Source organism: Nannobrachium achirus (genome assembly GCF_963921795.1).
Source record: "Nannobrachium achirus genome assembly, chromosome: 10".
Lineage (NCBI taxonomy): Eukaryota > Metazoa > Chordata > Actinopteri > Myctophiformes > Myctophidae > Nannobrachium > Nannobrachium achirus.
This window is the reverse complement of record NC_137819.1, coordinates 27,021,985-27,094,073: the sequence shown is the minus strand read 5'-3', so window position 1 is coordinate 27,094,073 and position 72,089 is coordinate 27,021,985. Positions and strand designations below refer to the sequence as shown.

The 72,089-nt window shown below is 40.5% G+C and overlaps 2 protein-coding genes across 3 annotated transcripts; both read right to left on the bottom strand.

The window, feature by feature from the left end:
* Positions 1-35,908: 35,908 nt before the first annotated feature.
* rplp1 (ribosomal protein lateral stalk subunit P1) lies at positions 35,909-39,334 on the bottom strand. Its single transcript, XM_080734403.1, has 4 exons — positions 39,125-39,334; positions 37,615-37,689; positions 36,876-36,993; positions 35,909-36,039 (listed from the first exon to the last, which is right to left on the bottom strand). The coding sequence occupies exons 1-4, from the start codon at positions 39,194-39,196 to the stop codon at positions 35,960-35,962; spliced, it is 345 nt and encodes a 114-aa protein (XP_080590529.1). The 5' UTR covers positions 39,197-39,334; the 3' UTR covers positions 35,909-35,959.
* Positions 39,335-41,109: 1,775 nt separating this feature from the next.
* Positions 41,110-55,769, bottom strand: clptm1l (CLPTM1 like). Of its 2 annotated transcripts, none has more exons than XM_080734418.1 (18): positions 55,507-55,769; positions 53,730-53,951; positions 52,415-52,509; positions 51,804-51,990; positions 51,251-51,432; positions 50,724-50,802; positions 49,721-49,838; positions 48,461-48,555; positions 47,831-47,915; positions 47,213-47,316; positions 46,878-46,943; positions 46,695-46,745; positions 46,261-46,343; positions 46,047-46,081; positions 45,407-45,462; positions 44,347-44,391; positions 44,123-44,238; positions 41,110-43,976 (listed from the first exon to the last, which is right to left on the bottom strand). In XM_080734418.1, exons 2-18 carry the CDS (start codon positions 53,892-53,894, stop codon positions 43,892-43,894), a joined length of 1,647 nt encoding a protein of 548 aa, XP_080590544.1. In that variant the 5' UTR covers positions 53,895-53,951; positions 55,507-55,769; the 3' UTR covers positions 41,110-43,891. The 2 variants fall into 2 exon arrangements, with proteins under 2 accessions (XP_080590544.1, XP_080590545.1); XM_080734419.1 differs by having other exon boundaries at positions 53,730-53,947.
* Positions 55,770-72,089: the final 16,320 nt, after the last annotated feature.

Sequence of the window (72,089 nt, the reverse complement as noted above, 5' to 3'; positions counted from 1 at the left end):
TATACCCATATATGGAGATACAGAGATCTCCATATATGGGCATATTAGAAAGCCCATATATGGGCATATACGGATGACATCAGGGATATCCATATATGGGCATAAAAGGGACAAGGGCTTACAGTTAAGAGATCTCCATATATGGGCATATCAGAAAGCCCATATATGTTCATATACTGATGACATCAGGAATATCCATATATGGGCATAAAAGGGACAAGGACTTACAGTTAAGAGATCTCCATATATGGGCATAAAGGGACAAGGACTGTCAGACTTTGTGTGATGCGTAGGTTATCTCCATATATGGAGATTCAACATTCCAGGTGTAACTATGGCTACCCGTATGACGTGAGAGGTGGAGGTTGTGATATTTGTGGAGATAAGCGACCAACGGTCGCTTATCTCCCGATTAGGGAGTCTTACTGGTATGCTGAGTCTGAACCTCCATTCCTTTTGTTTTTAAATCAGTGTCACAGCTCTTGCACTCCATAAAACATGGGAGAGGGCTAAAGTCTCAACAGCAGTAAATATTACAGGGTCAATACAGTAAGATATAAGAGTCTCTTTTAGCTGACTAGTTAGACTGAAACCCAATAGCTGCAGCAGACCGGCACAAGGTCAAGAAAGTGATGGGGAAACGTATTAGCAAGATCAATGTGAACCTCAAGAAGACAAATGGATCCATTGTGTCCCCATTGTCCAACTCATATCCTTAACTCATTTAGTGCCACCCCTTTCACCACTAGAGGGCGCCCAGTGGCCATAGAAAATCCCATAGAGATATGCTGGTATATGCAGAAGCCCTGCAGCCATGACTTGCCTGAACACTTTCCTTTGTGCATGTACAGGAAGAGGATGAAGTTAGCTTGAAGTTAGCTATTGGCTACCAAGCATTTTAGAAGCCTTATTTTCGTCAACTTAGCCATGATTAAACCTTGCACACCTCATGCATGGGAAAAAAACAGAGAAGAATGAGCTCTAAAAAATCCAATGCAATCCTGGATTGCATTGGAGTGGATTTGTGCAGTTTGTTCACAGCTTTCAAACAAAAAAATCCGATTGGAAATCCGTTCAGGCATTCTTGAGATAATCGCCATTATGTTTTACATGTTATGTAAACAAACATGGCTGCCCTGTATGTTAGATGGGGTTGTATGGGGGTGGAACATGCAAAATCGCGATTGAAATCATGTTCACCAGATTTGATGGGGTCCAAAAAAAAATAAAAAAAATGCAAAAAAAAAAATTTCAATTATTTTTTATTTTTTTTAAGCCGAACTTGTTCGGGATCGGCACTCTGCGATACGATAATAAAGCCGAACTAGTTCGGGATTGGCACTCAATGAGTAGCATAACTGAGGTAGACAGTAAATAATATATACAATATATAGCAGGATAGCTAGTCATCCTTTCTTTTTAATCATAGATGTCTATACTGTATGTTTTTACAATCAGACCATAGAGAGATTATCATAGTATATGGCATTTCAAACCAGAATCCTTTATGGACTAGATGAGTTTAATTTCAATTCATTGTGTCTGAACAATCATGAGGAATATTTCTGAGTGCTGAGCACGAGCAGTGCGCAGGATTGTTGTTCATGAATATTTCCTCATGATTGGTTCATTTGTTACTGTCCAACGCACCTGCATCAGAATTAAGTTGGACAGTAGGTGTAGGAATCCTTAGCAAAGGCAATTAATTGTTTTTGACATTGTCAGCCAGGCTGAGGCAGAACTTGAAGTTTTGTCAAAGGGACACATTTGACCTGAGAGAAATAAAGAGACAAAGACAGTGTTCAAGCTTTGTGTCGATTAAGCTTTATTCCTTTTCCAAATTTAGACAACAAACATACAAGGGATGATAGAACAATAATGGAATGACTGTAATAACGCAAAATTGGTATTCGTTTCAGTAACGTTAGTTACTACTTCTATACAATTACTATACTGAAAAGACATTCTTATTTTAATCTTCAGTTTAAGTTACATTCTTTGTTGCAACACTTCACAAGGCTCAATGAACAGTATCAGCTTTACTTTACAAGAGATTATCTGCATCCCTATTTGTAGTTTCCTTTGTAGAATTAACGGTTTACTTACAGCAACATATAGATTTGTGTCGAATAAACTTTATTGCTTTTCAAAATTTCGACACAAACTTACAAGTAATGTTAGAAGAATAATAGAATGTTTCTTCCAGTGTATAACGTAATAGCACGCAAAGATTGGTATTTGTTTCAGTAACTTTAGTTGCAATTCTATTCAATTACAATATCGAAAAAAAAAATAAAATAAAAAATATATATATCTTCAGTTCAAGTTACACACATTCTATGTTGCAACACTTCACAAGGCTCAATGAACAGTATCAGCTCTACTTTACAAGAGATATCTGCATCCCTAACTGTAGTTTCCTTTGTAGAATTTCACATTTTACAGCAACATCATTCTAAGGTTTTTGTGACTTTTGGCAAACCGATCAAGAAATGAGTCAATACACAAAGCCCTTGCCCTTGTATACTCAATCCTTAGTACATCCAGATTGATCATTTTACCGATCATTCTACCATAAGCCCAATCTAGGGAATTGAGATGATCTTTCACTTGGTTCATCTTAGAAGAATTATTCCCAGAAGACGCAGCACTCACTGGGATCGCGACTGCTATTTTAGAGAGTCTGAAGAGCTCAACAAACAATTCTTTTAATGGCTCAATGATCAGCGTCAGCTCTGCTGTACTAGAGGGTCTCTGCATCCCAGTCTGTATTTTCCTTTCTAAATACTGGCTGAACGCAGGTAGTTCGTTTCTCAAGTGTTCAATGTTTGCATCATACAATCGAGCAAATGGAAGCAGAACTTCACTTTGAAGAAATGTATCACTTTGGGGGTTTAGAGCTTGGATGCTCTTCATTATGTCACAGGTTGTCTTAGAAAACCGTCTGTTAAGCTCTTTGAGCGTCTCATCAATGAGTGGGTAGAAAAGGGCTGTACGAAACCTCTCTTTCTGATCAACAGTAGGCATTATACTGGAATGTTCACGCCCAGAGCTCAGTCTATTTTCTCGTTCCTCAGTTGGCTCCATTGCAGCATCACATTGCTCAGAAATGGTCGACATTTCATCCCACAAGTTATCAAAAAATGATGACTCCTGCCTGAAGTCAGTCAGCGTGTTAACTAAAGCTTGGACTAAACCGTAAACCTCTGAAAGGTCAGGTGCTGAAGACTGTAGCATATCAGAGAGAGGTTTTGTTTCGCCAAACACTTTGCAGAGTGTCACAAGACGCACAATGAATTCAGGATCTCGAATTAGCTGTCCCAGCAGATTATCAGCCTGAATATATACCTTCCAACTGTATTCTCCATCAACTACCTCATGCAGTACTCGCATAAGAGCAGGCAATCTATCCACAATGTTTTGTAGAAGTATAAATGGACACGCCCCTTGAGTGTCAGTTTCTTGCTGGAGTTCCCTTGGTTCTCCTTCGTACATCTCTCTTTGAATTTCCAGCCATCTATCATGGACCCAAAACTCAGATGTGAACACAGCAAGTTTTTCTAGCCAGTCGAAGAACTCGTTTCCCTCTGAGACCACTTCTAATAAATCTACATTTAGACAGTGGGCATTGTTATGGACGTAAAATCCATATTTTGCTTGCTCTTTGATTCTAGCCTCGACCCCGGAATATTCACCACTCAAGAGGCCAAAACCAGAGTGTGCTTGGGCTACAAGGTTGTTTCTGGGTTCCAGACCAAGACCTTCCAAATCATGGATTATCTTTTCAGTAAGCCCTGATGCATCTAGCTTCCAAGGTAATTTAAATTGGAGAAAGCTCTCCTGGACAACTCCATTGAAATAGTACCGGAGTACTAGAGAAATCAAATCTCTTGTGTCATCTACCATGATGCTGAACACTTCACTGTGTTTCAGCTCTTCTGTGATTTCGCTTCGAACCATGTCTGCGAAACAATCCAGAACTTCATTCTGAGTGACTTTGCTGATGTACACTGCATTTTTTACGGAACTCAACCGATTTTTAACATCTTCGTTTAATGCAGCAAGCAATTCTAGAAGTGCCATGAAGGTCCTTTTAACATCTGGGTCAACAAACTCATCTGGGTCTACAAACACATCTTGATCTTCAGACTCGCTGTCACTGTGGCCTCCGTTTTGTGTGACAGATAATAGTAGCATTCGCCCTATTAGTTTCATGTATTCTCGATTTTTTTTAACCTGTTGTTTCATGTTTCTTAGATGTCGGATTAGTTGCTACAGCTCTCTGATGGTCCCTCCATGCAATCATTGCTTGTGTGTGCTTTTTAGACTTGGCATGCTGAGCAAACTCTGTGCAGGTTGCCTTCTTCCAGTTTTTGAATACACGACCACGTGGTGGGTCCAACATTGTGTCTGTGCTAAAATGTCTGCAGGCGTAACAATACAGAGAGTTCGAAAACTGAGAATACTCGAGCCAGGGTTGAATGTTGCACCAGGCCGCCTTGAGCCTCCTTCTCCTGTCCCACTTCAAGGTCCTTGGAAAACGTTTCAATTTTGGACGCATCAATGGGTATTTTTTGCTGATACCTGTGAAGACAGACAAACACACACATATTATGCAAGTGTGTTTGTGTGCGTGAGATATATACTATGTACCACATAATACAGTATTTAATAAATAACTAAAACGTATGACCATTTCATTCATAAGTCTACACTTCTTGGGTTGGGATCCTTTAGGACTTTTTCGATCTAGTCTAGTCTAGACGGTTCGATTCCTTAACAGTTCCCTTTAACGAAAGTCAGTAACTCTGAGAGTGTACAATTGAAACCAAATGGACCCATGAGGGCCCATTTGGTCCTTGAAATTAAAGAACGGTTTCGGAACCGTCTCCCAATGTAATGGAACCGATTTCAGTTCTTCAATGTTGGATCCGGTTCCTTCTGTTCCTCCGATTTTGGATCGCGACCCTACACACTTATACATGGACACACCATAATACACTGATTTACAAGCAGCATCACATACCTGGTCTTCCAGTGCTTGGGGCCTTCATCACAACCCTCCTTCCTGCTCTCCGTCTCTCCAACTGACAAGGCTCTGTGGTCCTCTCCTTAGCTCTGATACCTGTGGAGAAAGACAAACACACACATATTATGCAAGTTTTTTTGTGTGATATATATACTATGTACACGCACATAATACAGTGGGCGGCTGTAGCTCAGGAGGTAGAGTGGGTTGGCCAATGCTCCATGGGTCAGCGGTTCAAATCCCAGCTTCGAATGTGTCGAAGTGTCCTTGGGCAAGACACTGAACCCCAAGTTGCCTCCGGTGAGCTGGTTGGTGCCTTGCATGGTTTCCACCGCCACCGGTGTATGAATGTGTGTGTGAATGGGTGAATGTAATGCACATTGTAAAGCGCTTTGGATAAAAGCGCTATATAAATGCACCATTTACAGTATTTAATATATTGATAAATCAAAAAACTCATGACCAGTCTACACTTCTTGGGTTGGGATCCTTTAGGATTTTTACAATTCCCTCTAGTCTAAGCGGTATGATTCCTCAAAGGGCAAGTTCACCTCTGGGACAACCTGATCTTATTTTATTGTTGTTTTTGTGTGTTTCTGTGTTTTGAGATATTTTAGTTTTTCAGCATGAATGATGATGCATTTTGCATCATACGATGCAAAATGCATCATCATTTAACGTTTTCTATAGGGGGTTCCAAATGGACCCTTTAAAGTCAGTAACTCTGAGAGTGTACAAATGAAACCTTGAAATGAAAGTTTGAAAACCACTAGTAGTATAATTGTATAACCAGCTCTGACAGTGGAAAAAAGAAAACTTCTCCAAATGGAATGGAATCGATTCTGGTTCCTCAATGTTGGATCCGGTTCCTTCGGTTATCGGTTCCTCCAATTTTGTATCGCAACCCTACATACACACTTCTATGTGGACCATAATACACTGAATTGATTCAAAGTGGGGGTTATAGTCTCATTATAGCACAGCAATTAAGGGAAACCAGCTAATTAGAATCAAGGAATAGAACTAGCCATTTTAGAATGCTTTACAAGCAGCATCACAAACCTGTTCTTCCGGTGCTTGGGGCCTTCATCGTGACAATCCTTCCTGCTCTCGGTATCTCCAACTGACAAGGTTCTGTGGTGCTCTCCTCAGCTCTCTCAAGTCAACATCTAGTTTATTTTCAGGTTCATTCTAAAAGGTACACAGATACATTCACAAGACGGATTACACAGGGATGACAGCCGATATACAAACAGAAATCTATCTATCTGATTGAATTAAACAAAGTTAAACTCAACAACATTGCATCTGGACTGAAAGCTTGAATTATCCTCTTAATATCTGCAAAGTGTTTGTTTCACAAAAATGCACCATAGGTGTTGTCTGACTGTCAATAAATTCCAGAATAAATCAATTCCGTGTTGGAGATTGGAAGCGCTTGTTTTCCATAACTCAAAGTCCCACTGCCTCCTTCATTATTTGACATTTCTATTTCTAAACATGTGGTTCACACGACGGCTCAGTGATTTCCAACGAGCACTTCCCAACTCCAACACTAAAAATAATCACATGCACAGAATTTTATTGACAGAAAGTAGCTCATAACATGTCTTCGGCGGATCTTTACGAAACAAATCATAACTCTTGTATATGTCGCTTATATTGGGACGTTTACTCTAGTAAACTAACTTTGCAGATAGAAATAATTCAAGCTTTCCAATTACAGCTGCAAAAAAATCGTAGTTTAATAGCAGTTAGTTATTTTGCTGACAATTGTATAAAACAATGGGTCGAAACTAACCTCGCCTACCAGGCTGTCTGGAGGGGTCGAAAAAAGCAAACAATAATCAAAAACACACAAATAGCAAAAATAGATTTTTTTTAATCTGTTGAATCTAACAGCCAATGCCTCAAAACAGATTTGTTCCCCCTTCTTTTTGCCATCTGATTGTATCAAACACTCACCAATATTGGGGCTGTATGGACAGCTTTAAGTATTCTCTTTCTTTGTTTGTTTCATAAAAACCCACCCTACTTAATGTCAAGAAATTCAGTTCAGTTGATTATTTTTCTCTAGATCTTCTGGAGTTTGGAAGCACAGGTGGGAAATAATCACTCAACAGTCCTGTTGCTGTACACCTGGTTCTAAATTGCACAAAGTGGCAGCAGCTGCAGTGAGACAGCAAACACCTTTCTTAAAACTTCAATGAACTCTACGACGCTGTGTGTGCCCTTGTCCAAAGTAGCCTAACTTTTCTGTTTACGTCAACAACAGCACAACCACAACAGAACATTTACTTTCTTGATGTAGTTTTTACCTTGACAGTAGTTTCGCTCAGTGTCTCATGTGTGTTTATGTGGTCAGGCGTGTTTATCAAGAGCCCGCGGACTGCACGGAGGTGTTACGCTCTAAGGAATCCGACTATAATGTGATTGCTGAGCCAATACAGACACTTTCGTTCCGCCAAAGAGATGCGGCACTCCTAAAGATATTTGGAATGACCACTAGATGGATTCATCTTGGAGAGTGATGGCTCTGCTCTTAAATTAATCAAAAATAATTAAATCGTGTGTGAACAACGTTTTCCAAAGCTGTCGTGAAAATCACCATAATTGCTGTTTCATAGAAGATCAATAGAAGCATAGAATAGTACATTTTTCAATTATAAGAAATAGTAAATAATTTAGTATGAATACATTTCTGATTGTTCTAATTGGTCTAATGTTAATTTATTTTATATGTTTGACATTAGTCTGGCATTTGTGTACAATAACTTATCGTGTAGGCCTACGTCTACTTGATGGAGAAGGCAAGCCCTTCAGCCGATAAAGCTCCTCAACTTTATCCAGCACCGCTCCAGGGGGTCCCACCATAGAGTTGGGTCCCGACTCCCACTCCTTAGCTAAACAAGTTAATATGGCATCAAAATCAGTTTAAGTCAAATCTTTAATCTTGACCTTGACATGAAAATGTTTAAGAACCACTGGTGTAGATACAGGTCTGTTTCCTCACCCCCAAAATAACCCCAACCCTTCCTCTCTTTGCACGCCACTCTATCCAGCTCACAAATCTCTTCAGTCTGCACGACTGCACCCCTACACACACAAGTCTATGAATTGGGTGGTGAGTCATGTGCTAGGCCTACTGCATATAAACATATTGTTTTTGATTGATTGACTGATTGATTGAAGACTTTAGAGATTTGCATAGGAAAAGGTACAGTTTAATGACAGTTCACTGGTACAAGGTCAACTAAAAGGAGAAAAAAAAGCCTATGGCTTTAGATTCCTTTTTTTTATTATTCATGACACACAGAACACAGTACTATGCAGAAGATATCAGAAAAACAGTCATAAAAAAAGTATTTACAATAGAAAGGTCAGGGAGAGGTAATCATTGTGGGGTAATAATTCCACAGAAAATGTGTTGATAAATCATAAACAGAAATAGAGAAGCAAGTGATAATAAATGGAAAACAACACTTGGTAGAAAGCGACCATTTTAAAGTTTTGTCTCTGCCTAACGTTAACTTGTTTTATGAAATGAACACTCGAACATCAATGTATAGTACCGTATGCTGAGTCTGAACCTCCATTTCCTTTGTTTTCAAATCAGTGTCACAGCTCTTGCACTCCATAAAACATGGGAGGGCTAAAGTCTCAACAGCAGTAAATATTACAGGGTCAATACAGTAAGATATAGGAGTCTCTTTTAGCTGACTAGTTAGACTGAAACCCAATAGCTGCAGCAGACCGGCACAAGGTCAAGAAGTGATGGGGAAACGTATTGGCAAGATCAATGTGAACCTCAAGACAAATGGATCCATTGTGTCCCCATTATCCAACTCATATCCTATATACATATAGCAGAGCTGAGGTAGACAGTAATTATATACAATATATAGCAGGATAGCTAGTCATCCTTTCTTTTTAATCATTAATTATAGATGTTTATACTGTATGTTTTTACAATCAGGCCATAGAGAGATTATCATATTATATGGCATTTCAAACCAGAATCGTTTATGGACTAGATGTCAATCATGAGGAACATTTCTGAGTGCTGAGCACGAGCAGTGCGCAGGATTGTTGTTCATGAATATTTCCTCATGATTGGTTCATTTGCTACTGTCCCAACGCACCTGCATCAGAATTAAGTTGGACAGTAGGTGTAGGAATCCTTAGCAAAGACAATTGATTGTTTTTGACATTGTGAGCCAGGCTGAGGCTAACGTTTTGTCAAGGGGACACATTTGACCTGAGACAAATAAAGAGACAAAGACAGTGTTCAAGCTTTGTGTCGATTAAACTCTATTCCTTTTCCAAATGTATAACTTACAAGGGATGATAGAACAATAATGGATTACTACTTTTCAATACAATTACAACATTGAAGATATTCTTATTTTATTCAGTTTAAGTTACAGACACTCTTTGTTGCAACACTTCACAAGGCTCAATGAACAGTATCAGCTTTACTTTACAAGAGATTATCTGCATCCCTATCTGTAGTTTCCTTTGTAGAATCTCACCTTACAGCAACATAGCTTTGTGTCGAATAAACGTTAGTGCTTTTCTACATTTCGACACCAACATACAAGTAATGTTAGATCAATAATAGAATGTTTCTTCCAGTATATAAATAGCTTTAGTTGCAATTCTATTCAATTACAATATTGAAAAAATAAAAAATATATATATACAGGTTCAAGTTACACACATTCTTTGCACTTCGCAAGGCTCAATGAACAGTATCAGCTTTACTTTACAAGAGATATCTGCATCCATATCTGTAGTTTCCTTTGTATAATTTCACATTACAGCAACATAATTCGAAGGTTTTTGTGACTTTTTGCAAACCGATCAAGAAATGAGTCAATACAGTTACACAAAGCCCTTGCCTTTTTATACTCAATCCTTAGTACATCCAGATTGATCATTCTACCATCAGTCCAACCTAGGGAATTGAGATGAGCTTTCACTTGGTTCATCTTAGAAGAATTATTCCCAGAAGACGCAGCACTCACTGGGATCGCGACTGCTATTTTAGAGAGTCTGAAGAGCTCAATAAACACTTCTTTTAATGGCTCAATGATCAGCGTCAGCTCTGCTGTACTAGAGGGTCTCTGCATCCCAGTCTGTATTTTCCTTTCTAAATACTGGCTGAACGCAGGTAGTTCGTTTCTCAAGTGTTCAATGTTTGCATCATACAATCGAGCAAATGGAAGCAGAACTTCACTTTGAAGAAATGCATCACTTTGGGGGTTTAGAGCTTGGATGCTATTCATTATATCACCGGTAGTCTTTGAAAATCGTCTGTTAAGCTCTTTGAGCGTCTCATCAATGAGTGGGTAGAAAAGGGCTGTACGAAACCTCTCTTTCTGATCAACAGTAGGCATTATACTGGAATGTTTGCGCCCAGAGCTCAGTCCATTTTCTCGTTCTTCAGTTGGCTCCATTGCAGCATCACATTGCTCAGAAATGGTTGACATTTCATCCCACATGTTATCAAAAAATGACGACTCCTGCCTGAAGTCAGTCAGCGTGTTAACTAAAGCTTGGACTAAACCGTAAACCTCTGAAAGGTCAGGTGCTGGAGACTGTAGCATATCAGAGAGAGGTTTTGTTTCGCCAAACACTTTGCAGAGTGTCACAAGACGCACAATGAATTCAGGATCTCGAACTAGCTGTCCCTGCAGATTATCAGCCTGAATATATTCCCTCCAACTGTATTCTCCGTCAACTACCTCGTGCAGTACTCTCATAAGAGCAGGCAATCTATCCACAATGTTTTGTATAAGTATAAATGGACACGCCCCTTGAGTGTCAGTTACTCGCTGGAGTTCCATTGGTTCTCCTTCGTACATCTCTCTTTGAATTTCCAGCCATCTATCATGGACCCAAAACCCATATGTGAACACAGCAAGTTTTTCTAGCCAGTCGAAGAACTCGTTTCCCTCCGAGACCACTTCTAATAAATCTACATTTAGACAGTGGGCATTGTTATGGACGTAAAATCCATATTTTGCTTGCTCTTTGATTCTAGCCTCGACCCCGGAATATTCACCACTCAAGAGGCCAAAACCAGAGTGTGCTTGGGCTACAAGGTTGTTTCTGGGTTCCAGACCAAGACCTTCCAAATCATGGATAATCTTTTCAGTAAGCCCTGATGCATCTAGCTTCCAAGGTAATTTAAATTGGAGAAAGCTCTCCTGGACAGCTCCATTGAAATAGTACCTGAGTACTAGAGAAATCATATCTCTTGTTTCATCTACCATGATGCTGAACACTTCACTGTGTTTCAGCTCTTCTGTGATTTCGCTTCGCACCATGTCTGCGAAACAATCCAGAACTTCATTCTGAGTGACTTTGCTGATGTACACTGCATTTTTTACAGAACTCAACCTTTTTTCAACATCTTCGTTAAATGCAGAAGCTAAGTCTAGAAGTGCCATGAAGGTCCTTTTAACATCTGGGTCTACAAACTCATCTGGGTCTACAAACTCATCTGAATCTTCAAACTCACTGCGGCGTCTGTTTTGTGTGACAGAGAATAGTAGCATTCGCCCTATTAGTTTCATATATTCTCGATTTTTTCTAACCTGTTTTTCACGTTTCTTAGACGTCGGATTAGTTGCTACAGCTCTCTGATGGTCCCTCCATGCAACCATTGCTTGCGTGTGCTTTTTAGACTTGGCATGCTGCGCAAACTCTGTGCAGGTTGCCTTCTTCCAGTTTTTGAATACACGACCACGTGGTGGGTCCAACATTGTGTCTGTGCTAAAATGTCTGCAGGCGTAACAATACAGAGAGTCCGATAACTGAGAATACTTGAGCCAGGGTTGAATGTTGCACCAGGCCGCCTTGAGCCTCCTTCTCCTGTCCCATTTCAAGGTCCTTGGAAACCGTTTCAATTTTGGACGCATCAATGGGTATTTTTTACACTTGCTGATACCTGTGAAGACAGAAACACACATATTATGCAAGTGTGTGTGTGTGTGTGTGTGTGTGTGTGTGTGTGTGTGTGTGCGTGCGTGTGTGTGTGTGTGTGTGTGTACACCCACATAATACAGTATTTAATATTTATAAATCAAAAAACGTATGACCATTTTATTCATAAGTCTACACTTCTCTGGTTGTTGGAATCCTTTAGGATTTTTACAATTCCCTCTAGTAAATGGTCCGATTCCTTAACAGTTCCCTTTAACGAAGTCAGTTACTCTGAGAGTGTACGAATGAAACCAAATGGACCCTTGAGGGCCCATTTGGTCTTTGAAATTAAAGTTTGATAACCACTAGTATTATAATTGTACAACCAGCTCTGACAGTGTGAAAGAAGAAGAAGGAGGAAAAAAAGAAAGAAAACGGTTTCGGAACTGGCTCCCAATGTAATGGAACCGATTCCAGTTCCTCAATGTTGGATCCGGTTCCTTCGGTTCCTCCGATTTTGGATGATTTTGGATGGCGACCCTACACACTTATACATGGATTGGACACACCATAATACACTGATTTACAAGCAGCATCACAAACCTGGTCTTCCAGTGCTTGGGGCCTTCATCACGACCCTCCTTCCTGCTCTCCGTCTCTCCAACTGACAAGGCTCTGTGGTGCTCTCCTTAGCTCTGATACCTGTGGAGAAAGACAAACACACACATATTATGCAAGTGTGTTTGTGTGTGTCTGTGTGTGTGAGTGTGATATATACTATGTACACCCACATAATACAGTATTTAATATATTGATAAATCAAAAAACTTGTGACCATTTTATTCATAAGTCTACACTTCTTGGGTTAACTTGGGATCCTTTAGGATTTTTACAATTCCCTCTAGTCTAAGCGGTCCGATTCCTTAACAGTTCCCTTTAACGTTTCCTATAGGGGGTTCCAAAGTCAGTAACTCTGAGAGTGTTCAAATGAAACCAAATGGACCCTTGAGGGCCCATTTGGTCCTTGAAATGAACGTTTGAGAACCACTAGTATTATAATTGTATAACCAGCTCTGACAGTGAAAACATGGAGAAACCATAATACATTGAAGCAATAAGCCACAGGAGCCTGAGGCATGTGGTTACCTGGGATTTTATAACGGCTGAGAGGCGTGGTGAGACACGAGGGGGTCTCCAACCTTCTCAGCCGTTATAAAACACAGGTAACCACATGCCTTGCGTGGCTTATTGCTTTTCTAAAACAGTTACAATATGGCAACATGAAAAATCATAGACATGTACCAATTAAAACTGTTCTATTTCACTAATAATTCACTACAAGGTCTGCAAGAAAGTTCCCTGCTACAAGAAAGTAGTTCCCAGCTTTTCTGCCAACAACACAGGTGGTGCACTGTGGAACACTGCGGAAAGAAATAACGCGCCTGGGTTTGATATAAACCAGGGGTAGGCAACCTAATGCCTCATTCACACTACAGATATATAGTTGAACATTTAGCTTGGTAATTCAATGTAATCTCAATGGAAACCAGCTTTAAAGCTTTCAAAGCTTTGTTTGGAGCATCTCCTGCATCTTTAAAGCTGGTTTCCATTGAGATTACATTGAATTACCAAGCAAAATGTTCAACTATATATCTGTAGTGTGAATGAGGCATTAGGCACGGGTGTCAACATTGGCACAGGGGAGGGTGATCACTGGCACATTGGCAGACGTGTGAGAGAGAGGATTTTTATTTTAAAATCAAATGTTGTTTTAAACGTGGTCAATTAAATTAAGTCACCTTATTTGCAGCAAATTAGATCCTGCACATAATTCTACGTTCATTAAAATTCTGAACTTTGACTGGGGAGGGAGTCGGGGAGAGTCTAATGATTGTGATAACGTCCTGACAACCAAAATATGTCAGAATGTTTGATGGCGTATCATTAAAATTGATGTTGACATGGCACACTGACTATAATATAGAAAATAAATACATGGCACTTCATTTCAAAAAGGTTGCTGACCCCTGATATAAACTGATTCAAGGTAGGGGTTATAGTCTCATTATAGCACAGCAATTAAGGTAAACCTGCCAATCAGAAGAATCAAGGAATAGAACTAGCCGTTTAGAATGCTTTACAAGCAGCATTACAAACCTGTTCTTCCAGTGCTTGGGGCCTTCATCGTGACCCTCCTTCCTGCTCTCAGTCTCTCCAACTGACAAGGTTCTGTGGTGCTCTCCTCAGCTCTCTCAAGTCAACAGGTTCATTCTAAAAACACAAAGACAGCCCATATAAAAAACAGAAATCTATCTGATTGAATTAAACAAAGTTAAACTCAACAACATTGCATCTGTACTGAAAGCTTGAATTATCCTCTTTATATCTGCAAAGTGTTTGTTTCACAGAAATCCACCATAGACTTGTTATGAGTGACTTTCTGTCAATACATTCCAGAATAAATCAATTCCGTGTTGGAGATTGGAAGCACTTGTTCTCTAAAACGCAACGTCCTGCTGCCTCCTCCATTATGTGACATTTTAAAACAGGTGGTTCACAGGATGGCTCAGTGATTTCCAACGAGCACTTCCCAACTCCAAACATAATCACAAGCACAGAATTTTATTGACAGAAAGTAGCTCATAACATGTCTTTGTGGATCTTTATGAAACAAACACTTTGCAGATAGAAATAATTCAAGCTTTCCAATTATAGCTGCAAAATATCTTAGTTATTTTGCTGACAGACAATTGGGTCGAAACAAGCAAACAATAATCAAAAACTAGATGCAACAGACAAATTGCAACACTAGATTTTTTTTAATCTGTTGAATCTAGGGTTGCAATATACCTACCCTAGGCAGCCAATGCATCAAAAAAAAAAAAAAAAAAAAAATATATATATATATATATATATATATATATATATATTTTTTTTTTTTTGCCATTTGATTGTATCAAGCACTCACCAATATTGAGGCTGTATGGAAAGCTCTCTTTCTGTGTTTGTTTCATACAAACCCACCGTAGACATGTTACAAGCTACTTCATGTCAAGACATTCAGTTCAGTTGATTATGTTTTCTAGGTCTTCTGGAGTTTGGAAGCACAGGTGGAAAATCACTCAATGGTCCTGTGTACCACCTGGTTCTAAATTGCACGTAATGCAAGAGGCAGCAGGACATTGCATTATTAAAGACTGGGGCTTCCAAGGACCCTGGGACTAAATATTTTGAGATGGGGGTCCGCGGCCAATAAGTACATATCATTACAAAGTTTGAGAACCACTGATATAGGCCGATTCTACAAAATGTATTTTAAGTCCTAACAGAACTCATGTTCCTATATCCTATCGGTGGTGCTTCTCAAACCTTGTCATATCAAGGACCCCCAAAATTATATGCATTAGGCTGCGGACCACCATCTCAAAATATTTTCTTCCAGGGACCCCAGAAGCAAAGATTTGAGTTTGTTCACTCTGAATTTGGGTCTTGCCTTAAACTAGATGCAGAATAGATAAATTACACTAACAACTCATCATCCCAGAATATAAATATCCTGGTTTGCTTTATTATTAATTTGTGTTGTGCAGTCGTGGTAGCCGTTGCACTTACTTATTCCACAACTATAGCTTATATTAGCAAATTAAAACCTAACTTCATCAAATCAAGTCAACTAAACAGAGACAGAACGAGAAGACACTTTTCTTAAAACTTCAAGGAACGCAACGACGATGACAGACACACGGTGTCCAAAGTAACATGTATGTTTGCGTCAACAACTGCACAACCAGAACAGAAGATTTACTTTCTTGATAGACTTTATGTAGTTTTTACCTTGACTGTCTCACAACGTGTAGTTTCTGGTAAGATGCGCAGTGCAGGTGTGTTTATCTGAGCCCGCGGACCAAGGTGTGTGTAACGCTAAGGAATCCGACTAGAATGTGATTGCTGAGCCAAGCCAGAGACACTTTCGTTCCGCCTTTGGCAAATTTCAAGGTCTCCCCTTTACTCTGACAGTGTACAAATGGAAACAAATGGACCCGTTAGGGTTCATTTGGTTCCATTTGTACACTGTCAGAGTTACAGACTTCGTATGGGTCAATTTAGAACCCCCCGCCCTAAGGAACCCACAGAGTCCCTGGAATCCACTTTGAGAAACACTGCTTTTAGATATTTGGAATCACCACTAGATGGTGCCATCTTGAAGCGATGGCTCTGCTCTTAAATTAATCAAAAATAATTAAATCGGTTGTGAACAACGTTTTCCAAAGCTGTCTTGATCACCCAACAAAGTGAAAAATCACCATTGCCGCTACACATTATCATATACTGCTAAACAGATCAATAGAAGCATAGAATAGTCAATTTTTGGAGCTGTGTGGAACAGAGCTCCGCTATGGGCAGGAATGTGTGTCCAGTCTCACAAGTGAGAATGCGTGTATGTGTCTCCCGTAGGAAGTGAGGCCGATCGCCCCCCGCTACCCCCGCCTCCCCGTTCTTTGCTCCCAGACCACGCCCCCGACCGTCGCGATTGGCCGGCTGTACTCTGCTGTACTTCCTGGCCATGTCCTGTTACTGTTGTTGTCGCGTCGCACTAGTGCTGTCACGCGTAGAAGGATGTTTGAGAGAGATGAGATTCAATTTATTGTCAGTGTACAGTAGGGGGAGAGCGGGGTAAACTGAGACACCGGGTAAACTGAGACGCTCCATTTATCTTGGCAATGGAACACATTTGTGGCCATGTGACCATTATATTTTCAAGCCCCTTGAATTTCCCACTTGTCATGAAAAGAGAGACCTGATAGTGCTGTAGAAAACATGCTTTTTTCACAAAAATGTGTTTTTTGCATGTAAAAGTAAATTTTCTTGCTGTCAACATAATCAGCTGTTGTGTCAAAGCAAATTGATGCAGGGAGAACATTTTATATCATACATGTTGATGAACTACCAACTTATAAATCCATGTGATAGATGCTAGCTGAAGATTACCCTGAATTGATAAAAATATCCCTTTTCCCAAAATGTGGCTGTGGGGTAAAGTGAGACAATTGCTTCGGGGTAAAGTGAGACTATCCTTAACATGAAAGACAGGGAGAAAGCTGTAAAAACCTAATTAAAGGGTGTACCAAACTAGTCTCAATTGATTCTTATGTATTTTCCCCTGTAGAATCCATTTTTGATATATATTTCTTTGTATTGTGCATAATTAATGAGATAATTAGCATATTTGACTAAATATGCGAATTATTTCATTAGTTATGCACAATACAACAATATACTTTGCAGAAATAGATTCTACAGGAAGAATTACATAAGGATCAACTGAGGAAAGTTTGGTAAACCCTTCTATACATTTTTTATAGGGTTTTTAGTTTTTTCCTTCTGCCCATGTGTCACATTATTTGACACATGGGTGGAAATGACAGGACAAAGCCTATTAAAAGAATGTCTGCTATGTACATTTTTGTATTGCGCATATTTAACCCGGTTAACCGGGTTTTTGTGTTTTTATGGTAGTTTTAAAGTGAAAAAAGTGAGTGGATCACTTTACCCCGTTGATTTCTCTGGTCTGTCTCAGTTTACCCCGGTCCTGGGGTAAACTGAGACACAAGACCACTTTTTTTAAAACAATCATATTTTCTCTGCCTTTTGTCTTGAATATGTTCTGATAACTTCCATTGTTAGGAAACATCCCAAATTACTGGGAAATGTGTATATTTTTACTGATATATCTTTTAGTTCGCCTCTAGGGGAGAAAATGTAAAAAGTGTCTCAGTTTACCCCGCTCTCCCCTACAAGTACAGTACAGTACAGTACAGTACAGCGAAAAGTATTTTCACATCTCATACGTGGAGACGTTTGAATACGCGGAGACGTTTGGACTTTTGGAAAAATGAAAATGCGCGTGATTTACAACGGTCCGGGTACTAACGTATAATTTGTTTTTCTCTTCAAAATAAAACTCGAAAAAGGCCAAATTCCCATTTTTAACTTTAAAATGTAAAATGAAAAACAGAAAACAGGACCATAGACCGTTTTTCTAAATGTCTGTAAACATTGGAAATCAGGTGGAACAAGTTGAAAAAACGCTCTGTTTTCCTTTAAAGCCATTTGTGTTTTCTTAATTTCCCTTCAAAAACAGAAAACAGAAAACAGAACACTGGACCCAGACGGCTTGTTCCATAGTTCGCTTTGATTCACCGTCATTGTCAATGAAACCAACCAAAAGGACGTGGCGGAGGACCTTCAAAATAAAAGTCACGCCAGCTGAGCTACCAGTCCAAGCGCCAACGACTTGCTGCGTGTCTCTCTCCCATGAGTCCCATTTTCTGTCAGTCTACTCTCCTATCAATAAAGCTATAAAAGCCCCCAAATAAAATAAAAATAAAAGTCACAGGATTTTACTGTCAGGAAACTTTGCCAATTAATTGGTTGCCTGTAGCTTCAGATGAAACAAACGTGTTTAGGCCTATGTGATATATTGCTATATAGTTATATTATTTTAAGAGCCATATTAATTAATAATTAGGTGGGGAATTGTAGGCTTAACCTATTGCAGTATGCCAGTGGTTCTCAACCTGTGGGTCGAGACCCCCTGGGGGAGGGGGGGGGGTCCCCAAATTATTTCGGGGGGTCCCCAGATGATTAACCTAATTGTTTTTCTCTCTCAAGAAACCAACATAAAGTTTAAGTGTGAAGCGGGTTTATAAAATGACAATACCTCTAAAATGTCAAATTAAACATTGGCCAAACTGTCAAATATTAGAAAATTAGAAATTGTGAATATAGCCGATTTACATGCTCACTGATCATGTAGATCTGCTATTTTCACAATAGAACTGTGTTATACAAAATGTAATGCTTCAACTCTTAGTGCTCATCAGGGTGGGGGGGTCCCCAGTGAAAATATGATTATTTTGGGGGTTGTGGCCTGAAAAGGTTGAGAACCACTTAATTATGCAATATAGGCCTACCTTTCCCCTTTTAATTGCTCTCCTTTTTGGGTAGGTAGGTCATATGCAATTTACTCATGACCTACCTACCCAAAACATCTAGTAAAAGTCAGCAGCAAAGGCTCCCATAACCCACCTTAAAGGTCATATTTGGCATGTTTATGTATAGGCTATATAAGACACCCTAAGGGCCTACGGACCTACAACGGTCCGGGTACTAACGTATAATTTGTTTTTCTCTTCAAAATAAAACTCGAAAAAGGCCAAATTCCCATTTTTAACTTTAAAATGTAAAATGAAAAACAGAAAACAGGACCATAGACCGTTTTTCTAAATGTCTGTAAACATTGGAAATCAGGTGGAACCAAGTTGAAAAACGCTCTGTTTTTCTTTAAAGCCATTTGTGTTTTCTTAATTTCCCTTCAAAAACAGAAAACAGAAAACAGAACACTGACCCCCGTGTTCCGTTGTTATATTATCCACCTGCACTCAAAGTCAAGTGCAACAGACGGCTTGTTCCATAGTTCGCTTTGATTCACCGTCATTGTCAATGAAACCAACCAAAAGGACGTGGCGGAGGACCTTCAAAATAAAAGTCACGCCAGCTGAGCTACCAGTCCAAGCGCCAACGACTTTTGCTGCGTGTCTTTCTCCCATTTTCTGTCAGTCTACTCTCCTATCAATAAAGCTATAAAAGCCCCCAAATAAAATAAAAATAAAAGTCACATGTTTGAGGATTTTACTGTCAGGATACTTTGCCAATTAATTGGTTGCCTGTAGCTTCCATAGGGTAGCTTCAGATGAAGCAAACGTGTTTGTGTGATATATAGCTATATGTGGGTGGGTGACGTGACGTAACGTTTTCGCTGTCCTCGGTGTCAAACATGTATAAATAAAAAATATATTTGTCAAAAACCTTCTGAATATTGTGCAGGACATTAAGCTTTATGTGAACTTACTCAAGATTAAAACATTTCATTCCTCATTTCTTCAGAATTTTCAACCAAACATGGCAAAACTCATATGGTGTGACTGTCCTGACCTTGTTTCTCAAAGTGGGAACTTGAATAAAACTAAGAAAAAGAATTGCTAAAAATCATTTGAAAATGAATTTAGGCTAAAAAAAATGTCTATTTGTGAGCCTATATCTTTTCAAAGTCAAAGCATAATGTTTTCAGTCATTTCTGATCAAAAACATTTTGTCCCCCAAACCAAAATCATTTGGTGTGACACTAGTTTGGACAAATTAAACAGGCAATTATTTGGACACCTATTGGCTAGAGAGGTCCTTCTTCTGTAAGGCTATTCAGCACTCCCAGCACAACTGCAAGACAGGTGTCTGAGGTGAGTTATGATTTTAACATTTTCATGAAATGCCATCTTGTTGAAACTTTGACAAACTCACCACTTTGGATGTCTGTTGGTGTGACACCTTTTCATTAAAAAAAGCTTAAGTTATTTGAAGTTTTGGTCATATTTCCATGTAAATCTAGGTTGCTTTGTTATAGCTAGCATGCTGTTAGCATGCTAATGTGTACATAGTAGCCTCAAGGTAAACCTAAATGCAGAAAACGTAATATGGTGTGACACTTAATCATAATGGTGTGACATGTCTGCTTGTCACGCCATATGACTTGATTGTCACACCATATGATTTATACTGTATTTAACTACAGATATAACAATAAATAACAAAGTTCCATGTTTCTTTTGTACATTTAAACATTTGTTTTAAACATTTTTACATAAAATGTAATTTAGCTTCATTCAGTGATACTTCAAATTCATCAGACAGAGCAGAAACCCCTTCACAGAAACCTTAACATATTGTTTCAATCTAAACAATATTTTCTCTTTGTCTTAAACTATACATTCCATTTTCTTTTGTCAGCTGGAAAATGACAAGTGCTGAGAGAACGAGAAAGTACAGGGAGAAACTAAACAATGACCCAGCAAGGAGAGAGGAGCCAAAGGGGCAAGACTGCATTTTCTACGAAGAGCAGGAGGTTGTCTGTGGCATAGCAGAACCGCAACAAGGCAGCCGGTTTGCTACCCTCACCAAATACGACTGGCTGATGTACAATACAGTCTAAATGTATAATCTAATCTGATCTAATACTTTTGTACTTTCACTCACTGGACTGGACAGTGGACAGTGTTAAGGTTGGACCCGAGACAAAACTAGCGAAAATAGCTGATCTACAAGCTCTCAACACGTTGTGCTGCGAGAGCTTGTAGATCAGCTATTTTCGGAGTTGCGCAACCCAGCACTCTTTAGCTAGTGGAGATGTAGTGTAATGTCATGATTCCTAATTACATTTGTTCAACACAAAATGCTGTGTTCAAGTTCAGGAGACTTCGGAAAAAAGCAATTTACCTGAATGCTGAGTTCTGTTTCCACTAATTGGTGTTAATAAAATGTTGCCTTGGCTCCAAGTGTGGCTATGCGCCTTATTGTCTCTTTAGGATCCTTCTGCCGTGGGCCGGCAGAAGACTTAGGTGTGCGTAGCATTCCTGTGCACATCCTCATCATCCATCTACTACTACAATTCTTTCTTATCCCATGTTAAAGCCCTACAATAATATCCTGTTCAGAAATATTAAGGCCATGTTATCCTGGGTAATTGTTTAATCAATCAGTAAAGTTCAGTACTCACTAATAGGTAGGTTAAAACACAGTTTGCTTTGACACATGAAGATATGATCATACGGTGTGACACTAAATCATTTGGTGTGACATTCCAAATAGTGAAAAATCATACCTTTATTAATGATTAAACCCAAAAAATGTTTATGGATTACATAGAGAATATTATCAGGAAGAGTCACAAATATTTGTGTAATTTTAGAGAAAGTTTTGACAGAATACATTTAAAATATGTTGTAAGATCATGAACATGGGCCTCACACAGAGTGTCGATTATGAAAAAAATATACAGATATAATTAATTTTCAAAAAACTATAGTGGATCACTGGTTAGTTATGATAAAGGACTTTGATAAAGTGAGTAACTTAAGAAAGATGTACTCCATTTTCATTTTATGAACAATTATTTTCATGTCACACCATATGACGATTTTAGGCACAAGTACAACAAACTGCTGAATAAAGTCTGATTCCAATAAAATATCTAAAAACAAAATGTATTTCCATAAGGTTGAGAGTGAGTAGAACAAAAGTAAATAACTTTTATGCCTGCAATTTAAAGTTTTTTTAAAAACACATTTTTTGGGGCGTCACGTCACTGACCCATATATAGTTATATTATTTTAAGAGCCATATTAATTAATAATTAGGTGGGGAATTGTAGGCTTAACCTATTGCATTATGCCAGTGGTTCTCAACCTGTGGGTCGAGACCCCCAGGGGGGTCCCCAAATTATTTTGGGGGGTCCCCAGATGATTAACCTAATTGTTTTTCTCTCTCAACAAACCAACATAAAGTTTAAGTGTAAAGCGGGTTTATAAAGTGACAATTTAAGGACTTTCTAATACCTCTAAAATGACAAATTACACATTGGCCAAACTGTCAAATATTAGAAAATTAGAAATTGTGAATATAGCCGATTTACATGCTCACTGATCATGTAGATCTGCTATTTTCACAATAGAACTGTGTTATACAAAATGTAATGCTTCAACTCTTAGTGCTCGTCAGGGTGGGGGGGTCCCCAGTGAAAATATGATTATTTTGGGGGTGGCGGCCTGAAAAGGTTGACTGAGAACCACTGCATTATGCAATATACATATAGGCTTACCACTCCCCTTTTAATTGCTCTCCTTTTTGGGTAGGTAGGTCATTATGCAATTTCAATTTACTTATGACCTACCTACCCAAATACATCTAGTAAAAGTCAGCAGCAAAGGCCCCCATAACCCACCTTAAAGGTCATCTTTGGTATGTTTATATATAGGCTATACAGTAAGACGCCCTAAGGGCGAAAAGTGCCCTGGCCCTAAAGGGTGAGCTCGCACAGGACGGAATTTGCACAGGACAGAATTCATTCAATTCATTTCAAGTGTTATTCGAGTTGCGATTCGTTGTTCAAGTTGGACAAAATGTGGACAAAATATTTTCCCGAATATGGATATGACTGACGTCCATATGAGCCAAGCTATGGGCTTATATATTTATGACATCAGGGATCTCCATATGGGCAGGTCAGACATATGGGCAGGTCAGACAGCTATAGACATTGAGGCATTTGTAAATGAATTCTGTCTTGGCCATATATGGAGCATCCATATATGGACATTGCCAAATATGGGTCAACAATGTGATGTCACAACAGGTCAGCTATAGACATCGAGGCGTTAAGCTGCCTTGGTAATGAGTCAACGATGTGATGTCACAACAGGTCGGATATAGACATTGAGGTGTTACCTACCTACTTACCCACTGACGGTCAAGGTTCTGACGGGTTTGATAGTAAATGCTCCGTACGGTCACAATTATAATCGCGCTTAAGCGCCTTTCCCACTGGGCACATAACTATAAAGATAACTATAACTATATTTTCACCATTGTATATATATATATATATATATATATATTTTTTTTTTTTATATAGTTGGTGATAACACTGCCATATCCACTTGGCTTAGAACGATTTAAAAACTATATTTTTTATTGTTATATACTTATATTGCTACTGCTCAGTGTGAATGGCCCTTTATAGGCCTACCTTTAAATTACATTTAAAATCTATACCTCTACCGTTAAATGCGAAGTTTTGTCATTGATCAATGCTTCACAATGTTTTTCTGCTTTCATGATGTTTGGAAAAGTCCTATGTATAAGTGCAAAACATTTATCATGTGACACAATGAACATGATTAACTTCTACAGAACATTTGAAAAGTGAAACGTTTGAATGTCCCTAGTACCCAGTTGTCCAGGTGCCCACCTCTCCAACTTCCCACATGTCCCTAGTGCCCACGTGTCCCTAGTACCCAGTTGTCCAGGTGTCCACCTCTCCAATTGCCCACATGTCCCTAGATACCAGGTTGTCCAGGTGCCCACATCTCCAAGTGCCCACATGTCCCTAGTGCCCACATGTCCCTAGTTCCTAGATGTCCAGGTTCCCACCTCTCCAAGTGTCTGTCTGTCTGTCTGTCTGTCTGTCTGTCTGTCTGTCTGTCTGTCTGTCTGTCTGTCTGTCTGTCTGTCTGTCCGTCCCCCATCCATCCATCTTTATCTCTATTTAAAAAATAAATAAAATAAAAAGTGTGAAGTGAGTGGTGGTGTGTGTGTGTGTGTGTGTGTGTGTGTGTGTGTGTGTGTGTGTGTGTGTGTGTGTGTGTGTGTGTGTGTGTGAGAGAGAGAGTGTGTGTGTGTGTGTGTGTGTGTGTGTGTGTGTGTGTGTGTGTGTGTGTGTGTGTGTGTGTGTGTGTGTGTGTGTGTGTGTGTGTGTGTGTGTGTGTGTGTGTGTGTGTGTGCATAAGGCAGCTTAACGCCTCAATGTCTATAGCTGACCTGTTGTGACATCACATTGTTGACCCATATTTGGCAATGCCCATATATGGAAGCTCCATATATGGCCAAGACAGAATTAATTTACAAATGCCTCAATGTCTATAGCTGACCTGCCCATATGGAGATCCCTGATATATGGACATCATATCCATATTTTGGAAAATATTTTGTCCACATTTTGTCCAATTTAAACAACCAACCGCAACTCGAATCACACTTGCAAATTAATTCCGTTTTGTGCGACCTCACCCTTTAGGGCGAGGGCGCTTTTCGCCCTTAGGGTGTCTTATATAGCCTATACATAAACATGCCAAATATGACCTTTAAGGTGGGTTATGGGAGCCTTTGCTGCTGACTTTTACTAGATGTTTTGGGTAGGTAGGTCATGAGTAAATTGCATATGACCTACCTACCCAAAAAGGAGAGCAATTAAAAGGGGAAAGGTAGGCCTATATTGCATAATTAAGTGGTTCTCAACCTTTTCAGGCCACAACCCCCAAAATAATCATATTTTCACTGGGGACCCCCCCACCCTGATGAGCACTAAGAGTTGAAGCATTACATTTTGTATAACACAGTTCTATTGTGAAAATAGCAGATCTACATGATCAGTGAGCATGTAAATCGGCTATATTCACAATTTCTAATTTTCTAATATTTGACAGTTTGGCCAATGTTTAATTTGACATTTTAGAGGTATTGTCATTTTATAAACCCGCTTCACACTTAAACTTTATGTTGGTTTCTTGAGAGAGAAAAACAATTAGGTTAATCATCTGGGGACCCCCCGAAATAATTTGGGGACCCCCCCCTCCCCCAGGGGGTCTCGACCCACAGGTTGAGAACCACTGGCATACTGCAATAGGTTAAGCCTACAATTCCCCACCTAATTATTAATTAATATGGCTCTTAAAATAATATAACTATATAGCAATATATCACATAGGCCTAAACACGTTTGTTTCATCTGAAGCTACAGGCAACCAATTAATTGGCAAAGTTTCCTGACAGTAAAATCCTGTGACTTTTATTTTTATTTTATTTGGGGGCTTTTATAGCTTTATTGATAGGAGAGTAGACTGACAGAAAATGGGACTCATGGGAGAGAGACACGCAGCAAGTCGTTGGCGCTTGGACTGGTAGCTCAGCTGGCGTGACTTTTATTTTGAAGGTCCTCCGCCACGTCCTTTTGGTTGGTTTCATTGACAATGACGGTGAATCAAAGCGAACTATGGAACAAGCCGTCTGGGTCCAGTGTTCTGTTTTCTGTTTTCTGTTTTTGAAGGGAAATTAAGAAAACACAAATGGCTTTAAAGGAAAACAGAGCGTTTTTTCAACTTGTTCCACCTGATTTCCAATGTTTACAGACATTTAGAAAAACGGTCTATGGTCCTGTTTTCTGTTTTTCATTTTACATTTTAAAGTTAAAAATGGGAATTTGGCCTTTTTCGAGTTTTATTTTGAAGAGAAAAACAAATTATACGTTAGTACCCGGACCTACAACGCTGCCGACCGACCGTTGACAATATTGTTGTTGGACCGTCGCTAAATACCATCTAATGATGTAAAGTTCGATTACTGTACCACATGAATAGCGTGGCATTACTGCCCACAGAAAGGATGTGGAGTCTGAATTACAAGTGAATATGAGTGAATTATTCTGCCTGCCTTTTCTGCTTCATTTTCACATTGTGACACTGCTGCTGAAGATACTGCTAAATACACCTTTTTATTGTATATTTGTCATTTGTATTCCACTGCCCTGGTATAACAGTTGTAACTGCACATTCATTTTAACTTTTACTGCCACTTTATTTGAAGTTGAAACTTTTTGTTGCACTGCCCTGGTATAACAGTTGTAACTGCACATTCATTTTTACTGTGAATTTTACATTAAAGTGTATCAAAACTGAACTAATGTCCCCTCATTTATGTTTGTATACTATATAAACAATGTATACTATTCTAGTACTTTTTAGTCCCACACTGCTCCCACTGCATTGATGAAGTGATCACTCAGGAGAGCACTTCACACAGTACAATTTATGTATTTAGCAGGGGTTGCAACGACGCGTTGTGAGCTTGTAGATCTGCTATTTTCGAACATTATGTACCTTTACCTTTTGAAGTATATTTGTCTGATCTAATGTAACGCCTCATCAAGCATCTCTACTAACAATGATGTCATGCAGACAATAGGCCTATAGAATAAATGTAGGAGGAGGAGGAATGGATGGAATTCTGATGGCTCATATATCTACCTTTCAGGTGGTGTAGAATTAGCATCACTATAACACCTCATTAATCATCTCTATGTATATACTAGGCTGATAATAATAACAAAAATGATAATAATAACAAAATAACTAAAATAGCCTGATTCCACGCTGGCTACTCCCCCCCCCCCCTCTCTTCCCAAACATAATAATAATAACAATAACAATAATAAAATGAACTCAAAATAGTCTGATTCCACGCTGGCTACTTTAGACTAAAGCATCAGTCTCCAGACGTTTTTCCCCCTCTCCCTCTCTTCCCAAACCTGCAGTCACACTGCTTTTCTGTGGGCAGTAATGCCACGCTATTCATGTGGTACAGTAATCGAACTTTACATCATTAGATGGTATTTAGCGACGGTCCAACAACAATATTGTCATCGGTCGGTCGGCAGCGTTGTAAATCACGCGCATTTTCATTTTTCCAAAAGTCCAAACGTCTCCGCGTATTCAAACGTCTCCACGTATGAGATGTGAAAATACTTTTCGCTGTACTGTACTGTACTGTACTGTACTTGTACTGTACACTGACAATAAATTGAATCTCATCTCTCTCAAACATCCTTCTACGCGTGACAGCACTAGTGCGACGCGACAACAACAGTAACAGGACATGGCCAGGAAGTACAGCAGAGTACAGCCGGCCAATCGCGACGGTCGGGGGCGTGGTCTGGGAGCAAAGAACGGTGAGGCGGGGGTAGCGGGGGGCGATCGGCCTCACTTCCTACGGGAGACACATACACGCAGTGAGCGTTGCGTGTATGTGTCTCCCGTAGGAAGTGAGGCCGATCGCCCCCCCGCTACCCCCGCCTCCCCGTTCTTTGCTCCCAGACCACGCCCCCGACCGTCGCGATTGGCCGGCTGTACTCTGCTGTACTTCCTGGCCATGTCCTGTTACTGTTGTTGTCGCGTCGCACTAGTGCTGTCACGCGTAGAAGGATGTTTGAGAGAGATGAGATTCAATTTATTGTCAGTGTACAGTACAAGTACAGTACAGTACAGCGAAAAGTATTTTCACATCTCATACGTGGAGACGTTTGAATACCCCTGCTAAATACATAAATTGTACTGTGTGAAGTGCTCTCCTGAGTGATCACTTCATCAATGCAGTGGGAGCAGTGTGGGACTAAAAAGTACAAACATCCTTCTACGCGTGACAGCACTAGTGCGACGCGACAACAACAGTAACAGGACATGGCCAGGAAGTACAGCAGAGTACAGCCGGCCAATCGCGACGGTCGGGGGCGTGGTCTGGGAGCAAAGAACGGGGAGGCGGGGGTAGCGGGGGGCGATCGGCCTCACTTCCTACGGGAGACACATACACGCGTGAGCGTTGTCCCGTTGAGTTTGAACAGGATCTGCGCATGCGCGACACACGCACGCACACGCACGCACACACACACACACACACACACTTAATCATTTTCAAACCGAAATCGCGATGCGAAATCCTGCGATTAGCGAATCGCAAATGCCACGGTTTCTCTGCGAAGTAGACTTCCCAAGCAATATGGAGACGTTTTAATTTTTGAAATCCATTCATAATTGACTAAGGAATGATCAAATCAAACTGTGGTGACTTTCTTTGCTTCCGAGCATCCACACGCTGAAAGTGAAAGTGAATTTGGCACAGTGGCCACTGTGCAGGACTCTGCCAGTGCGTGGGAACTAGGGGTGCTGCAGGTGTTCCAGCCCCCCATGGGGAAGTTTTCATTTTTTAATTTAAATAAGAAAAGAACAAATCAAACATAGCAAAAATACGTTGCCTGTTGTTGTAGTTTTTTATTTATTCATTTATATATATATTTGTATTTATATATAGATATTTCCATTATAAAATGGATTAAAAAATTATAAAAAATATTAGGCCTATTATTTTTCAAACATAGCAAAAATATGTTGCCTGTTGTTGTCGTTTTTTATTTATTCATTTATATATATATATATTTTATATACTGTATATATATATATATATATATACATATTTCCATTATAAAATGTATTAAAAAATGATAAAAAATATTAGGCCTATTATTTTTTCGCGGGCGCGCTGCTCACACACACACACACACACACACAGCTCCACTTCGAACCGAGGTTTGATTTTCAATTATAAGAAATTGTAAATTATTTATTATGAATAATACATTTCGGATAGTTCTAAATGGTCTAATGTTAAATTATTTTAAATGTTTGACATTAGTCTGGCTTTTGTGTAAGTATAACTTATCGTGTAGGCCTACAGTTCAATAGGTCTATATGATGGAGAAGCCCCTCAGCCGATAAAGCTTCTCAACTTTATCCGGGAACCCACCCCCAGCCTCCAGGCCAGGGGTCCCACTCCCTAGCTAAATGAGTTAATATGGCATCAAAATCAGTTTAAGTCAAATCTTTAACCTTGACAAAAATGTTTAAGAACCACTGGTGTAGGCAGGTCTGTTTCCTCAGCCCTATAAGCCTTAAAGGAGTAGTTCACCTCAAGTCTCTTCAGTCTGCACCCCCTCCCTTCCCTTCTCTATTTAGCTCTCTCTCACACATGCATGCACACACGCACCTGTACACGACACACATATCTCAAGGGACGTTTGGCAACCCTTGTACTTCTCTGGCTGTCACTCTGAATGAGCTTGCTTGACTTCAGCTTCATAAAATTAACCGCCCTCTTGTGTCAAAAGCAGGAATAGCCTTAATACGAGGATACTTTAATACTGCTCATGTCATGTAAAAACAAATATAACACACCACCACGTGTGATTAATGTTATCAGATCTGTAACTGTAGTGATCAGTTCACTCCACTGCTTGTAGTAAAGTCAAAATTGATATATTGTAATCGTACTGATTCATAAGCTTTTCATTACCTGTTCTGTTATTGTCCATTTCACTATAAAACATGTTTTTGACTTGAGCATCAACTGGGTCTGTCTTGTACAGAAAACTCAGCTCATAACAGTAACAGTTACCACATCAATAAGCCATCTAATTGATTGGCTGACTAAATAATGTATGAAGTTACTACAGCCTGTTCCTTTTTTAATACAATTTCTCATACATTTTCAAAGAATACAGGACAATACAGAATCAAAAGAAAATAATATATTGCATAGTCTGGGTCCCACCATCACTAACTTAACAATAACTTTCGTTATTATACTTCAATACAGTAGAAACAAATTCTACTGTATTAATTCAGTGACGGCTAATTTGTGCCATCATAACTTTTCACATGCTCATGCATTACCGTACTCCCTGGCTCATTTTTGATGAAAGATATCCAATCAACAATCCATCTGAATCTACACATCACATTTGACAGCGACACCTTTTGCACAGATTCGTCCCCATTTGTGTAAAGAGCCTAGGTAGACAGCATAAACAAACCATCCCAGTTTCCTTTTTATGTAGGCATATTGTCTTTTTGAGCGGTGGTTACACCGTCTCCTATACGTGGCCGTGTGTGTATGCGTCCGTCCGTGTGTGTGTGTCTGTATGTCCAGACCAGGCGCGCGCGCGCGCGCACACACACACACACACACACACACACACACACACACACACACACACACACACACACACACACACACACACACACACACACACACACACACACACACACACACACACACACACACACACACACACACACACACACACACACACACACACACACACACACACACACACACACACACACACACACACACACACACACACACACACACACACGGGGGAGGGGGGTAGACCACCGCTCAGTTCACACGGGTGTGATTTTTAATAAGATGGAGAATATTACATTCTGTGATTATAATGATTAATCACCAGGTTCAAGGGAGAGGGGGGGACTCGCAAAGCGAGTGCGTTTTGTTCAGCCAAATCCCGCCACCTGGCTTTCAAATCGTATCGTTTGATTGGCTGGTGATAACTGACACAAGGAATAAACATACTCTGTGGATTAAGGAGACATTTGAATGAAGTCTTGATCAGGGACGTGCGCTGTGCCCTTCTGTTGCAGTGTTGAGGATTTCTTTGTGGTTGTCCGTGTCTGCTTGCAGTGGTTTTCCGGCTCATACTGCACGGCTTCCCACTCAGAAAAGCTTTTCTGGAAGCCATCCGTTGAGATCTTCCCAGTCTATTTCAAAATAAGGAAATCAACAGCTAATAATGTGCAACAAATAACAAAAGCAGCCAATTCAACCCACATGACAAACAGATGTAGGCCACTGTAGGCTAAATAAGTTCAATACTCACACGACCAAAGTGGACAGCTCGCTGATCCAGAAATCGTATAAATGCCTGGCAGGACACTCCTGGTGCTGACGTCTTCATTTGTTCAAATAACAAAAAAGTGTCAGTGGCATAAAGTGTGGCATAAAGGGTATCAGGCCAGTAGTTTCTGCAAATCGTTTCGTCCACCCCAACTGTCCATGTGGCATTGCATGCCTCACAACTCAGGTCAGGCATGCTGAGATCATATCGTCCTAGAAGGAAAACAAAAACACAGCAACTGTAATGTTCAACTTGACATGAAGTCATGAACATTTTTCAGGAGCTTTGCAGCGTGGCATGCATTTGATTTCATACACACGCCTATGACAAACCTTTAGGGCTGTCACGATTATGACATTTTACATGACGATTAATTATGACTAAAATAATTGCAATTAATGATTTAATTGTGTTTTTGTTCTGTTTGGCTTGTAGGCTTTGAAGTTGCACATGGCAGATGACACATAAGCGAAATATAAAATAAATTACTGACATGTTTGACAACTTTATACTTAAAAAAAAACATTGATAGTGGAAACAGCCGATCTACAAGCTTACAAAGCGATGCGACATGTTGTGAGCTTGTAGATCTGCTATTCCCACTACTTTTTGAAAGTGTTTGAAACTATATTCCTCAACATGGAAACGATTATGACGATTATGCAAAACAATTGCGATGACCTCAAATAATTGTGATTACACAATTATGTAATAATTGCGACAGGCCTACAAACCTTGAGGGATATTGAGTACATACTACAGAGATGCAAAAGGACAAAAAGCTCTTCTCATTCTTACCATCCTTTGTGACCACAGCAACAGCCTTTCCTGGCTTCACCCTCAATGCCTCTTTTGGACAACTACAAATGTTGTCAGGCAGCGGCACAGGTGCAAGGCGCTCTGAAAAGGGCCATGTGTGTGAATTAAGATAATTAGTGTCCAATGGGAAATACAACATCATGATCGCTGGAACCACTTGAAGAGACTTTGTTTCTCTTTTTTAGAAATGTAAAATAGATTCAATGTCTGCATCTGGGGCATTCAAAATGCATTCAACATCAAGCAGTAAGACAAAAAGAGAGAGAGAGAAAAAAAGAAGCATCATTTAAGTGGTCAAACTAACGAATGTAACGCGTCACAGTTAAATATGTTGACAAACAAGAACTTACCACAACGGCAAGGAGCCTTATCCACAATGCAAGTGGTTGGAGGCAATGGCTGGAAGAAGCCGGCAGTCATGGCGTCTCTGTTGTGGAGCACATATCTGGTGTGCGTGACGACGTCACATTCGGCGCAGAGGAAGGGCCGTGGTTGACAGTCACGACAACGGACAGCAGCTGGATTGATGGCACACTCGTCGCAGATGCATGGGGCCACGTTTTCTTTTGCTACTGCGGCGTTCAACAGTCGGGCTTTCTCTGCCCGCCATCTCTCTACAAAGAGACATTTTCGTGTGTTCCAGTCAGAGGATGCCTTTGGCTTCTTTGGTGGGGGTGTCTCTGTCTTCCATTGTGACCTCGGTGGAATCAAGTCATCAAGTTCTTTTAACACACGTTTCAGTTCTAGATCAACACCCTCATCCGGATCCGTGAGCGGACCTTTTGAGTCACTCATCATGGTGATGCGTAAAAACACAGACAACAGATAGATAAGACAAACAAGGTAGCAGAGACACACACACAGAGAAAGGGGAAGAGGGTGTGTGTGAGAGAGAGAGAATAAACGTGGCTCTTAAAAGTGCCTTTGGCTTTTGTTTGGGAGGTAGGTTGATAGCAGGATCTGCAAGAGAGCAAATGATTCAGAATATAACCCAAGATGTTACTTTTCATGTCAAGGACCCCAAATTAATGCCAAATGTCAGGGATTACAAAAATAGCAGCTCTACAAGCTCACAACACATGTTGCATTTTGAACTTTTAGATCAGCTACTTTTTGAATAGCCCAATAATAAGAAAATCCCCTGTAATAAACTAAAACGAGTTTCAAGTGTTTAAATTCCTCAATCTGTTGGTCACCTCCTGGATCCCCCTCTGGGGTCCCACTCCAGGCAGGACCCCCCACCCACTCTGAGAAACATCCCTTTGGTTCGCTTGGTAAATAAATACTACATTTCTGATTGCCTTTAGGGGTTTGCAAACAAAAGGCAGATATGCATATGATAAATAACAAATTTACTAATGAAGGCCAAAAATATAGCTGATATAATTATAAACAAACTCGCTCATAAGCAGTAGTGTACATTTACAACAACTTTGAGGTAACTATTTTTTTATTTTTTTTTTACTTTACTTGAGTATTTTCTTTTTACTTCTAATCCTCTACATACATCTCGCATTTATAGTAAGATTATTATTACTACAAAACATTTTTACCACTTCAGCCAAAATAGCCTATGAGCTTGTATTTCTGCTATTTTCCAAAGATTTGAAAACTTGTGAAATGGGACAGTCTATGTAATCAGTACTTTTACTTTTGCTACTTTAAGTATATTTTGATGCCAAAACGTATCGCTACATGGCAGTATTGATACTTTTACGTAAGTAAAAAAAGAAAATGCAAGTACTTTTTAGTTTTTCTACCACGGCACTGCTCACAGGGCATTGTAGTGTTATTTGTGGAGCTTAGCTTAGCGAAATGAAAAGCAGTGTAACTTAGAGTTTACAGACCCACCAACCTCCCAACGTACAAACCCCAACATGTTAATAACACCATGGCCTGGCTGCTACCGTCATTTTGTGATGCAAATTAAAGATGTATTTATTGTTTTAGATACAAAACAACAGTAAAACAAATTGCCGCTTACCTGATTCAAACGACCTCAAAGCGGAGATTCGCACTGCATTATGGGTAGTGAGTGTTCTTCTTTAATGGCAGATAGGTGTATACCGCCACCTACTGTTGTACCGGAGTGTGTGAATCAATGCGGGTCTTCAGAGTTCAGATTACAGTCTAATCACAAATTAAGGGAAATTAACCTATATCTTCGTAATTGGGCTAATCTTGTATCTTTAAGAAAAATAAATAAAGCCTTAGAGCACTGTATTCTTTTATCGCAATAATCCTTCTAAATTGCATGGCCTCTCTAGAACATCTCTCATTCATTTCTATATTTCTTACACTGAAGTACATGCTCTAAAACACCACTCCTCACGTATATTAGATTCACTTTTTCCCATTATAACTAGAGTTTATCTTAATCCTGTGTGACCTAGTCTCAACCTAGCCATCACCACTTCTTCTCTTCTACACTTACTATACAAGGTTTTAACCGGAATTGACTTTTGAGTCCTATAAAATTGTCTTCCTTTTGAGCTACTATCCCACTCCCTCTGCCATGTTCCCCTCACTGCTTGCCTAAATCAAAGCTTTAGCCTCACCTTTTCCAAAAGCTATTTTAATCTCATTATATCCAGAGCATTTTATTTTTAATTTTAGCCAATTTATCTGCTTCCTCATTGCCTTTACAACACCAGCATAAGCAGGGACCCAACAGAATTGTACACATAGTTGTTTCTCTCAATTAATAGTATCATAAATATTTCCATTATTAAATCATCTGTTTGTTTTGAATGCAGACTTTTAAGTGCTGCATATATAGGAGTCTGAACATATTACTTCTCTTGCAGGTTTCATTTCTTCAACCCATTGCAAGGCGAAAATCATCGCCACTATTTCAGCTGTGAATACTGACAATCGATCACTTAGGGTTAGGGTTAACCCTTATATATGAAACTGGAATATACACCCCTATACCAACATGCCAGTCCTCTGGCTTTTTGGATCAATCTGTATAAAATGTCATATAGTTATAAAAACTTCTATTAATATATTCATCAGTCCTCTGCCCAACATATTCCACATCCCACTCCCTTTGCTTATTGAATACCTGAGACGATTAACAGTCCAAGTCCATATTTGAATTTTTTTGAATATATATATTTTTTGATTTACCAGACTAAACCACAAACTAGTCATTTTTAATCTGTTAAATTGTTAATGCACTACCCTGTCATTTTGTTTAATAGTCAGTCTGTTTTAATGTTATCTGCTCCCTTTGTCTGCTGAATATTGCTTGTACGGTCTTATACTGTTGTTTCACAAACTGTTGGGAGATTTACTGTTTTTCCACAAACTGTTGGAGATATACTGTTTTTCCACTTTCCATAAGTATTATCCTACATATAATTTTAGAGATGAGGTCAGTCACTCACAAAATGCATTATCTATTCACTCGCTTCAGCGACTGATCTCAAATTTAACATGGCATTGGTCATTAGCATTATACACACGATGACGGAGCCCGAATTTCATTTTTCCCAAATTCTAACGATTTTTTAGCGTTTCTTCACTCTGAGCTCTACAGCCTGTTGTCAGGGTTACGGCCCGTTCCTCCAGGCCATGGGATCTGTAGCCCCACGCATAATTTGGCCTCTCTCTCTCTCTCAACGGGTGATGTGTCTCATCTTCCAACGGGTATAGAAAACTTGTGGAGCAAATACATCCTCATACTTCTATATATTCGAACGGGTAAGGTCTAGTGTCTTATAATTCCTAATATATATGAGTTTAGTAAAAGTATCTAATTCAACAAAATGAGGGGGTAGAATTTAAGAGAGTAAAACCTTCTAGTTTGTGGTTTACAATCTGGTAAATCAAAAAAATATCTACTCAAAATTGTAAAATATGGACTTAGACTGTTATTCGTCTCAGGTACTCAATTATTGACAGATTTATTTTTGGGATAGGATACAGCTGTGGTGGAACACCACCCCATACTTGAGTTGGACCATCTCTACCTCATTCATTCCAAACTTTTGTATGATAGAAGTAGAACTTTGCAAAGCGGAATGTTTCCCTGCGAAATCAAACTAGTATGCAAGTGTAAGCACTTTTACAAATAAAAAATTACATTGGCAGTTAAGTGCAGGTTTTTTCCACTTTTTTCATGTGCATGAACATATTTTACAAAAACAAAAAACTTTAGTTTTTCATTTTTATTGACTTTTGAAAGTTTTGATAGAAAAACAATTTTAGTCGAAGAGACCGAAGCCCATGTCGTCATCAGACCCCTCGGCCTCAGACTCTTCTTTCTTCTCTTCCTCTTTGGCAGCTGGATCAAAAAAAAAAAGAAAAAAGGGGGACAGGTTAGTGATCATTATGCGCGCTATGAGTCTCACCATTAGAAAAAACATTTTTTCCAAAGCTACAACTTTCTCTGTATGCCAAGTATTCATATAAACCCACACCACTTATATACAGAAGGTAACTTTCTCATGGAGGTGAACTTATGCGATAAAACTACACAAGGCATGGTTTAATGTTTAGGCTTGCTGGAATAAAATAAAGGTCATGCTTTCAGTGATAGGAATAACTTTTATTTACAAGATACTTATTGCCCAAAGTTATGTGATGCGGAAAGCAGAATGTTATTCATTTATATTACTGACGTTTTGCCGGTCCCTTCAAATACACAAGCAAATTAATTCCACTCCAGCCGTCATATCCCCAAGATTATATTTCTATTAATCAAAGCCCCAGCTGTATTATCGGTTATAACACGTCACGGGTAAAATACCACCTAATGCCATTATGATTTTCCAAGACATTCAGATCAAATGAATTTCTCAGGTGACCCATGGTTTTAACTCTGACTGATAATACAATGCGTAAGCATGTCAGTTTTGGGGGAAAAAACCCAACTGTGCTTTGAAGCAGCACTGGGAGATAAGGTTGACAACTAACAAAAAGCTGGACAATTAAAGTATAGACAGCTGCAGTCTCTACGCCGTCATCTGAATGTTCTAATCTTTGCCAACTTAATCCTGTCTATAAACAGTTACCCTGAGACACCACATGAGAAAACAGCGGTTAGTTGGCAACCCGGCTATAATCCTATAACTATTGTTATAAAATGTGTACATATTTCAAACGTGTATAATGAATTACCTTCAGGCGCAGCAGCAGCGCCGGCTCCTCCTGCAGCAGCAGGGGCCCCGGCTGGGGCAGCACCGCCACCAGCTCCCACGTTGCAGATCAGACTGCCGATGTCAATGCTGGACAGAGCCTGCAAACACAAGATTCAGAAAGGGCATCAGAAGAAGGATGATAAAAATATGTGAGGATTCACACATTAGAAGTGTGAAGTGCACTAGAACAGTGGTTCTCAACCTGTGGGGGTCCCCAAATTATTTTGGGGGGTCCCCAGATGATTAACTTAATGTGCAACATTGTTTTCCTCACTCAACATTTAACAAAACAACATAAAGTTTAAGTGTCTGGAGGGTAGCTGCACATTTCTAAAGAGACAATTTACTGACTTTTTAATAGCTCTAAAATGAAAAATGAAACATTGGCCAAATTGTCCATTATTAGAGGCAGAAATTGTGAAAGTAGCTGATCTACATGCTCGAACCGTGTAGAACCGTGTTATACAAAATGTATGCCTCAATTCTTAGTGCGTGTCGGGGGGTCCCAGTTAAACTATGATTATTTTGGGGGTCGCGGCCTGAAAAGGTTGAGAAGCACTGCACTAGAAGTCAATTGGATTGCTCGGCTGTTATCCTTGCTGAAATGTGCACAGAGTTAGGCCAATTCATGCATTCTAACTCTTGAGTTGGGAGTTAAATTAACACTCAATATGTTACGGTGTAGATTGCTGTGTTTTGGCAGTTTGTTTCATCCTCACCTTGGCAAACAGACTTGGCCAGAAAGGTTCAACGTTGACGTTGGCAGCCTTGATCAGGGCCATCAGCTTGTCCTCCTACACAGAAAACACAGAGGTTTGGAAGTTATAAGTGAAATATGCTGAAGACACAGCGTTTGCACACAATCCTACATTGTCTCAGTGAACAAATCAGGAAAATATTGCTTAATTCAAGATAATTACATCAGACCTAAAGGAAATGTGTTGCATGTTTTTTTTTACACTGCTACTGCAATATAATTGGTCACACAGCCTTGAAATGTGTCTAAACCCTAAACCTTAACTTACAATGAGGGCAGAACAAAGCGTGGGGATAAAAGTGGCCCCCCATATGATTACAAAGGCAGGGGGCTCAACAGGGCTACACAAGTTTTGTTTCTGCTTCTGTGTAAAATATGTCCAACACTTGTGTAAAGTTTGTCTTTCTTGACATCTTATACATTTGGTTTGTCATGATGTAATCTTATACATTTTGTTTAAAAAACAAATGTATTTTTATTTTTTAAACAGGCTATACAGTACAGTTATCTATCTAAATGTCACAATAGTTGGTAAAAAGAAAAAGTCCTTGTTTAATACAACTGTCTCAATAGCAGGTAGTACCCACTGAGACGTCTAAATGTCAACAGAATGACAGCTATATTAACCATACATATTTGTGTGGATAACAGAGGGAGACAACATTAGAGCATACTTATATACTCTTAATATTTTACCATGATCAAACTCCCGTCCTTATTTAATGCCAGAATTCCCATTACAATGCATGTATTGTACAGACAGTGACAGTGTACACCTTACAGAATACAGATCTGACATTACATCTGCACATCAAAGCCTTCGGTCTGTCATACCATGCTAGCCAACTAGCCTACTCTACTACGTTATTTATGTTGTTCAGTCTAACCACGTGTGCTGCCTGGCTTGTTGACTCTCGTGCCAAAACAGTCGTAACAAGTACATGATCTCTACTTGAGCACCAGTTGGTCAACACAACACACAAGGTTCATGATAGGCTTGTGTTCTGAGTTCTGACAGATGGGAGTCTGCGAGCGAAAACAGCTTGTAGCGCTCAACTAAACCATACATCAAGTTGATCATTATAGTTGTCAACGTCGGCCAACAGCGGTACACATCATTAATCAGTTGATAAATGGTCATCTGGACTTTGATTCATTCAGTTTAACACACACACGTGCGGCACTGAGCGACAACAAAAACGTGGCCTAGCTAGCTACTACCACGGCGCCATTTTAGCCAAATGCCGGTTTAGTAGTAGCTCATGTTGGAACCTCTCCCTCCTAGATTAGTTTAGTAACAAATTGACCGTAAAAAGATATAATAAAATACGGCACAGGGGCCGGGCTTTCCGGGTTCTGTGGTGTTCTGGCACTCTGCTAAAGTGTACGGTGTGTAGTACCGCTACTACTAGTGGGTCATGTGTGTTTCCCTGCTGGAGCAGACAGACAGGAGCTTGTTCGCGGCCACTTACTGTGACGGTGACTTCATCGTCGTGGAGGATGAGGGCAGAGTAAATACAGGCGAGCTCAGATACGGATGCCATCTTAGAGCTTGGATTTTACGCTTCGGGCGTCGGATGCCTAATTTTAGTGATGCTAGTCGCCGGATTGTGGGCCTTAGCTTCTGACGAAGGACCGAGCACCTTAGGCACGTTCTGACTTCCTACTAGCAGGAGGTTTTCAGCGGAAAGGGAAGGGGGGAGGGCGGGAACTTGGCTTTTATGTACCCATGACGTCAGACATTACGTCATCACGCACGTACGTAAAAGGGGTGGTCCCTATCGGGTGGTCCCCAAATGTCCCAGACAGACCTACTTATTACTTACAGACAGACACAGGCTATTATCAGTGCAACTGTGTGTGGGGAACAAAATAAAACAATGGTGCACTTGGAACTGCGTTTCTTTTTGTATAGATTCCTCAAACAGATACTGACAATGGCCTATGCCTTTTTATACTATTTGACAATTTGACCAAATTCAATGTTTGACCAGTTTGATAGTAGACCTAGTTGTGTTGATTACTTTTGATGCAGTAGGCCTAATGGTCTTTTTTATTTTCCTTATTTTTTTAGGTATTAGAAAGGTCTCAGACTAAGTTACATTGTCACTTTACTGTCATCATGGGGACCCCCATATAAAAAAAAGACTTAATAGGGGACGACATGAATCCTGTCATTCGCATAACAGTGTTATTTGGTGGACATGTTTGGAACAAGCTCTTCTCAGGATAGAAATAGAGGTCAACCAGATGCTCAATGGAGATACAAGTTGAGTTAAAAAGGTAGATTGGTGCTTCTAGGATCAAAACGGGAACCCAAACTTGAAAAATAGAAAAAGTATGGCCCTGCTGAAGACCAGTTATGGTCGAAAACATGTTGGCTGAGAGCTTGGATCTTTACTCTTTTTTTCTCCTCAGGATAGCTTTAACCTCACGAACCCTAGCAACCCTTTTCTGGGCATGTCAGAAACTCATAATAGGCAAACATTCTGCAAAAATCAGTGAAAAAGAACAGATCGACAAGCTCACAATGGTCTATTTGCTATTATTTTGGGTGAAGAGATTTGACCCTGGGGGACCCTGGTCAACAATACTAATTGACACGTGGTATGCAGATACCTATCAACCTGTAGCAGAGACACAGAGAAGAGAGAAGTCATATGAGTTGAAGTAATTCTCTCAGGAGCATCTGTAAAATGACAAGAGGAGGCATAAAATAATACATATTTAAAAGCAGTGGGCCCTAGTACTGAGTGCGACACACACACACACACACACACACACACACACACACACACACACACACACACACACACACACACACACACACACACACACACAGAGTATATTGCCACCTGCTGGCCACATTGGATTTCCCTTGATTCCATGTTAACATCAGTAGCCCACTTTAATAGTAGACACACTGAATGAGGACATTATTTAACTCGTTTGTGAACAAGAATAAGATAAAGATAACATTTCATATACCAACCATCAAGGTTTCTCAGATAAAACAAATAACACCCATAGGGTCTGTTGCAAAGCACGTCTGTGCAATTTCTATTAAAACAAAACTAGATTGCTAAAAAAAAGAAAGAAAAAAAAACAGCTTTCTGCAGATGTGGTGGGCTGGTGGCGCTAATATAATAAATTCATAACCCCAGCCCAGTGATGTAATGCCCCACCATCTGATAGATCTAAAACACAAATCAGGTTTCTATAGGCTACTATTCAGTAGAATTGTATTTAGCGAACCACCACTAATTGAATTTAGTCGAGTGCTCCCCAAACTCAACACATTTGATCTATTCTATTACCAGCAGACCTTATTCAAATAAGTCTTGGAACTCTACATATCTTCTACATCAAAGTGATTTGGTAAAATTCATCAGGCATAGTTCCCAACATTTATTTTATTTTAACTATGACATTAAAAACAAACTAGAATGCAGACATAACCATTTGATAATTTTATTTCATTGTCATCAAAAAGACATTTTCAGTGAGGAAAAAAAGAACCCAAACATTTCAAAACAACTATGTCAAACAAGTACAGGAGTCCAGATGAACTGAACTACATCACAGGCCAGTTCGTTTGGGCTGCATGTTACAGGATTATAAACCTTGTTGTAAAACAAAATTACTCCTGTGCAATTGTTAAAAAAAGAAAAGAAAAAAAGGGAAATAAGATGAATCCATCCAATTCATTTTCAAAAATGAAAAAGTCATATGAATCCAGGCATAATACTTTCTCTTGTCAAGTATATCAAAAACAGCCATTATAAGATAAATCAATAACTGAACAAAAGAGAAATATAACATCATATTCCAGAGCATAATTAGAAAACAGCTGAATGAAGGAATCATTCTCACATTTGGCACAAATGTAATCTTGGCTCTGCAGCGGAAATACTAAAACAGGTAAAGCTACAGAAATAGAATGAACATGAGGGACAGTTTGTTTTGCACGAAAAACATTCCTCTGGCTAGAAACGGACCCCACAAAACTGAGCTGACCCCAGAAAAGTGATGACTCATCACTAAACCATAGTTTTGTGGGTCCGTTTTAAGCCAGAGGAATGTTTTTCGTGCAAAACGAATGCTTGCAATGGATTCAGAATCATAAAAAAAACAATCCCTAGTTAGACCCCTCACATGGTACTTAAAGAAGATTTTTTGGGGGGTCTTTTTTTCCTGTATAGTAAGTGAAGGGACCAAAACTTGAACCCCCTGAATTCACCTTGATCCACTAAGAATATAACTTTTTAACATGTTTTTTGGATGACCCTAAGGATCATAAAGAACCCTGAATGATTACTATAGCAATTTATTTTGGCTCAGGCCCTTTTTAGCTTAGATTTACTGGCCTAAGTGGGGTACAATGGTGCAGTCAGTGATACATTTCATTATGTCAACAGTGCAGTCAACACAACAGCTTCTGTAAAGTTCAGACAAATTATTTCATTGCCACGGGAACACATCTGTGATGTTGATCTCATGCACCGTGCCAGTGTCGTTTTCAAAGACATTATTAGGCAATTTAAAAAGTGAATTAAAAAGGGACCGATACGTCAGTTGAAAATAAGTCATCGTTGTCAAGCGACACTTACAGAAAGAAAGAAAGTCATCTGTTGCTATAGTTTTTCATACTGTGTAGCAATATTTGTTGATTATAATAACAGTACTGAATATAATGGGATCTAACATTTAAAAAATGCTCAAAAATGTTGATACAAAGTAGTACCATTTGCAGTTCTTGGAATGATTGCTCCCTGAAATAATTTACAAGGACCGTAACAAAAGCAATTTATTTTCAGGCTCACAATGTATTTTGTAACTGTACACTTCTTTAGTCGAGTGTTCAATGTTGAACTGATAGCGAGCGTCCTTTCTTTTCACTCTAATTCCATCAGCAAACTGTCTGTGGAAGCCCCATTTCCCCCAAAAACGATCATAATCCAATTACTTATATTCCTAATTCAATGCTTCTCTTGCAGTCCAGTAAAAACAAAAAACAAACATTGAACATCTCATTGGGGAAATAATGATCAGAGAGGGGCTTTTTGGCTCTTGGTTGACACTGATATAGTATAATTGGCAATCTATTATTTATATTTCTGGCAGATAAGGCAAGCATTACAGAGACAAACTGCCTGGGACTTGTTTTTCAATTTAAGCTTTCGTTTGTCCCTTTCCAACAATATAAGTGGGCTTGAGGCTAGATTTTGAGAAATAAATTGTTAAGTCATACTGTATTTCAGCCGGAGTTTCTAATGACAACATACATGGTAAGGTTTGTTCATTAGTAGCAGCCCTACAATCCTTCACTTTCACACTGATCCCATATAGCATTATGGTACATTTATTATACAGTACATTCAACTGGAAATAAATTACTTCCAACTGACAGTCAAAAACCTGCTTTAAAGTAAAATTTACTCTGGACTGTTTTAAACCATGCAAAATATCAGTTCTTTGTTTCCAGGATTCCACGCAATAAGAAATACATTTCTGACCGAATTTAATATAAATAATTGCTTAATTTAAAAGTGAGATTGTTAGCTGGAGAAAATAAGGGTATTGTTTGAGGATGTCAGTTTCTGAACTGTGGAGGTATAGATATTTAGACTCTGAAATATCAATTTAATCAAAGGATAGCCATGTAAATCAAAAATTCAACGAAAACCACCGCTAACAAATCTAAGGCCAGGCAGTCGCCCACTGCTTTGAAAACCAATCCTGATACCGTCCCTGATATGAAGGAACAACCCTAACGTCTTTGCATTGGTTCTGCGATGCTGTTATTTCCCAAATGTCGTAATTATTTTCACACAGTTTTAGCCCATTCATAGAATTTACATGTCACCAGACATACCAATATGCAGATATCTCAGATCGTCTGGCTAAGTGACTTTCCCGTAATGTAAAAAAAAGAAAAAAAGGTTTCTACAGTGGCCCTAAAGATGTCAGTATATAAACGGTCGCCTCTTGAGTCCAGTCCAGTCTCATTCTGTCCAACAGTACAACACACACAAACATACGTTTCTCATGCTTTTCACAACCGGACAGATCTATAAACATTAATACACCTGGTCCATTTACAACCAGCTAACTGACCAGTAATCCTTTACTGGTGCCATTCTTTTTGTAAGTAGGTCTGAATTCTCAGAAGAGAATAATAGATACCAGACCTGACAGGTACATCCCAGACAGACTGAGAGGCGTGAGAGCACGATATCCTATTCTTTGTGAGCTTTTCCTTTTGGCTCCTCGTCATAAGAAATTCCATATTCATTTACTCTCGTCTTGTCCACAGGATAGAGCCTGAGGAGAGACAACGAAAGAGAAAGAAGGGCAGAGAGAAACAGAGAAAGTTGCATTTAGTACAGAACTGAAATAGCAGTTGTATTTTATGTGGATTCTTTGTGTTTGGTGTGTGTGTGTGTGTGTGTGTGTGTGTGTGTGTGTACCATCTCTGATAGAGGTAAATGAGAAAGACCACATCGTCTCTGAAACAGGCCAGTCTGTGGGAGGTTGGCATGGTGATGACGAAGGCAAACACGTCGTCGATGAAGGTATTGAATGCCTGGTAATAGTCAATAGCACAATCAATCAATAACTCTGTTCACATGCTCAGGGACAGCCATATATGAATCATTCCATGAATCGTTAACTAATAATGGGTTATTATTACCTTGTACATAAAGGCCTTCCAGGGCAGGTGGGCTACAGATTTCATCTGTTGAAGGTTGTAAGCAAACAAGTTAAGAATATATTAAAAGTCTGGGTTTCCGAGGCTAAGAATAAACTGACTGAAAATATGAAATGCCGGAAGATTGAAAAAGAATACTGTATTTGTAATAAAAATTATAATTAGGAATAGTAGAAACTAATACCACTTTGGCACAACGTTTTAAGCGCTCTCTGTTAAAAAACATTCCCTGCGAACCCAAAATATGGATGTGCGCTAATACTGCCAGGAATATCATTAATTTTCAGTTCAACATTACAGCATTAAAAGGGGGCTTTGAATGCCTAGAGGCTGTGTTGGATTTAATATACCACCAGAGAGCGCCAACGATAAGCTTTTCAACATATATCTATGCTTTTCAAGGTTTGAGTGATCACGTGGTCTGCTGCGCCTGTTTACATTGGCCTGGAGCTAACTATTAGCGTGGAATAGCGTGGGACCCTGTGCGCCACACGCGCCCTTGATGGTGTAATTATTATGATGGCCCATCACCTGGGACATGTATCCACGCCACAGACACTTCAAACCGGGTCAAAATCCGACGGAATGACATGGCGTTATGGATTGTAGTGTAGTGTGTATTGAAAATAACGGCTAGGAGAGGCCATTTCACACAGAGGACCCCTGAAAAAACGGTGACGTCATGAACTTATCCTTAGCTTCCACGGTCACTCGCTTCCACGGTCACTCGTTAAAATGCCATCAGTCAGGTAAGACCCTTTCCTCCGCCGAAAATATTAAAAAAAATGCAAAAAAATGCTTTTTATATAAAAGTCGATCCATAGTCGATCGGCAGAGAGTCTCCTAGTTAGGATGTCGATCTCGGAGTCGATCCGCAGAGAGAGTTAAGTCCAGGAGCAGCTAACTTAAATTATTTTTTAAAACTGACTTTGATCCCCTTTGAATTTATGCATCATTTACATACATCCACGTTCAATGTTTTTGAAATACACCGTCAGGCAATTTAGCTAACTGCCAGAAGTCGTATAAAACTTGAACTCACCTTGTAGTTGACAAACAGTTGGGGAAGCATGAATAGGAAGCCAAAGGCATACACACCTGGAACAACCAAGAGGAGATTATTGTTGACATGGGATCACCATACACCTGGGATCTCCATATATGGGCATAAAAGGGATTCTGTGATTGTGGTTCCCCTGACAGAGTGATGTCAGAGCATAAAACCCATAGACCATAAAAAAGCAGAGACATGTGCCAGTAAGACGCCTAAGGGCAAAAAGCAGGGCGAGGTCGTGCCATCTGTCTTGGCCATATATGGATTCTGTTAGTGTGGTTCTCCTAACAGGGCATCATCTGGGATACGATCCCTTTTATGCCCATATATGGAGATCCCTAACAGAATCCCTTTTATGCCCATATATGGAGATCCCTGCTCTGAGTATCTGACATCACTGTGATGTCTCCTGTTTATGCCCATATATGGAGATCCCTGCTCTGAGTACCTGACATTACTGTGTCAGGCATTACCCATCCGTCCGGACAAGCTGTGACCGTTCTGATAGTAAACTCTATATGTTCTATCTATAGCTCTATATGTCTTCCCAATTTCAAGTGATATGATTGTTGTTTGCATTTACGTAGAGATTCCTTTTACTTTTTTAATGGAGCAGAAAACAGCTTACCGTTGACCAAGCTGTTGACCACCCACGAGTACCAACTGAGGAGAGAGAAACATTTAGAGAGTGAGTCGCAGAAATGCAGCTGTGATAATTGCATTTACTACATGTAAGAGTGCTGTCTTTTTCAACCTCACGGCATGCCTGCCAAATCACACCAGTTAGCAATGACAAGTAGAGTCACACATGCAATACCGTCATCATCATCATCATCATCTACCTCCTGTATCGTAGGTATACAAGTGCATACACAGCCCCTCCAATACACAGTGGGTAGAGTAGATAGGATAGGTACTTCATTGCCTAGAGGGAGATAGAAAGCAAACCGAGTAACAGCTTAAGTGACTTAATACACATGCTAAGTAGTTTACACCAATCTAACAACACAACACATATAGTAGCAACCCCATCGTGCAACAAAGTATAGATCTTATTTATACCTGGCTGTGAGTGGACATTGCACACCGAAAATATCTGATCTAAAAGCTCACATGTCGCAGGGCAACAAAATCAAATCAAATCTTCATTAGCTATAAGCATCACCTTAATGTGTACAGTGTATGTACAGTTTCTCTTATGTGTGTAGTGTATATAAAGTATTACAGTGTACATGTCTTTGTGTTATGTATTGTATACACACTGTGTATGTCTCACCAGAGTATCATACTCCTCTGTTCTCCTCTCTGATTCGTCCATTTTCCCAAACTGTTGACATTGGAGGAAAAAGAAAACAGATCAGACTCCTAGAGAAGACTCCCAAGATCTTTTAAAGACCTACACTACATTTTTGTAGTTTTATAAGACAAGTGTGTATTTGTGTTGGGATTTTGAACCTACCAAGAATGTTGGTTTTCCTCCCTTCCAATACATTTGAATCTTAAAGGCCTTCTTCACCTTCCACACCTGGCGGGATCATTCACACAAACCACAGAACACTCAGATTAACATTAAGGAATCACAGAATACAGTTGGAATTAACCAATTAAACATCCCCCGAACATTTAGCTTAGCTTATTTATTTGTATCTTTAAGTAACATCAATGGAATTTCTAAGAAGTTTATTATTTACAGAAGAGAACCCCACCCTTATTAAACACCCATGTCATATAGTTTCTCATATTATAATATATATGCCATTATCTTGGATTGTGTGTCTGAGTGTGTGTATTTACTTCAATGATGGAGCCAACGCCAGCAGGGATTAGGACTAGAAGGCTGGTCTGCTCATCGAACAAGTAAAGGAAAATCACTATGGTACTGAAACATCGCCACAACACTGCATCAGCACGAGAGAGAGAGAGAAGAGAGAACATTAAAAGTCATGTCATCACTGTGAACTAACTGACATAGCAGAAGTGTGAGCATGGAATATGATATTGAATAAATTAAGCCCCAAGTGGAACGCACTGTAGCTGGGAAAGTGTGTGTACAGTGTAACTGTATGCATATGTAAGCAGGTCTATGCTGAAAATGAACCAAATGCTCAGTGGTAAACAAGTACCTCAGAGTGACTAATGTTAGTTTTTCACACTGTGGAATGCTGTGGAAAAACCACAGATGGATAGGAGTGGCTGACCAATTGCTTCAAGGTTCTTGTCTGAAACTTAAATATATATATATACAGTATCACTACTGTAGATCCTCAAAATCACACCATAATAAGATGCCCAGCATATTCAGTTAACAGCCATGAAGCTTAGCTGGTGAGTCAACATGGCTTCCACTGAAAGCAGTGTTGGTCATTATCACTTATCAGTCATGGATATGTGGCACTGATCAGTGTGACCCACCTGCTTTGCTGGACATTCCCACCATGCTTTTCTTGTGCTTCCAGAAGCTGATGTCATTTTTAAATGCCAGGAAATCAAAGAGGAGCTAAAGAGAGATACAAAGAAGGGGAGAGGTAGGCAGTTTATGATAAAATATTAATTACGAGTGAAAAACATGACATGACAATATTTCACAGCTGTGTTTCCCCTATAGATGTATAGGAGCATGTGTGCGCATGGTGAAGATAAGTATGAGTAAAATGTGAATAAACCATAAAAGAACAAATTCAGTCATCACTTTATTTTTCCTTACCCAGCCGTTTACACATCAGCTTGTAAAATCTTCTAACTAACTGATTCCACTCACATGACAATACAAAAAGGACAGAAGTGAGGGAAGTTGAAACACTTGATTCTTCTGCAGTGCAATTAATCAGAATAAGTTCCAGTTGAAAAGGAATTTGTTTTTAAGGCGTGAGCCAAAAATAACTGATTCATCTTGGCAACCATTATTTTTGTAGTTGACTAGGGTCAGGTGGATATGTACTTGTACTACTCTGCCATTTCTTTCTCTCTACACTAAATCTATTTTCGGTGAATGTTTCCATCAGAACTAGGATGCTAGGATTCAAGTGGTTAAGTCCAACTCACATGGAAGGCTGCGACCAAGAATGTAAGAGCCAGGAAGTAGAGATTGGTGTCGACGAAGATTCCTTTAATCTCATCGGCATCTTTCTCTGTGAAACCTGAAATGAAACATAATGTAACGTATACACTCACACAATCGTACAGTTAGGTGGACATACAGAGTGACATACTGTACATACATACTGTATACCTCACAGTGAAGAGACATTTAGTAAGTCCCAGAAGTGTTAACTTTTATTATTAGTAGCAGATTCCTTCCATACTGTAGCTCAGTTCCTGCTTAATGTAGGTATCATTGACAGTCATGGAGACTGTTAGCTAGTTTGCTGAAACACTTGGAGGGGCAACCAGGACAATGGGGCTCACCTGTGTATGCCTTCCCATAATAAACCTCACCTGTGTTATGCGTTATGGCACAGTTTTGCACAGTGTCGTTTAGTGCCTTATGAGTTTTTAATATGGACAATGATTTCCTTAAAAGAGCTAAAGACTGCTTAGCTCCAGCTGGCTGTGTCCTGCTAGGTTTAAACTATTCTCTACTGCTACACCTGGTCCAAATGCATATTCACAGTGGGATGAATATGGTAAGCAGAATTGAATTGTTTTACTGCGCTGATTTAGTCAAAAGGAGTTTGGGTAAAAGAAAACATTGAAAACATGCTGTGGAGGACAACATTCACTGTAGCTGGGCATTTGATAGCTCTTTCAAATTTCATACATGACTAATATCCACAGCTATTCTTTCGTTCCTATCTGTTACTGTAAGTATTCCTTATGTGAAATTAACCAGATCTCTCCTAGAATTTGATAACTCCTTGAATTTGATTAAATCGTCTAACCTCCTCCATTCTATGGACGTCATGGGATCAAAGTTGTAACTGTCACTCTCAGTGAAGTGTGTGTGTGTGTGTGTGTGTGTGTGTGTGTGTGTGTGTGTGTGTGTGTGTGTGTGTGTGTGTGTGCGTGTGTGTGTGTCTACTAATACTAAATGTATTGAAGAGGTACAAACACTGGCATGCTGTATTCACACACATATCTTAGTTAGCGACCTGGCCAGATACTTACCCTATCCTTCATAACAGCATCATATAATTAAACTTGCCAAGCATTTGTAAATACAAGGCATCACACAGGCAAATCGAGAATCTAGGAATAGACTTGCTATAGGTGCATGTGTCTGCTTTTCCCTGTGCATGTCTATGTATGTGCATTGCCATGGGGGAATGTGATTGTGTTCATGTAGTCCATGTTTCTCTCTCATACCAAACTGTTGCAGTGAGAAGACTGCATCTTGCATGTGTATCCAAAATCGTAGTCTGCCCAGAGAGATGGAGTCGTAGGAGATGGTTAGAGGAAGCTCCACAGTGGTGCGGTTAATCTCCTAGAGACATAAACAAATACACGAAAAAGTAAGTAACTAGTATCTAATTGACTAGCACCACAACAACTAGTAACTAAATGTAATTTAAAACAAAAACAAGCTCTTTCACTATGATACTGCGCTCACACTAGCAGCAACAAAGCAATAGGCTACACGTCATGTTCAATGGAAGCCAGTGACTTAAAACTACAAACCGATGCCCTACATGAAGTGACAGGCAAGATGAGCTTGCCTCAAATTAAACACTCCAATGATGCAGTGCACTCTGCCCACAACTCTAGCTATATTCCACAAAAGTAGGACAAATTCATTCTTTCTTTCTTTCTGTTGACCAGTTCCCAGTGCTTTTTTTCATTTACGCAGCGTGACTGTGGCTTGAGCAACACCTCAGCACACTGGGTCGTACAAGCTCACAACGCCTCGCAGCGCGAGGCGTTGTGAGCTTGTAGATCGGCTATTTTCGGCAAAGAGGTTTGGTGTAGAGGGGAAAAAGGGCAGACTAAGTACAGAGTGAAATGTCAAGTTTATTGGTATTGACGGTTTAAGTGGTTAAATATATGAAAACACTAATTGACATGAATCCAAAATACACTGCTGTCAAACCATAGGGAAAACTATATGGAATCCATGAAAAGGTTGTGGGGGTCATTTCTCTCTCAACTAAGGGGTCCTTGGCCTGAAAACGTTGAAGACCCCTGCTCTAGTGTTAACGCAGCATGAGTCCAAACTATTATATTACAGTGACATGTATTAGATCCTGATCTTGAAGCTCTGCACTATTAAAGATTTCTTTATAGCACTGCCAACTTTTTGATTCGGTAGCTCAGTCAGTCAGTTCTAGTATTCACACTGTACTATGTTAAAGGATTAAAGTTGAGGACTTACAACTAGGTCCTTGACTCGATTGCTGAGCTCATCCACAAACAGCAGAGGTAGATACACCATCTTTCTACCATTCTGAAACCTAAGACACGCACGCACGCACACACGCACACACACACACACACACACACACACACACACACACACACACACACTTAAAAAGCAGCTTGATTGGTCATCTGTACTGACTTCATGCTATCAATATCTTGCCATGTTACATTTTGTTATCTATAAAAGCTCAAAATCTCTGTCAGTCGACTTTGAACTTGGCTTGTGTATCGCCTACGAGTCTAGGACCCATGGCATTGTACCAATTGTACTCTGACAAAGGATACAAATGGCACTCTGACAACGGGTACAATGGGAACTCCATAACCGGAGGGGCATGTGTGTGTTACCAACAGGCATCGCCCCAGTTACATTACATTTTGAAATACCGTAAATCGTTTAAGGTCCCATGTTACTTGCTGGGTAACCTGCCTTTACAGTGTGCCTTAAATGTTAAGACGTGCGTGGGTGTAGTATCTTACACTCTGAGGTATCTGTGTACGTCGCTGGGCATGGATTCTCTATCAAACATGAAGTGGTCACTGACTATGTTGAGTGTCAGTCGTGTTCGCCAGTGGGAGACTGGGTGGTCTGATGACGAAGCTCCTCCCCCAGTTGCCGGTTTGCCATGCCGATCCTTTTGCCCCTGCGGTTCTTTCTGATCCTTCAGTAATGGACAGATGCAGACATTAAGAACTGACTACAGAAGGAACAATGGACGATTAATGATTATTCTAGCCTCCGCTATTACTCTTCTGGGTAATCAATTAATCGAGAAACGCATAAAAAACGAAATTGTGACTCATATGCTGCTGCCCAGTTGGACTTTAGTCCATTTATGCAATTGTATTTAAATACAAAATTTAAATAATAAAGACATTTATATAGAAAATAACAATGAAAGGGGGTATTATTTTATTTTAAAAATTAAATTTAAAAATTTAAAAATTTACCGGTAACTGTTAACTGTTGCATCCCTGCCATGGTGTGAATATGTGAACATCAACATAATCAACATATCATTACTATTATTACCTGTGTCTCTTCTCCAGCTATCAGAGAGACTTCGGGGGGCTTGGGGACCATGTATGTAGTGAGCTGAGCCACCAGATGGACCTGTCTTGGATCATGCCATGGAGTGACGCCAGCTTGATGGACGAATATCAACGCATACAGAGTGCCATTGTTGCGCGTCTTCTTCGGGAGAGACACGTTGACAATCCTGTGAGGAGAGGAGGGGAGGGGAGGGTTGAGGTACAGAGAGGATAAAGAGGGGAGTGGGACAGAGTGTGAGCAAGCTAGCTGTAGCAGTAAGCTACCACTATCTCTAGAGAAGTCGTTTTCGAACGTTTTCTGCTCTAGGCACAGCAGTGGACAAGTCAAAAGGCACACTTGTATTTAGAGTGAAAATAGCTACAAGCCCACAATGAGTATAAATATTGCCTATTTTATTTATTTATTTGTGGGGGGAAAAAAGTAAAATCACAAATTAAGTACTGATATAGTAAATTAAAACAATTATTAATAATTCTGTGTAATATGTTGCAATAAAAATGTGTGGGTGTCATAAAATGTCGTGGCACACTTGCTCTAGAGATAATGATTTAATTATTAACAACTGGACAAACATGCAGTGTCCCACCCACCGCTCAAATTGGTTGTTGACATCAAAGTTCTCCTCTTTGTGAAGCAGAGTGTGCCCTCCATCAGCGTTGGGACGTGTCGCACTGTAGATACTCAGCTGGAAGGGAGTGAGATGCATGTTCTTAGTTCATCATTTTAAGTAGTAGTAATCAAACTGATAGCACTTATGATGAACCTACATTGTTTTCAGTACGTCGTGTGCTACTACAGGTTAAATCATATCAGGTTAGATCTCCAACTGGAAGGGTGGCTGCGACGGCAAGAGACGGGGAACCCGCTATCCAACCAGTCAAGCTGTAAACCTGGTGGGCAGCCACTCAGCTTACCCACCTGCTCTCTGACCAGGCATGCAGTAAGATAAGACATACCAACACTGACAGAAAGACTGACTGAATGACCAACAGTCTCCTCTATTTACTACTACATGGGTCTTCAACAGAGGGTCTGGGACCCCTAGCTGGTCCTCATAGTTACTACAAGGGGGAGGTTTACTACCACTTGAACCCCAGCATCCCTATTCTGAGGAGAACTTTAGCCAAAAATAGATCTACGAGCACACAAAAGAGAGCTTGTAGATCACGTTTTGTCAAAGAGGTTTGATGTAGAGGGGGAAAAAGAGCAGGACAAAGATTGGACAAAGATAAATTGACACAACACTGATGATAGTGCTGTCAAACAAGTCTATGACTCCATCTATGAAATCAATACAAAAATGAAATATAAATACACACACACACACACACACACACACACACACACACACACACACACACACACACACACACACACACACACACACACACACACACACACACACACACACACACACACACACACACACACACACTCTCCAAGTACTAGTGGCGGTCCCAGCGTCATCTCTCTCTCTCAACTAAAGCCTCGATCAGAGTCGGCGGTGTAGTGCGGTGTAGTCTTTTTGAGTCATAAAACTACAACGTTAACACTCAAAAAGACTACACCGCGGTGGATAGCCTTCCACCGCGGACCCGACTCTGTTCGAGGCTTAAGGGGGCCTTGGTCTGAAAAAACATTGAAGACCCCTGTACTACTGCATCCATCCACACCCTCCTACCACCACTACTCCAGCCAATCCTACCGGGAGGCTCTCTCCATTCCGACATGTCGCCACTCCGAAATGGACTTCTTATTGTCGGAGTGGCGACACTCCCCATGGGCCTAAGGTTTAGGGTAGGGGTAGAGATAGGGTTAGTGTCGGAATGGAGACATGTCGGAAAGGAGACATGTCGGAGTTGAGAGATGCACCCAATCCTACCCACCCCAATCTGTTGCACCAACCTGCAGTTTAGGTTTCCCTGCTAAGAACGGCGTGATGCAGTTGTCTCCTGTGGGGCTGTCGCAGGGCTTGGTGTACACGATCCCATACATCACCCAGCAGGTGTGCAGCACGTACACCACAAACATCCCCACGATCAGGGTGGTGAAGGACGTTTTGTGGAACATCTTGGCTTGGGTCGTCGTGTCGTTTCCTGCGGCTAGGTGAGGGGCAGAGCCATCTGTCTGGTTTGATTGATTGAAGAATTTATTAGAAGGTTGCATAGGAAAAAGCACAGTGTCAGTACAAATCACTGGTACAAGGTCAACTAAGAGGAGATCCTAGTAAGGCTTTTCGGCTTATTTACACAGGAACCGCTGGAAGAGAAGACGTAGTAGTTTATAGGGTGTATATTGTTTGCAGTGGTGCAAAGTAACTAAGTACATTTACTTAAGTACTGTACTGTAAAAAACTAACATTTTTAGGTATTTGTACTTTACTTTAGTATGTCCAATTTCCAATACTTCAACTCCACTACATCTCGGATCCAAATATTGTACTTTTACTCCACTACATTTATTTGAAAACTTTAGTTATGAGTTACTTTTTAGATTTTGATTATTATAACAAAACATACATTAACCAGCACTTCAACTCTATATACATTTTGGCCATTTGAAAATAGCCGATCTACAAGCGCACAATGCGTCGAGCTTGTAGATCTTCTATTTCTAAAAAATGTGTATACATTTTATACATTTGAAAACTTTAAATGGGGCATTCTGCATGATGAGAACTTTCTACATTTTTATATCAATACTTATCTACTTTTACTTTGAATTCTGGACTTAACAGAGTATACCTTGCACTATTGATACTTTTACATATTACATGTGAGTACTTTCCCTCCCCCACTGCAACTACCTCGTCCTCACCATAGTCAGACGAGCCAGCTACACACTTCCTCTGTGTTCATTTGTCCATTTGTAACTATGAGAGGGTGCACATACATATTTGGCACATTCTCAAAGTTAAATTAATAATATTATCAGGATCTTACAATGAACATAATTTATATAGCAATGTGAGGGAATGCTGCATGCTTTAGCTGGTCCTGAGTGAGTGTGTGTTTTATTAACTTACATTAGATGTAAGTTGACACCATCATGTAAAATCGTATGTGAACGTATGAACAGGATATATAAACCTAATAGTAAAAATGCAATGTGTTAAACCAGAGTTCTTCAACAGGGCGTCCGGGACCCCTAGGCGGTCCTCAGAGTTACTACAGGGGGTCCTCCAAATCTTTGTGTGAGAGAAACTTGTTTTCTCCTTTTTTATATTAACCACTTGAACCCTAGTGTCCTTAATATGAGAAGAACTTTAGCCAAAAATAGCAGATGTACAAGCTCACAACGCCTTGCACTGCGAGGCGTTGTGAGCTTGTAGATCTGCTATTTTTGGCAAAGAGCTTTGGTGTAGAGGGGAAAAAGAGCAGACTAAGTACAGAGTGAAAGGTCAAGTTTATTAAGTATTGACGGTTCAAGACAAGTGGTTAAATATCTGAAAACACACATTAACATGAATCGAAAATACACTGATGATCGTGCTGTCAAACAATGAAACGATATGGAATCTATGAACAGGTTATGGGGGTCCCTGCTTCAACTCTCTCTCAACTAAAGGGGTCCTTGGCCTGAAAACGATGTTAATGTCCCATGCCATGTAAAATCGTATGTGATTGTGAACGTATGAACATGATATATAAACCTAACAGTAAATGCAATGTGTTAAACGTACCTGGGAAGTGCTGTCAAGCTGTCAGTTGTACACTCACATCTGTGTGATTGGCTGGCTCTCAGCGACCCGCCGCTGTGTCGTTTCTGTGTTCATATCATAATAACAGCGTCGTCATGTCGCTCAGCTTGTCCAACGTGTCTGTCAACCAGAGGACGGCATTTCACTGATGTTTGATCCTATCTAATATATATTTCGGAAGAATTAAAGATCGTCCAGAATGTTCATCTCCAGTGTGAGCTGCTCTTGCTGTACATAGCACACTTCCGCCATTCACTTCCTGCTTGATTCATTTGGACGAGATTTGGACGCATGTTCTCGCGAGGGTGCCATTTGGTATCTTTCTCACAGTGGTGGAAAAAGTACTCAAATAAATGTATTCTGTTAATAACATTATTAATAATAACTATTGATACTTTACCCAAGTAATGCCTCATTCGCATAGGTATTACTTTAGGAAAAAGTATCAATACTGCAATGTAGAAATATTCCGGTACAACGTCTGCAGGCTACATGGGGCCTACTAGTTTACTTCTATGTTTCATATGAATACATACCAGTGCTTTCTCATCTTCCTCGAGACGTCGAAACTCGAAAGAGAGCCTATTTTCTAAAACGTTTGTTTGAGGTGAGGGTTTATTTTTATGTAGTAGCCTATCTAACCTACAATAATTGTAATTAAAAAATAAAACGCCGTTTTACTTGTCCAATTTGTTTTTCACAGACACGCAAGTCAACACATCAGTTCTCCTGTCATGCTCTGATGCTCAGTCACATGGACTCATTTGAAGATGGAGTGGTGAGTTAAGAATTCAAAATATCAACACTAACATTAATGACTGGTGTCTAAAGCAGTGGTTCTCAAACTTTTTCATGCCAAGAAAGGACCCATTTGAAAATATATGCCAAGGACCCCCATTAGAGAAGATATGTGATTGTCAACCATTTTAATTTCAAGGACCCCCAGTTTGACATGCATTATTTAGGCTATGGTCTGACCCCCATTTAATGGCATTTCTATCTGCTGACTGAGACCCCAATTTACTAATTTGAAATCAATGTTAATTTAACAATGAGAGTTAATGGGTCCATTTGGTTCAATTTGTACACTCTTTGAGTTACACACCCACATGGGTCCATTTGGTTCCTAACTATCATTTAGCTGGGGACTCCCTGGAACTCAAGGACCCATGGGGGTCCCCAGACCCCACTTTGAGAACCAGTGCTATACACAGGGAAGAGCCAGAGGACAAAATGGTTAAATCAGCTGAAGCATTGGGGGCTGTGGTGGGGTATCAAGGCCCTTGTGGTAAATTAAATGATAGGTAAAAAATGTATTTGTTTTGTAAACACATGTAAGGCAAAGTTACATAATACCTTTATCATGCCTGTCTTTTTTTATTATACACAGGCTTACTTTCGGGCAGGTAGAGTTTTCTTTCAGGTTGCCCGGCCGGGCAAGTGCTTGTTTGAGAGGGGACGCAACCGTCTATACGTAAACCTCTGTCTAAACACCTGAACGTGGCCAGAGCGCTCTGTCTTCTGGTCTGTGGAATGCAAAATAAAAGCACTGTTTACCTATAATGTGCTGCTACTTAAAAATATAAAATTGGTGTGAACCCATAGTCATATTCAATCATAGCTATGTATAGGGCCTAGGAGGTAATAGTTCTTTGGATACAGATTTAGCTATGACATTTTTTATCGCACAGCCCCAGAAAGTAAAAATAAATAAAAATAAAACGTAAAGAACAATAATTAATATTTGACCTATCATTTTTTTATAATGGGTGATTTGATTTACTTTTCGGGCAAGTGCCTCTGAGACTAGTGTCAACCCCTGATACGTATTGAACCAATGAAAAGTATTAACAAGCGCTTGTGAGTTGTGACTAATTACATTGGGTTGATTCCTGAAAAGCGACAGATTCAGAAGCTGGACATACAAGGTTTCCGCCCGACAGCGACGACATTCTAAACTAAGGATGTTGCAACAGGGTCTAGTGTCTACTAACTACACATCCACTAACAAGCTGCATGCTGTAACATGGGTCTTCAACAGGGGGTCTGGGACCCTTAGGGGGTCCTCAGAGTTACTACAGGGGGTCCTCCAAATCTTTGAGTGATAAAAACTTTTTTCTCCTTTTTTATATCAACCACTTTAACCGTAGCGTCCATATTCTGAGAATTTAGCCAAAAATAGCAGATCTACAAGCTCACAACGCCTCTTGCTGCAACGCGTTGTGAGCTTGTAGATCGGCAAATAGCTTTGGTGTAGAGGGGGAAAAAGAGCAGACTAAGTACAAAGTGAAAGGTCAAGTTTATGTATTGACCGTTCAAGCAGTTAAATATCTGAAAACACAAATTGACATGAAACCACAATACATTGACGATTGTGCTGTCAAAGGATGAAACTATATGGAATATTTGAAAAGGTTGTGGGGGTCCCTGCTTCATCTCTCTATCAACTAAGGGGTCCTTGGCCTGAAAACGTTGAAGACCCCTGCTGTAATCTATTTCCAATCTATCATTTCTCAGGTTCAGTTTGCTGTACAGGACCCTCTCCTTTGCTCACTGTGCCTCCTGCACATAGGACGGTCCATCCATAGAATTACACTTTATTTCATAACAGTTGTTGGTTCTCAAACTTTTCAGGCCGCGACCTGGCGACCGCCCAAAAAACAATCAATATTAATCATATTTGGCCCGGGGGACCCCCCACCCTGACAAGCACTTGGAATCGTAGGAGTTGAGGCAATACTTTTTTTTAGTCGGTTATAGCCTTGAATCGAGAAGACTATCATAGTTGTATTCTATGGATTTTTGACATTTGCATATATCTTTGATACGAAAGTAAAAGTAAGACTCTATAAAAATACATCTATGATAGTCTTTATCCAAGGCTAACTCAGTTCCACAGATAAATATTGTGAAATTAGACGATCTACAAGCTCACAATGCAATTACGTAGATCGGCTATTTTCATTTTCTTTCCTCTTTCAAATCTTTTATAGTATAATTTATTCATTACTTTTGATGCATTATTGGTCTTATTTTCATTTATGTCATTTTAGAGGTATTAAAAAGGTCTTAAAAGTCTTAATATTTTGACTTAGAAATGTGCAGACATATACCCTGCATGTAGGCCTATACACTTATACTGTATGTTGGTTTGTATACTGTTGAGTGAGAAAACATTGTTGCACATTAAGCAAGGGCCCACTAGTTCAAAACCTTTAATCCCTATCTGATCGGATCAGATTTGGATTTTGGGTAAAAAACACCAAAGGTCTCGATTATTATTTTGTTTATTATATTTAATAATAATCGATTAAATCGATTAGTTCAATTAACTGCTGCAGCCTTAGGATGGTGTCGAGAAACACTGACAAACAATCCTGTCTGTGATCCAGGACGCTGCTTGCTTAGAGTCTCCAGTGCATCGGGCATCATTATAATATTGAACTGCATCACAGTAAATTGAAAAGTGGGGCCTTTTCAAGAGCTGCATCTGAATATATGACTAGGTGAAGGCCAGGGCAAGAGTTTTCCCTTATGCACAAGGCAATCACCTACCCTTCAGATGTGATTGGCACCTTAACCATAAGAGCTTAGTCCTAGTATCCTGCCTCCAGAGAACCTGAGTTAACTGCAAATATTTACAGTCTATGATTGATGTGCACATACTTACAGAAGATTGGTTTTGGTGTTATTGCGTCAAAGTTCTTGACGTGTATGTGATGGACAACAAGTCTTAAAGTGGAAAGAAGTTGGATTAATTTTATTTGAGTTTCTTTTCTGGACGGTTGTTGTGAAATGGATTTCAATCTCTTGAGACAGGATATTAAAGAGTCATACTTGTAGAAGCATAACATTGTTTACATCAGCCTAGGCCATGGTTGACACTTGACAATGGAGCACTTGACCACTTGATGGCGCACTTGCTCCATCTACAGAAGCTGGCAGAATCAGCGGTGTCATTAACCATTATGAATCTTCCCATCTCTTCTCTCTCTCTCTCTCTCTCTCTCTCTCTCTCTCTCTCTCTCTCTCTCTCTCTCTCTCTCTCTCTGTCTCACACGCACTCTCTCCATCTCACGCTCTCTGTTTTTCTCCATGTCTGTCCTTCCTTGCTACTCGGTGATGATCCATAATCACCACTCTGTGTGTTTCCATCAGCATCCATCACTCTTTATGGAGTTTCGCAGTCAGGGGCAGAGGGGAGAGGAATTCAAGAGGGGGAAAGACAGCCTTCCAGTCAGGGGCAGAGAGGAGGCTACTCAGCACTCCATTTCCAAATGACCTCCCACAGAGAGACAATGCCTCCCCGCGGTCTCATTCTCAAAACCGGTCTGGGAGTTCCAAACCGCACAGCAGAACCATGCGTGCCAACTTGACTCAGCAAGTGTAAAAAATGGTTTTCGAGTTAAATTATAACACCCTTGATTTTGCTGTGCTGCTTTCCTTTTGGCCCAGGCCTTTGTGATAATGTACTGCTCCTTTGGAAACAAGTCCTTTTAGCATTATTGTATAACTGTACCTTTTTGCAAACTGTTAGTACGGTATTCAATCAATCGATCCTAGATGCTAGTGGGCACTGGGCTCTATACTACGTTCGGGTTGACACGAAGGTCTCAGAGCCACATGCCCGTCGGGCAAATATACAGGTCATGTTGTACTTGCCCAAAGATCATGCCCACTTGCCCGAAAAGTAAATTGTCTATTAAAATTTGAATTACCGTTCAATTTAACACTTGTTTTTTACTGTCTGGGTTCACAGTTGTTATTTTATATTTTGAAGTGTAGCAGCAGTGAAAACAGCCCATTATAGGTCAACAGTGCTCTTTTGTTACATTCCACAGACAAGAAGACAGAACGCTCTGGCCACATTCAGGTGTTTAACAGATCTCTCGTGTTATCTAGGTCGGGCAACCTGAAAGCAAACTCCACCTGCCCGAAGGTTTTATTTACCTGCCAGGGGCAGGTGGAGTATGAACACCAAATCTCTTCACTGAAAATAACTGATAATCTAAACGCACACCGTGAGTAAATGTATGCCCCAGAATAGGCACACTAGGGTTAATGTGGTTGAACCCTAATGCAAGTTCTCATCACCATCACCGTCATGTGTGGATATACACTACAGTCCTGGCAGCCTTCAGCAATTATAGTCTGGACATGTAGATGGGGGTAAAGGATAATAAAGAATGATGTCTTCTTGAGAGCAACAATCAAGCCAGGCTCTTCTTATGCTTTCGGATAGAAACCTCATATCTCAAATGTTCAACTTTTTATTCTTTTTCGTAAATTAATGCCCTTCTTCATAATACAAGAGAAAAATAAAAGTAGTGAAAAGAGCCGATCTACAACACGTTGTGAGCTTTTAGATCGGCCTTTTTCACGATTATTTTGTTTTGTACATACAAGGTTTCCACCCGACAGCAACAATATCATACAGCGAGTAAATCATCATATGACGCTTATCAGACAATTAAATCTATAACTGACGGCCTCTGTGGCCCCTGCTGTCAGCCCAGGGCCCCTAAGTAAATGAAACAAGTCCCTCATAACCATTGGGAACAGAAGTCATATAATACATTTTTACCAGTACATTTTAACCCTGCTTGAGTTTCCTCACGGAAGGGAACAAGTAGGCTAATCGAATCCCTATTGTGGGCAAAAATGGCACATCTACAAGCTTTACAACACATCGCAACAAGACATGGGCTGAAGAGATTTGGTGCAGAGGGAAAAAGGAGGAGGCCAAGTACAGACCCATGGCGGACTAACCGGTCAATTAAGTATATTCGGAATAAGTGGCTAACTGCTACTGTCACAATTCCCTTGAGCAAGGCACCAAACCCCCAACTGTGCCATTGGGATCTGTTACGTTTATAGCAGTATAGATTGTGGTTGGATATGAATGTGCACGAAACAGGGTGTTGATGACATGGCTAGTGTGCTGAGTCAACTCTCCTTAAAAGCTAAGAAAAAAGGACAATGTCTCTTATGTAAGCCAGGAGATGATGCATTTGCTGTGTGTGTGTGTGTGTGTGTGTGTGTGTGTGTGTGTGTGTGTGTGTGTGTGTGTGTGTGTGTGTGTGTGGTGTGTGTGTGTGTGTGTGTGTGTGTGTGTGTGTGTGTGTGTGTGTGTGTGTGTGTGTGTGTGTGTGTGTGTGTGTGTGTGTGTGTGTGTGTGTGTGTGTGTGTGTGTGTGTGTGCACCTCTAATCACAGTCAGCATCATACCCTGGGTGGGAGTGAAATAGATTAATCTCTCCACTGAAACAAGTTTATGCCACCTCATATCATACGTTCCTCCTCAGTATAGGATGAGGAGGCCACGATTGACCTTGATATTTCTCACAAGAGGTGTTTTTGTTCAAACAAAATATCTTCCTACACATTAAATAGTCATTCACAAGTTTGTGTCTCTGTATTCAACTGCAGGTTCTCGTGCATCAGCCCAAGGATTTCTACGTTGTGACGTCACCGTCATACTGTTCGACTGCTTCTGTCCTCTAGTCATGCAGGTCAGTGTACGTGACTAAGAGCAGTTTTATTTCAGACTGCAGCAGAAAGCTCAGCTGCGCTTGAGTGTCAGAAATGTGATACATAAACTTTTATGTGGACGTTACTGCGTCACTTGATCTGTAAAAGACCTTTGTGAACTATTAACGCTGTTACTTGCAGTGACGGTAATGATCAACACTGGTCTCTATTGTCTTCCTTCCTTCTGCTCAGCGTCACATTCATTTGTCATCCTTTCTCCATCTTTCTCTGTGACTTACACAACATTAAGACTCGTAATGTGGGATTGTTGGGGTTTGTTGTCAGCGATTGTTCAGGTGCATCCTATATAGCAGGGGTCTTCAACGTTTTCAGGCGAAGGACCCCTTAGCTGAGAGAGAGATGAAGCAGGGACCCACACTAGATGTTGTATAAAACTGTTTTTCATCGATTCCATTGATAGATTCATAGACTTGTTTGACAGCTCTGTCATCAGTCTATGTTGGATTCATGTTAATGTGTATTTTCAGACATTTAACCACTTAAATTATCAATACTCATAAATTTGACCTTTCAATTTGTACTTGGTCTGCTCTACACCAAACCTATTCGCCAAAAATAGATGATCTACAAGCTCTCGCTGCGAGGTGTTGAGAGCTTGTAGATCTGCTATTTTTCGCTATAAAGTTCTCCTCAGAATAGGGTCCTATCACACAAAGCCCTCCTGTAGTAACTCTGAGGACCCCCTAGGGGTTCTGGACCCCCTGTTGAAGACCCCAGGGATAGGGATTTTTAGTTATCGCGATAATAAATCACTGTTCACCAATTGTTTTTGAATGAAAATAACAATAAAAAAAATGTATGTATAATTGCGGTTGTGAACTCGACACGAGGTTTGCATTACACCGTATTGGTATTGCGGTTAATGCACCCAGCCTTAATCCCATATGCCAGAGGGACAGGAGCGAAATGGTAGTGGGACACTTATCCCATAGTCTGGAGCAATGAATGCGCGGACTGCGCTAGCACACACACACACACACACACACACACACACACACACACACACACACACACACACACACACACACACACACACACACACACACAATCAATGCATCCAACCAGCCACTGGGGACACAGATAGTCCTCATAAAGCAATTGTATGTATTAGGAAATTCATACACAGCACAGGTGAAAATGATCTCCTCCTGGCAAAGAGAGGAAGACAATGAATGTGTATGAGAGATGGGAAATCCCATGGGAAACTACTCATGGGCATGGCTGTTGGTAAAAAGTTAACTGCACTATTATTACTAGTAAGACGCCTCAGGGTGACAAGCAACCTCGCCCTAAAGGGTGAGGTCGTGCCATGTCTTGGCCATCTGGCCAGTGATGTAGGTGTGATATAGGTCAGGTATGAAACAATGTCCAATTAACTGTATTGTTTTCAAATGCATATTTGATCCAGGGAACCTTGATGAGGCCTGAGTGTGTGGTAGAGTAGACAGCCCTCCTTTCGACATCCAGGGACTGCAGCGGTTCCCTCCTCTCGACATTCAGGGAAACGCGACGACACCTGAGTGTGTGATAGAGTTGACGCGCCTCCTCTCGACATTAGGTGAGTGGTCTATACCAATGTTATTTTTTCTAGATTGATATTTCTATGCATTTGATATATTGTATTGTATTGTATTTATTTATTTAGACGGGACAATGCATATTAATGAACACTACATGAATGCAATGTAAATACACCGGAATTAGCAAGAATGCTAAATTTCATCCGTAGTCCCCACATGAAGACAAAAACAAAACAAACAAAAACAAACAAAAAACAACAGACATAAGGAAAACCAAAACAGGTTGACGAACAAAAACACAGGAGGGGAAGAGAGAAAAGGCATAATGTGGAGGGGGGGGGGGGGGTTGCGTGGGGGGGGGGGGGGGGGGGGTTGAAAGGCGGGTGTATGGTTGTGTGTGTGCATGCGTGTACGTCTGGGAGTCATGTTTGTGTTAGCGTGAGTCTGTGTAGAGGCTTCCAGATAGCAGCCTAGGTCAGAATGTCTTTTCCGCTGGTGTCAGTGCGATAATTGTCTCTCCGCGATGTTTGGGCTATGAGCCATCCTTGGCTGGAACAGTCCAGAAGACACAACAACAGGTGTTTGTGGGAGGGTGGGAAGGGGGGGATAGGCTTTCTTCACAGTGACAATGGGAACCTTGCGGGAATGGGGGGGGGGGGTCCAATCCGTTGAATTCAGCTTGTTTTAGAGCGAGTGAAATAGAATAGAGTATTCACTCTAATGTCCGTTTCCTGGTCCTCTGTATAGGGCAGTGAGTCTCTCCATCAAAGTTTACGATCAATCTCCATGTTGTTATCTCCGTAATGCCTCAGCTCAGCGATCAGTGTTCGCATCAGTCCGGGCACACGGCCCTCTCAGTTCATTGATCGCCCCGTTCAGAGTACCCACAGCCCTACCAATTTCAATTAGCATGGCAGGCAGCTTGTTGGCTCCTTGGATTGCTGCCGTCTTGCAAATCTTCCGATAATCCAGGGCAATGCTCGTGACCAATCAGCAGAAAACCTGTTATCATCGTTCCGAAAAGATACGTTCCGAAAAGATACTTGACTCCCCCGAGCCAGTTTTCTTGATGAGAAGTAATCAAAAGCAGGAGCCAGGTAACCATATCCATTGTTAGTAGTTTGGTAATTCCGAAGACAGTGTAGAGAAAAACTCTCCTTAAAGCAGCGGGAAGACACACGAGGGAGGGAGAGGGATAGAGAGAGATAGAGAGAGCGACCGCCTTCGTTGAGAGCTAGAACAGAACAGACAGATATTGATGTATTACCTTGCTTATTGTATTGATGTATTACCTGCTTATTGTATTGATGTATTATCTGCTTATTGTAAGTCGCTCTGGATTAAGAGCGTGTGCTAAATGGCTAAATTGTAAATTGTATCGAACCAGTTACCCATATATGGAGAGTGGAGACCCCCGGTACCCATCCATGTACTATGGAGATATACTGTGAGAGCCCAAAGATACTCAATTATTCGTTATGTGAAAGTCCTATGATGTCCTGTTAGTCCTGTTAGATATGGGCTTAATATTGATGACATCAGGGAACTCCATATATGGGCATAAAAGGGATTCTGTTAGTGTGACATCACAGTGAAGCCAGAGCGTGATGTCAGAGCGGCAAACCCATTCTGTTAGAGTGGTTCCCCTGACATAACAGTGATGTCAGATCATGATGTCAGAGCGGCAAACCCATAGACCGTAAAAATGTGTACGCGTCCGGACAAGCTGTAACGGTTCTGATAGTAAACTGCGACCTACAGTCGCAATTAGTGCATGTCTCTCCTGGTGTAGATTCTCTCTCTACTGAGCACACCTTTCTAGTTGGTAATCTGAAGGATAGGTGGGAAGAAAATAACCGGCTTCATTTAAATGCTAATTCCTACTTGAATGGAAATGTCACTACATTAACAAGAGGATGATTGAATGTTGAATCTGCTCCTTGAGGCTCACAGTTCAGACAGAGACACTTACCCTGTTGTTGTTCATTGTTTCATGCCAGCTAAATGAGGTATATACTATACAGTATATATCAAAGGCTAGTTTAGATATACATTTAATCTCTTGTTGCACAGTGTTTGTGGCAGAGAAACTGCACTGCAGAATCTACATAAACATGTACAGGCTGGTTGGATAGACGGACAGATAAACAAATATATACACGGGCAACAAGTTTGCTTTCTTCAATCCAAATGGCAATTTATACGTGTAATCTAACTCAAGTTCCAACCTCAAGTTCTGAGTTGGTTTGTTTACACAGCTGTCTTCATGCTTGACTTCTTCACTTATCATTTACTTTATTCATAGCAGAATTTCTTACTTTGCAGATCGTTCAGAGTTCACAGAGACAAAGAGAGGGGAAAAAAAGGTCCCTCCGTTTTTTATGAAGGTTTTATAGTTACGGGAGGAACCGAAGGAACCGGCTCCACCATTGAGGAACCGGTATCGGTTCCATCACATTTGAATCAGAGCTGGTATGTGGACTTCATGTCTGCAAAACAATTACAATAGTGGTCCTCAAACTTTTTAATTTCAAGGACCTGGACCACCGTAACTCTCAGAGGGTACAAATGGAACCAAATGGACCTGTAAAGGGTCCATTTGGTTCAAAAGGGGGTTTCACAAGGGAACCGATAAGGAATCGGACGGTTAAGAGGGAATCGTTAAGGAATCAGAATTGTTAAAATCCCAAAGGAGCCCAACCTTAGTGCCAATATCAGAGATGTTACAAGAGGAGTTAAGAAGGAGTAGACATTTTTTGGTGACATCGGTATCTGCAATTATGCAGCCAATGTGTCCCGATTCGTTTTTTGGCCATGTCTTTATAGTCATGTAAACAAATGTTTTAGATAACAAGCATGTTTATTGGTTTAGATAGACTATACACTTTAGTCTGTGTAGACAATTGTTAAATGTTATGCAGTGCCGAACATGAAAGTAGTGTGTGTGAAAGCAGCTTTAGAAGTAAATTAAACAAATCAAATGATGGGTGGCGAAACCAACGAGGAAGTTGATGGGCAAATGAAAATCCCCATTCCTCACAAAGACTCAAGCTTTGTTTCAATGATTGGGAAAACAAGCTGTATAGAAGAGGGTTGAAACCATCTCCAAACAACCAGTATTCAACATTGTGTTCACTTTTCCTTCTACAATTATTGTGAAATATGAAGGCAGAAGAGCAATTGATATGCTGATAAAAGCTGGTGAGCCTAATAGAGTTGTATACCGCGTGTGTCTGATGAACCAATGATTGCTTTGAAAATGACTATATTAACAGTAAAAGAGAATGCGATATGTTTCAGTAATGGATGTCTTGTATTTTTTTCCATTAATATGCTTTATGTTGATAAAGCTGATTAGGCTACTGGAGTTCTGTTTCCGATTAAGCAAGTTTTTACACTATTCATTTTGTACCGTCAGAGTAGTTTGGAGAGTAATTTTCTAGACCTCATTGTAAGTTTTGTTTGATACACTTTGTCAAGACTGTTAGTCGTTAACAAAACTGTTAGTTGTTATTACACATAACCTAAACACCAGTTTCACTGCCAGAGTCTGTTCAAATTTGGCCTCCAATTTCTAAAGGTACATTTTGCATGATGATCACTACTGTTTATTAATATTTAGTCATCCAGGGGCAATTTACACATATAGGCAATGATGCTATCTTCACCTCCATAATTTACAAGATAAATTCTAAGTATATTATGAATTCCGGACTTTCGCTTGTAACAGTGTATTTCTACATTGCAGTATTGATACTTTTACTTAAGTAAAATTGTTTGTACTTTTTCCAAACCTGACAGTAGTGAAAACTGAAAATATCTGTCAACACTGTGCGTCAAAGAATTGGCGAGCGTCCTGCATAGTGGCTATAGCAGCCACCTTCCCCCTTCCTCGGTCACGATGAACGTCCGGAGGCCTAAGTTGTGCAGCTTCTTTATGCCATCTTGGTACGCAGAGTGCTGTTCCAGTGCTTCGGAACTATAGTTTTCACGTATCTAATTTTCTATAGTTTGTATCCCGCCCCCTCCCCCGAGACATACGCTCTCTGATTCACACTCCTCATCATCATTCTCCATGTCCTCTCTATTTCACTCCATTCATTTCATTCAGTCCTCACGCCCCCTCTGTCCATCTCTCTGTGATGGAGTGAGTCGAGAAGTTAGTTGGATACCCTTCTGCTGTCCTCTGATGTTACACACACACACACACACACACACACACACACACACACACACACACACACACACACACACACACACACACACACACACACACACACACACACACGCACACACACACACACACACTGACCTCTCCCTGTACATCATTTCTCTCTCTCTCTCTCTCTCGTCTGTCTTTATGCTCTCTGGCTGGTATTTGACATGCTTGATTTAATGTATGGCGAACATCCATTATCACCCAATTACTGTTGGATTGGTGTGTGTTTTGTGGTGTGTGTGTCTGTGCACGCGCACCTTATTCTTATGTTTGCATGTTGCCGTGTGTGTGTGCGTGCGTGCGTGCGCACGCGCAAGCGTGTGTATGCATGCATATGGAGTTGTGGGCTTGGCGCGTGTGTGCTTTTCTCATTTAGATTGTGGACCGTATGAATTTCCATTACGCCAAGTTGACAGGGAAATGGCCCCGTTTTTAATTGGTGGGGATTCGCCCGGCGACAGAAGGTCATTGGCTAATAATATGTCAATTATCGGTCTCGTAGCTCTTAAAGGAGAAGGGGGGGGGATGACACAGAGATGGAGAGAAAGGTTAGAGAGACGAAGCAGAGGAGGAGAGAGAAAGGAACCTACAGGATGTGAGCAAGAGACGTGACAAAAGGGAGGAGAAGAGAAGAAAAGAATGCAGAGGACATTGTCTCGTTTGACTTGTCAGCTCTCTGTCCTATAGCTGACCACACGCTCACGTCACACGTATGCACGCACGCACGCACGCACGCACGCACGCACCCACACACACACACACACACACACACACACACACACACACACACACACACACACACACACACACACACACACACACACACACACACACACACACACACACAATAGGGCAAAGTCACCTCCAGGCCCAATGGGGGGAAACTTTTCTCAGACACACTCTCTCTCTCTCTCCATTTGGTCCACTCTCCCAGTTTAATTCTGTGTCGATTTGGTCCATTCTCTGTTTCAATTCGGTCTACTATGCCAGGTTAATTGTCTGTGTGCATTTGGTCCACCATGGTGACCAATACCAAGTTAACTTTGTTTCCGTTTGGTCCACTATTCCCTGCCAATTAATTTGCTGTGTCCATTTGGTCCACTATACCAGGTTAATTATCTGTCCCCATTTAGTCCACTACTATCCCAAGTTAATTCTGTTTCCATTTGGTCCACAATTCATGCTTAATACTCAGTGGTAGCGTGATTTGGTTTCTGAACTGCATTCAAAATTAACCTCTTTTGCTTGACTTAAATCAAATTTCAAATCATTTCTAAATCTCTTCTGGCTTGCTCCTTCTTTGTGTATTTCAGAAATGTTCTTTCTTTCTTTCTTTCTTTCTTTCTTTCTTTCTCCCTCCCTCCATGTGTATGTTTACAGATTGTAATTAACACTCATGGCTGCCCCAGCGAGAGAACATCAGATGTCTATAATTCTTATTTTCTTTTCTTTCTCTCTCTCTCTCTCTCTCTCGCTTTCTCTCGCTTTTTCTCTCTCTCCATCTGTGTCTGTGCCTTTGGCCCTTCCTTGGTCCAGCCCTCTGTCCCATCATTGTGACGAGAGTCATGCGGCATCCAAAATGACACACATTGTGGTGAACAGCTAAGAGGAGAAAGTGAGAACAAAAAAAAAAGGATTGGTAAAAGAAGGGGGGCAAGAGGATAGGAGAGCTCTGGAAGGAACAGGTGAGGACTGGAGTCACACACACACACACACACACACACACACACACACACACACACACACACACACACACACACGCGCCCAACCACAAGCACAGTGGGAGGCCAGCGGTCTGTGAAAGTGTTCACATCTGAATGACCGTTCAGCAGAGCGAAAGAGCAACATCATCGAAAAAGGAGAGGCGAGGAGAGAGTGGACAGGGACGAATAGACACGCATGAAACAGACTGAATACAAAGACACTATGCTCAACCTATATACGTATATACCTTTTTTGGAAAGCACAGCTTAGAAAAGGGAAACGGAGAGAGAGACGGGGAGAGGTACGTAGCAAAGGTCAGCCGTCTCGGGAATCAAACCCGGGACTCGCGAACAAATGACTTACGCCCTAAGACTTCAATCGGACTTGTTCTTTAAAAGATGGACTCCAGTTACACCAATTTTGATGGATCAAACTTCTTCTGTTCCCTCAAATATAAATGTTTTGATTTCTCATTCTGCCCCAGCTCTCACAATACCTTCCCACTTAGACTCTCTCTCCTCTGCCATATTCACATAGAATTCACATAGGATACACTGTTCTACTGTATTATCTATTCCTAATGTGCGTTTTTCGAATGTGCTTTTTGTTTGTTTGTTTGTTTGTTTGCTTTTTTGCCAAATAATGTCTATTTCTTTTTTTTTCTACAAGTGGTATACAGCTGAAAAATGTATAAGAAAAAAAAAAACAGTTGTGAAAATATGTTTATTATATTTGTACAAGTTGCCTAAACTGAAATAAAAACAAAGTTAAAAAAAAAAAAACCCGGGACTCGCTGCCAGGCTGCATTAGAACCTATACGTTCCTTAACCGCTAGGCCATCGGTGCCCCAAAGTATATGGTTTAAGTGGCTAATTTAATGGAGCAATGTAACCACCAGTGTTTTTCCTACAGTATATTTTTCTCTGCCACATTTTCTTCACTCGTTATCAGAGGAGTTCAGAGACTCCGGTCCAGGTAACCATGCTTACTGAGAGATCAAACACGATGACAACAACTCGCCAGGGAGTCATCAGTGTGTGTGTGTGTGTGTGTGTGTGTGTGTGTGTGTGTGTGTGTGTGTGCGTGTGCGTGTGCGTGTGCGTGTGCGTGTGCGTGTGCGCGTGCGCGTGCGCGTGCGCGTGTGCGTGTGCGCGTGTGCGTGTGCGTGTGTGTGTGTGTCTCTCTCTCCTAGGGTTCTCCTCTCGTATAGACTGCTAGTACTTGGTGTTGTGAGAGATGAAAGGGATTCTGGGAACTGATCTCACGCTATGAATCCTGGGTAACTAGTGTGTGATGTGAGCACACCCTCATCACAGAGAGAAGGAGGGCTTTCATCCTCTGTTCGTTCTATCAATAGCCCCCCCCTCTGTCTCCTTGATTCTTCACTGTTCCCTCACCTCTTCTTCCCAAACCATTCTCTCTCTCTCTCTCTCTCTCTCTCTCTCTCTCTCTCTCATCTTTTGTTTTTCTTTCAAGTCCTCCTCTCCTCTCCTCTCCTCTCCTCTTCTCTCCTCTCCTCTCCTCTCCTCTCCTCTCCTCTCCTCTCCTCTCCATCTTCCTCTCCTCTCCTCTCCATCTTCCTCTCCATCTTCCTCTTCTCCCCACTCCTCTCTCCTTTCTTCTCTGCCGTGTACATAAACTGATCAAAGTGCCCATGCTGGCCATGACAGTTCAATTCTCTCTGTCTCTCTGTCTCTCTCTCTCTGTGTGTGTGTGTGTGTGTGTGTGTGTGTGTGTGTGTGTGTGTGTGTGTGTGTGTGTGTGTGTGTGTGTGTGTGTGTGTGTGTGTGTGTGTGTGTGTGTGTGTGTGTGTGTGTGTGTGTGTGCGTGCGTGCGTGCGTGCGTGCGTGCGTGTGTTTGTTTTCATCACTTTTGGGTACTAAAAACATGTTCACACAGTCACATGCAGGGGACCACCTACATTGTGGGGACAAAATAGTAGGTCCCCATAACGGTTTGGGTTAGGGTTAGGGGTTAGGGGTTAGGTTTAGGGATGAGGTTAAGGTAAGGCCACACAAAATGAATGGAAGTCTATGTAATGTCCCCAAAAGTGATGTATGCAAACCTGTGTGTGTGTGTGTGTGTGTGTGTGTGTGTGTGTGTGTGTGTGTGTGTGTGTGTGTGTGTGTGTATTCGTGTGTATTCGTTCACTTGATATATTTTATGTGCCTCTACAAACACACACATTTTTACAGCTCTTCCGATTATTATTATTTTTTTTGATAGATTACTTGTTTTGAGTTTTAACGCAATGTCCCAGACTCCCTATTTTTTTAAATTCTTTTTAGATGTTATGGAAAAACTCATCTGCCAAGCCAGTGCCTATAAACAGATTGAGTTGAAGCCTGTGAAAGTGACAATATAAGCTGTTGGCGCCGGTGCTGTGCTAGATCATTCTGAAGCAACCACTGTTGGTATAGAGACAGATGGCTGAATATATTGTCTGTTGGCATTTGCATTTGGTAAATATATTTTGGAGTTACCGTGGTGGTGATCTGCAGAGAGGCCGCCCACGCGGTGAGATCCGTCCAGGTAGTAGTTGTCCAGATTTAAAATGAAGCAAACACGGAA

Excerpts from the sequence above, each read along its gene's own strand:
- rplp1 (XM_080734403.1), bottom strand. The coding sequence starts at position 39,196 with ATGGCATCCGTATCTGAGCTCGCCTGTATTTACTCTGCCCTCATCCTC. Across the intron at positions 37,690-39,124 it reads ACGATGAAGTCACCGTCACA|GAGGACAAGCTGATGGCCCT; the intron begins GTAAGTGGCCGC and ends TTTTCTGTGTAG. Across the intron at positions 36,040-36,875 it reads CGCTGCTGCTGCGCCTGAAG|CTGCCAAAGAGGAAGAGAAG; the intron begins GTAATTCATTAT and ends TTTTTGATCCAG.
- clptm1l (XM_080734418.1), bottom strand. The coding sequence starts at position 53,894 with ATGTTCCACAAAACGTCCTTCACCACCCTGATCGTGGGGATGTTTGTG. Across the intron at positions 52,510-53,729 it reads CAGGGAAACCTAAACTGCAG|CTGAGTATCTACAGTGCGAC; the intron begins GTTGGTGCAACA and ends ACTCCCTTCCAG. Across the intron at positions 47,317-47,830 it reads GGGAATGTCCAGCAAAGCAG|TGTTGTGGCGATGTTTCAGT; the intron begins GTGGGTCACACT and ends GTGCTGATGCAG.